This window comes from Thunnus albacares, chromosome 11 (assembly GCF_914725855.1).
Source record: "Thunnus albacares chromosome 11, fThuAlb1.1, whole genome shotgun sequence".
In the NCBI taxonomy this organism is placed as follows: Eukaryota; Metazoa; Chordata; class Actinopteri; order Scombriformes; family Scombridae; genus Thunnus; species Thunnus albacares.
The window spans coordinates 2,017,371-2,089,459 of NC_058116.1; the positions used below are offsets into that span (position 1 = coordinate 2,017,371).

Here is a 72,089-nt window from a genome sequence, read left to right on the forward strand (position 1 = left end):
GTTAAGAGGGGGCATAGCAGCTTATTTTTTGCCCCAAGACCCCCAGACACACAGTGCACAGGACAATACAGTCACAGGACTGGACATATGCAGCAACAGTAGTCACCAGACAGGTTTGAAACTGTTAACACTGCTTATTTCATGAAACGTATTGACACACACAGACACACACATCTATGAGCTTTTAATGGCTTTACTGGTGTTGACTTTTCATCTAAAAGGAATCTATCTTTTAGTATGGAGGATAACAGGGAAGAAGAGAGGAGAGGAGAAGGAGGGGGAGGAAAAAAAGAAGGAGGGGAGGAGGAGAGGAAAAAATGGGAGAAGAGAGGTGAGGAGAGGAGGGGGGTAGAGAAGGAGGGATAGAGGAAGAGGAGGAGGTGAAAGTCTGAATAAGAAAGCAGCTCCTCCCGCTTCCTCGAGCTGCCTGCAGACCGGACAGCAGCAGCAGAAAAGCACCCATCAGCATAAAAATCACGTCTTTATTTGGATTTAACTCGCCGTGACTAACCGAGACTTCACCGGAGCACCGACAGCGCTGCCGTGACTTCAGAGTCCCGTCTCTGAACAGAACCCTCCTGACCGGACCGACATGCTCTCCCCAGGACTCTCTGTGTCTCTGCTGGCCGTGTCCTGCGCGCTGTGGCCGGCTGCAGTCCGCGCGGCGTCCTGCGAGCCGGTGCGGATCCCGCTGTGCCGGTCCATGCCGTGGAACATGACCAAGATGCCCAACCACCTCCACCACAGCACGCAGGACAACGCGGTGCTGGCCATCGAGCAGTTTGAAGGGCTGCTGGGTGAGTTACTGCAAGTCTGCAACTCCCCTTCATTCATTCTTTAATGGACTGAAGTTAACACAGACAACGCTCGGCCAGCCATCAAGTTCAACTCACACTAAGTTTAGAATTGTAATTCATATCTATTTTGTTGTTCGTTTCATTGTTTATTTTTTTCTTTTACTTTTTCTCCTCTGTGCACAACATACTGCCATTTTTTATCCAACTCTTTATGTGAAATAATATAAAATTTTAAAAGATAGTTGTGACAATGTTTTTAAATAGTATTTTTACAACCCTTATAATAATAATGATAATAATAATGATAATAATAATAATGATAATAATATCAGAAATATATTAAATAATGATTATAAAATATATTTAACGGTAAGAAAAGACTCCTATTTAACTAATAATTAAAATAATTAGATAGCCTAAGCAGTTGACTGATCATGATCAACCATATTTTATTAATGATATTTTAAAAAATCATACAAAAATATTAATTGTGTTTGGTGGTAAAAGGATTAACCAATGAAAGATCTGTTTACTTGGCTCCTGTATCCATGTCCTTGCCAGTCAGCCTCATCATCATCATCATCATCATCATCATCATCGTCATCATCGTCCTAAACCACACAGACAGCTTTAATTATTGTTATTTTTGAGTATAAGAGAGAAGGAACTTGAGATAAAACAAGCGGAAGGAAGGAAGGTAAGAAAGATTAAGGCTGAAGGGGAGGAGATCAGAAAGCAGCAGATAAGTAGCTTTTACTAAGGGTCAGTCAGAATATGACAGAAAATATAATACGTCAAAAACAGACTGCTTTAAAGGTTTGTTTCACCCAAAATACAAAGAACACATTTTCTCACTTCCCTCTAGTTGTATCTCTCTATGCAGATAGTTTTGGTTTAATGTGTCCAGGCTTTGAGATATCTCTCTCTGAGCTTTCTGTCTCCACCCCAGTACAACTGAGGTGAGTGGAATTTAGTTTGTGGTACAAAACATTCAACAGTGTCCCTGATACTCTGAACGATTAACAGACTACACTGTCAACAGTTTTCAGTGGGACTACTTTCTTCCAAAGAAATAGTCGCGAAGTCTGATAAATTACCTCAAGTCATGTCACTGGAGTCAACACTGGTTGGGGCTGAAGACTACAAGTTTGAAAATGAAAAAGATCTTGGGGCGTGGAGTTAGAAAGAAGTGAGGTTACCAGACTTCTGTAGCATAACACACCTGAATCTCCAACTAAACTGCTGATAGTTGAGTTGCATTGTGGGTGATGTAGGTGCCAGGTTTTGACAAGGAAGAACAATGCATGGAATAAAAAAAGATGATATCTTTGGTTCTGCAACAGTCAGTTTTGATCCTTTTTCTTTTAAACTGTCCATCATGAATCTGATAATGTTTTAGGAGTGCAAAGCTAAATTTGGTGGAATACTGTCTGCTAAACTATAGTTGGCAGTGCAAACATGATTATGAGAGAGGGTACAATTACTCTTTAAATATATGTTTTCAATCTATTTTGTCCATGCTGTGAACACCGCAAACCAAATTCCATTCCATTCCATTGTTTGGGCGTAGGCAGAAATCTCAGTGACAGATATCTCAAAACCTAGACAAATACAACTGAAACCTTTTGTTTTTGGGGAATTTGGGTGAACCAACCCTTAACTTGACATAGCTCGGCCCAGCGACAAGTAATTTCTGAGAAACTCCAGATCATGGCAGCTGCAGTGATTGTTCTGTCTTCCCCTCGTTAATATCTACACGAGAAATCAAAGCGTTTGCTGCTGGAGCAGAGCTGGATCTGGTTTGAACCCTTCTGACTAACAGAAAGATCATGGAAACATTTTTGTGGAAACCATCAATCTGATTAAGTTTATTCAACACAGGAAAAAAAAAATTGGCATCCCTAACAGAGGTCAGTGGTGAAACAGGCGCATTTTAAAGAGTTGGTCTGAGTTTACAGCCCACTGTTGGTTTCTGGTTTGACTGTAGACCTGATCCAAGACCATCATACTATGTATTACTGGGTGGCTAGTACAAGAACCCGAACATTCCAGTCACTCAAGCGTTCATTAAATTGGTTATAGGAAGAATGTTGAAAATACAAACTCCTGGTTGAAATACTGAAGAATATTGTGTATTCAAACGAAGCCTCCTCCAAACCTTGTTAAGGCTTCCTTGCATCTGTGATAGATGTAGTCTGGCCTTAAATTGCAGTTATGACACTATGATATGTTTCTTCCAATAATCTGTCATGCTAAAATGGCTGTTAACTGTTCAGCTGTGTGGTGAAATAACTTTTGGATCAAGTGAACAAAACAGACGCAAAAACTGTAGACCTAAACTGTGCAGACGATTCAACAAGTGGCTTAATCAGATATGTCGACTTCCATCTTGAATGAGAGCAGGAGGGCTGATTGCAGAGCGGCATCCAACAGGGGGAGCATCGAGTGCAGAAGATCATACTACATCAAAGATGGTGTACCTTTAATAGGCATTGTTACTCTACCAAAAGAATATTGCCGCATAATCCAATATATAGAAAGAATGACACCAGAAAATGAGAGCCAACCTTTTTATGAATATCTGCACTTCTGTGTTTAAATCAAACTTAATTCATGGTGATAAATCTCTGGAAAAAGTAAAAATAGTAATAATTTTTAAATCATGGGAGAACCTCCAACCCTAAACATGACCCTTTGTTTAGTGTACAGCAGAGCCAAAAGTGCTATCACTGTGTCAATATCATACCTTCACACCTCTTTATGCCTTCATTGTCTCTTATCACACCCTGTCCTCCTCCTCCTTTCCTTGGTTCTTTCCTTAGTTCCACCGACTAAAAAGGAGACCAAATCTGTATTACTGTAGCTTCTCTTCACAACCCTCCTATTAAGATTTTTTAATCTCCTCCTTACATTTTTAAACATTTTCTTTTCCAAGTTTGTGGTTTTAATCCTCCCTTCAGACCTGAAGCAAGCCTGTGATGTTGTGTGAACAGTACAAGTGTTGGAAAGGAAAATGTTATCAGGGCTGATAGAAATGACAAAATAGGGCGTTGGGGAAGAAAATCCTTTAACTAACCATGACAGCAAACTTTTTCCTCAGTTTGATTTGTTCAGCCATGAATCCTGTTGAGAGGAAGTTTGAAACGCAACTGAGAACATAAAACTTTGAACTGGAAACAAGTTTTGGGATTTGAGGAGGCTATGGGGCGTTATAAAACAAGATTAAGAGTTGACCGCCATGCTAGCAGCTCTGTGAGGCTGTACTTCAGCACAGATGTGCTTGGAACTAAATGCTAACATCAGCATGCTAACATGCTCACGGTGACAGTGGTAAAATGCTGATGTTTAGCATGTATAACATTCACCAGGTTAATCATCTTGTTGTGGTGTGTTATGCTATGCTGATTAGGTCCTAACTGAAACATCATGGAATCATCAAAGTTATTACAATTTATCCTCTAGGGACCTTGGATATCTTCTGTAAATTTCACAGCAATACATTGAGTGCTTGTCAAGTTATTTCACTCAGAACCAAAAAGGTCAACCTCAATGTGTAAAAGTCAGGGCTTCGCCAAAGTTGAATGTTTGTACAGAATTTCATGACAATCTTTCCAATAGTTGTTGAAATATTTCAGTGACAGACAGAGCCACACCACTAATAAAACATAGTGTATGTTTAAATGTAAAGTTGAGCATTTAACAGGTCAAAGGTGAAATTCAGTAAACATTAATGACATGAGTGGATTGTTGTTTCTCCAGTAGTTTTCATGTTGTCTTGCTCTTTTTGTTCTGTTGTAAGCTGAGGTGGTTTTACTGTCTGAATGTTCATTATCATGGAGGGTCGGTCTGTCCAGCTGTACTGCAGCCAAACCTTCATTTTATGGTTTTCTTTAGTCCAAAAGGTAATAAAATAAAGTCAGATTGATGCAGCTGATCATTAAATACAAACTGGACTGAATGTTCACCCAATTATGAAAAACATATTTCCTCCCTTCCCTCCAGTGGTATCTATCCATGCAGATTGTTTTGGCTTCATTTGTTTTCAGATGTATGATTGTGAGATTTCTGCCTCCACCTCATTACAATGGAGGTGAATGGAATTTTGTTAATGGTGTTCATCGTATTGTGAAAAAATAATGTTTCAAAATGTTGAGTTGGGATCAGAACTGGAGCAGACTGGTGTTCAGCTCCGTTCTGTGTTTTTTCTCCTCAGACAGAAACTTTGCTTCTCTACATACCTGCTGATACTGAATATCACAAACTCTGTGTGTTTTTGATAAGTTGAGCTAATAACACTGCTCTGTGAATCTGCACGTTCGGAACATACACCGTCTCCATCTGTAAACTGAATATATTTGACAGTGTGAGTAGGTTTATTTTATTGTTCAGTTTCACTTTCTTTATATTGACATCTCTCTCTGTAGAAAGTAAATATTACACACTTCCTTTATTTAAACTGTGAGCTGATTTAGTCTGATCATTAAATCCATTTCAGCCTCAAGAAGTGAACCGAATAAATGGTGCTTTTTAACCAGGATGCAGAGCTTGTTGGATCATCTAACAGCATCTGAAACCACCTTCCCCCTCACAGGGCTGACAGATATTCACCATTTTTTGTAACTTTCCAACACAGACAATCTAACAACCACATCCACTTTATATAGCTGTTGGCCACGTTTCTGGAGGTGACAGAGCAGATAGGGTTTGAACGTCTCTCTCAAGCTCTCTTTTTACTTACTTTAGTGGCATCGCTCTAGGGATGGCAATGTCGGTCTGTTGACTACTTTGGTCAAGACGGAAATATCTCAACAACTATTAGATGGATTGCCATGACATGTAAACCATAATGTTCCCCACAGACTTTCCTCTAGCTCAATCATCAGTTTTAGAAAACTGTCCACATGAAAGTGAGTTTGTGGTCTGTGGATTACCTCTTCACTTCCATTTTATTGGGCACTGACTGTAGAAAGAGATATTGCTACTGAATTTTTAAACAATCCTTGATGCTGTGAGCAGCACAAATGAAATTCCATTCAACTGCATTGTATTGAGGTGGAGGCAGAAATCTGAGAGACAGATATCTCAAAACCTGGAAAAATAAAACCTAAACTATGTGCATAAAGAGATTCCTCTAGAGCAAAGAGAGAAAAAAAAGTGTTTTTAGTAGTTTGTGGGTATAGTCAGTTTTCTGGATTACTTGTGCTGTTTGAAGTAAAATCGTGATTTGTGGTAAAAACTAATTTTGAAATGTTGTTAACTGTAAAGCAGAATTAAATTCAAAAGCATGTGAACAACCTTGTCGACTGCCATAATGTTTCATGATACATAGACATCTGTCTTCAATAAATACATTAAGGTATTGGCTGAACTTAAAGCTCAGCTGAGGTCAGACGAGTGGAAAGGGAAAGTGGAAAGGCAATAAGCTTTAACCAGAAAAATGCCCTAATGAAAGACCTGCAGGCCAGAAACCAGGAAGCGGTTTCAGGTCACAAGTTCAAAATATTTCTGTGACTTCATTGTGAAGTTGCAGCCAAACCTCAGTCTTGTTCTGCAATAAAAATATTGATTTGTCCTCTGTCCAGTGTTGAACTCTTTCTGGTCCAATCCTGTGTGAAACATGCAGCAGTATGGCAGTCAGAAGAAGTCCTATGTGTGGTCAGTGAGAGGTCCCTGAACCTTCAGAGGTGTAAAATATAGTGCGTCCCTCTAATCCTCATGGTGAAAACAAGAACAATTCAAGTTCAAATGAAACCGCCCTCAATCTCAGTGAGACTCCCACAAAATCAAGCATGTTTTCCAATCCCTGTATCTTTGTTGCTTCTTGCACACCAAAGACTTAATTTTGTGCTGTGAAAAAACTTTTGGGGTTGTGTAGTGTTTTTTTTAAAATTCTGTTGCCAGAAATGAGTGTCTGACCATTGAAATCTGTGTTCATTTAAAGACATTACAAGATCAAAGGTGAGTGAGAAGTATGCTGTTGTTTCTACCTAGTCTACATGAATTATGAGTCATCACCACAGGCTCAGGTCACAGTAGCAAAACAAAAGCGTACTGTTGAGATGGAATCAGTGCTAACTTTAACAACCTAGCCTAACCCCCTACCACTTTGTGAGTGGAAAACAGTTAGCCAAGCTTGCTAGCTTCCACTTAAAAATACTAAAATACATGGTAGTTGACAGAACATCTCCTCAAATGTCAGTCAACTGCTGCCATGGGAAATCCTCAAATATGTCCAAAAACTGTTTTAAATGGAAAAGTAGTGCTATAATGTATATGTCCTTACACAAAAAGTGAATTGAATTGAAATTTCTGTGCTTAAGATGGAGAACGCTACTTTGGGTGACTCAACTCAAACTCTACCAAAGATATTCTACCTGGTTGATGAGGGAAACACTCCATGTGACAGCCCTGTGTGTTTTCCTGCCTGTCCAGGTACTGGCTGCAGTCCGGATTTGCTCTTCTTCCTGTGTGCCATGTATGCTCCCATCTGCACCATCGACTTCCAGCATGAGCCCATCAAACCCTGTAAGGCTGTGTGCGAGCGTGCAAAGATCGGCTGTGAGCCGGTGATGAAGCGCTACAACCACAGCTGGCCCGACAGCCTGGCCTGCAACGAGCTGCCACTGTACGACCGCGGAGTCTGCATCTCACCTGAGGCCATCGTCAAGGCAGAGGGACCAGGTATCAATGCTTTTATTATTTATATTATTCTTATTATCATTACATTATATGAATGACTGCTATGTTTCTCTCAAGGCAATTGATGATTGATAGGTTGCATATCTTTCAATCAGTCTTGCCTTGTGCTTGTGTCAAGACAGAGTTGAAGATGACAAAGATGACAAAAACCACAGTCATAAATAAAGGCAATGACAGTGGCTAACAGCAGTTCTGCAGAACATGTTCAGTGCCAATACAGGAAGTATTGTCTTTTATTTAGTGAGTCGGACAGTAATATGTTGGCATGTAGTGTCTGACTTCCATGCACAGATTGGAGTTAGCACTCCGTCACAGTCCAACAGTTAATGTTGGTTGAGATTCAAAGTTCATTCTTGACCTTGGAAAGAGTAGTCGAGAAATTAATTTCACCACAAGGTTCTATCGGTAGCTGTTGTGGCACTACTAAACAGCTGCTAAATGGACCTTGTGGTAAGATTATTTTCTCAATGACTGTTTCCAAGATTAGAACACATTTGAACCTTAACATTTAAGCCAACTTGGACAAGAAGCCTGTAAAGTGCTCAGAAAAATGGAAATCTACAATTCCATGACAACCAGGCAAACTCTCTCTGCTGATGAAAATCATGTGATTTGAATGAAAACTGTTTGAAACAGTCATTGAATGGACCTCGTGGTGAGATCAATTAATGTTGGCTTTTTTACCGTAACTATGATCATTCTCAAACCATAAGTGGCCAAATGTTAACCATAGTATAATTGTCATGCCAATCATATTGTAGAAATAAATTTTTTTACAAGCATTGAACAGTCAAATACAATGTCTAGTTTGAATAAGACAGTGAATGTCTTGAAAGTTTTTCCCACAATTATAGCCATGTGGTCCAATTTCAAAATGGATTAAAGTGAGATATTACTGTACGTTAATGATTAGGAATGCATGATACTGAAAGGTATACTAATATCTGATGACCAATTGTCATTTCATCCAACATCTTTTCAGCTGTGGGATATTCTACTGTAACTCTGCCTTTTGTTACAGATTCTGTGGTCTGTACAGAAGATTTATTTGATTTGATCCATAAACACTCCACTGTTTCCAACAGTCTGTTGTGCTCAGATTACTGGCATCCATGTAGACAAAAAAATGGAACTTTTACTCTGTTGTGGGATTTCTTAGATCCCTGAACGTTTCCTTGTGAGATGTTTCTGTCAATATCAAAAGGAGGAAATGTGCACCCTTCAGTCATCACTAAGTTTGAAGCATTAAAGGGGACATATTCTGCACGTTTCTATTGTTTAAATCTGGGGCTTTACTGGAATATCTTTGCATGATTTACAGTTCAAAAACTCCATATTTATCTTATACTGGCCCTTTATGCAGCCCCTCAGTTTAGCCTCTGTCTGAAACAGACCATTTTAGTTCCTGTCTCTTTAAGGCCCCCCTCCCAATGAGCCCACTCTGTTCTGATTGGCCAGCTTCAGGAAGCCGTGTCTCGGCAGATTTCTGGCTGTGTACACAAACAGTAGTAGGATATCACTTCTTTGTTTTGAAGACGTTCCGCACCAGTGATATTTTATTTTGACAGCAGTTTGGAGACTGCCCTTTCTTGTTTTAACATGACGATACCCCCATTCACAAAGCAAGGTCCACAAAGAAATGCTTTTCCCAATTTGATTTATAAGTACTTACCCGGCTTACACAGAGCCCTGACCTCAACCCCATCCAACACCTTTGGGATGAACTGGAACACTGACAGTGAGCCAGACCTTATCACCCAACATCTGTGTGGACCTAATGCTCTTGTGGCTGAATGGGAGCAAATCCATGCAGCCAGTTTCCAAAACCTAAGGGAAAGCCTGAAACCAGTAGAATGGAGGCCATTTTACCAGCATGTCCATGGTTTTGGAATGACATGTACAACAATCATATATGACTGAAAAAGGGATGTCAGTTTCGGTTAATTTTGCTTTTGATGTTAACATTGACCGACATTAACTGATAACTAACCGGTCAATTTTTAAGAACAGTTGGGATGTAGTTTTCGTTTGTGGGAGCTGTCCAGCAGTTGGTGGTCAGAGCTAACCTAGGTTGACTTTTAGCTCATCCTTCTTCTCCTCAAAGTGTTTTTCAATGCATTTAGTCACAGTAGCTCTCGATGGCATAATGTGCTCAGGTTTGAAGTACACATATAAATAATAATACAAATATAAGGCGACCCTGATTATAAGACGACCCCCCCTTTTCCAACAGCTGTTTTTGGAATAATAACGTTAACAATTACTTTGTGATCCGATCACAAGCATACAGCTCTAAGTACAGGTGTGAACGCATCCAAGACGCATCGAGATCCAATCACTCAGACCACATTTGGAGGTGGTCTGAGTGTGGCCACATTCATTTAGCAGTGCAACAGTGTAAACGCAATGCATCCTGGGCCACATTGAAGGACTGCCTAGGGTCCTTCAATTTATTTTCCTGTAGACTAGGCACAGGAAATGCATTGCTGCCTCCTGGTCCAAAGCTGTGTTCAACTTGTTTGATAGCAGGATAAAGAAATGCATTATTTTGTTTTCCCGTTTTTCATGTTAATTAAAAAAACGTAATCCACCTCCCATTTTCCCCCCATTCCCCTAACCTGTTTTCCTCTTCAAATTGACAACCACAATAGAAATTAAACCAAAACCAGAAAATAAAAGTTTTTCGCTTACAAACCCATAATGCAGTCAGTTGCAAGTCAGTTTTACACCTGTACTTATCTGTTCAAAAAGGATATCTGATGTTGTAAACACATGATTGTCTACCCGTTAGCACAGTGTGTATGCAAATTAACCTATAGACCGACATGCATAACCGGTCATATAATATTCTCAGCAGTTAACCAATCAACGGTTAACCGTTGACATCCCTAGACTGAAATGTTCATGTGACCACATGCTTTTGGCCATGCAACATATCTGACTATTAAAAAGTAAATTTAAAAAGTCATTTATATAATTTATTGTTTTCTGTTTACTCTTGTTAGTATATGTTTCTTGAAAACAAGATGATACATCTCAAGGGGTTTATCCTGATATAATAAATTTGACAAATTTACTCCTAAAGTCTTAATATGGAGGTGTCATCTGAATGAGAACATGAGACTTTCCTCACTGAAAAACATGGACCATGAGGAAGCAGTTTGCCCTGCTTAGCTGAGCTCTATCAGTGTTTTCTATCATGTTTCTACTCTCAGCAGTTTGTTTCTGGTCCTTCTCGAACAGATAGCGTGAGTCATTTCCCCTCCGACTTCACTCCCACTGACTTTCTCAAAGAGCTCCTTGATACAGGCGGCCCACTGATTTTACACTCAATAAAACCCTCACTGTCCTCTGCTTCTTAAAACAGGCCTTGGACCAGAAAGTCCTGAAAAAAAAACTCATCTTAATCCCCTTGACCTCCGTAACGGTACACCCACGTATCTCCAAGTTGCCCTGGCTCGGCTCAGCTCAGCTCAGTGGGGTTTTGGGATTTTCCCTCAGTGTGACTTGTTGATTTGCTGAGGTTCAGTCAGGGTGGATCCTTCAAGTCATTCCACAGATTTTCAGTGGGACTCCAGTCTGAATGCTGCTGTTCAGACGTTTGTCTCGGCTAATGTTAGCATACTAACATGCTCAGAATGACAATGCTAACATTGTGATGGTTAGCAGGTAATGTTTACCATTGTCACCATCTTACTTTACACACATTTACTAATTGGAGCTAAACTCAAAGTACACCTAAGGTGATGGTAATGTTATTAGTTTTGCAGGTATTTGGTTAGAAACCAAAGTACTTGATAAAGTCAAATGTTAACCTGCTGGTGGGGCTAGAAAAAAAATCATGGGATCACCAAAGTCATTGGGATTCATCCTCTGTGGATCACAAATGTCTGTACCAAATTTTAATGGCAATACATCCAATAATTGTTGAGAAATTTCAGTCTGGACCAAAGTTGTGGACCAACTAGAGCTGCTAGCATGTCTAGAAATCCACAACAAGCTCTATAAACACTTTTTCTCACTTTCGTCACATTATGATGTAGCTACATTTCGTCCCACTTACCTTCTTCAGACATTTCATTTAAGAAGTAACAATAAGCTTGTGTAGGTAAACATGTGTCTAAAGGACAACAACCAATCCAAGGCACCAAGCAATCAACTGTCCAAAAGAGGGATATAGAAAAGAGACACCTGAGAAGGAGTGAGGGGCTGAATTTTTTTTTAGAACCAATCCAGTTGAAGCTTCAGTAACACACCCAATAAAATTTAATAATCTCTGGGCAATGTCAATAAACCAAAATGGGCACTAAATAAACCCAGAAGACAATAGGCATTTTTTCATAACAGCCATTCTGACTTGTCAAAGTAGGAAAATCACAGGTGTTACTATAAGGTCTGTTCCATTTAAGTGTCCCAGTTAGCCATGACAGTGTGTCAGTGACCTAGCATGCATAAACCAAGATCCTGAAACTGAAGCAGCTAAATGGAATTCATCCATCATTGATTATATATCCATGCTTTTCTTACTGTGACATGTCAAAATGTCTTCCACGAAAAATGCCTATCAATAAGCAAATATGGACATTGTGAAAAGGGTCCTGTGAATTATAGTTATGTTTGCACTGCAATTGTTCAACATTTTACATAAAGACATTGACTGCAGCAGTGACAGGTTTTAAAACATTCACTACAACCTAACCTATACAAGTCCAAGAAGTAGTCTAATGACATATCTGTTCCCCAGAAGATGAACCATTAAGATTTCAATGACTCCATTACCTTTCTTGTTGCACTACTAACCCTATCAGGGCAATCCATACATCTATCCATGTTTTGGCTGTTTGGGTCTGGGTCATGGTGGCAGCAGGCTAAGCAAACACCTTGTGGAAGATCCCGAGACATTCCCCGTCTGGATATATAATTCTTTCAGTGTGTTCTGGGTCTGCACTGGTGGTTTCCTCCCAGTTTGACATGCCCAGAAGACCTCTAAAGGGAGGCATCCTAATCAGATGCTCAAAGTGTCCTAACTGGCGGAGGAGCAGCAGTTTTACTAAAAACTCCTTCTGGATGTCTGAGCTACCCTATCTCAAAGGGTGAGCCCAAGCACCCTGTGAAGGACATTAATTTTGGTTGATTGTATCAGCAGTCTCATTCATTTGGTCACTATAAAGCTCATAGCCATAGGTGAGGGTTGAAACATACACAATACACATATTGATCATGCATTCCATCCGGACCCAAAGATACTTGAATTTCTCCACTTGGAATAGCAACTCGATCCCAAGTCTCAGGATGAACTTTACAATTTAAGCTCCACTACTGGTAATGCTTTAACCACAGCTAACTTATCAGCAAGTTGTTTGTTCTGTCCATCACTTTCATTTTGTGGCTGTAATGAACACTGCAGCCTCCAGGGGGACACTATAGCAGGACTTGAGACTGGTTAAAATCACATGGTGCTGATTCAACATTTGTTCTCTGTACAGTATGTACACAGCCTTGGATGCTGCTAACTGAATAGTTATCATATAGTGAATAGTAATTGTTTCTCTGTACAGTTTTGTTTTTGTTTTTTTTAACTGTTCTGATTCAGATTCAAAACCTTTAATGTACCCAAGGGGCAATTTGTATTATATGAAAACAGGAAACGATGGAATCTGATTTCTTTCTGTTCTGACCAGGGTTTCTCTCTGTCTCTATAGATCCATACTACCAGGACCCAACCAGGTGTAACCCAGGTGAGGCTGACCTTTGACCTTCTCTGGGCCCAAATTTTGATCGGTTTCTCAAAAGCTAACCTAGCCTGTGGTAGCTGGTTGATCAGATATTATGTTGATCAGGTTGGACACATCATCACAAACTAACATGCCAACTCCTTTAACTTTCCACACATGACAGAGCAACAACCAAGCCAGTAATGACATTATCCAGTGACATCTATATTAATACAACTTTGCTAAAGAAATTCTGCTTCAAGAAAACATATAGTTGTCACTTACATGCTGATGTGCATCTAAATGCAGACTAGAACAGTCCAGAAACCAGTTTGACAAGTTCACTAAAAAGCTGATAAAGCTGTGTTCTGGTTTGATCTTCCGACAGAATCCAGTCCAGACTTTCCCATGGACTCTAACAACCTCCACTGCAGAGGACCCAATGGAGGTAAACTGTCTGTCTACCTATCTTTACCTCTGACCCAGGTCAGGTTCTTCCTTGTTGAAGCCCATTCACACAAATGAAACTTGCTCATCAAGTGCATAAGCCAAATAAGTTTCTAGCTTCTGGGTTTGCTTTCATGTTGTGTGGCCCACTGAATATACCCTCCACCCGCGCATTCATGCTTGGCCCATAGAATTTATATTGGGATGATGCTCATTCACGTACCTGTCTAGCTCTTTTTCACTGTACTATGTCATATATACAGTACTGGTGCAAAAGTTTTAGGCACTAAAAGTAAAGTGAGAATGCTTACAAAAATATTGCTATAAATTGTTTTAATTTATGAATTAACTTCTTACAAAGTTGAGTAAGCAGCAGAAACCTAAATGAAATCAATATTTGCTGTGAGCAGCTTTGCCTTTAAAACAGCAGCAGTTCTCCTTGGTTCACTTTAACACAGTTTTTCATGACAACTTGCAGGTAGGTTATTGTAACCATCCTGGAGAAAGAATGTTCTTCTGTGGATTTTTTATTTTGGCCATCTCAGGTGCTTCTTCATGTAATCCCAGATTGACTCCATGATGTTGAGATCAGGGCTCTGTGGGGGCCATATCATACCATCTGTTGTAGGACTCATCATTCTTCTTGTTGCTAAAAATAGTTCTTTATGACTCTAGCCGTATGCTTGGGGTCATTGTCATATCATGAATAAATTTGGGACCGATCAGACGCCTCCCTGATGGTATTGCATAATGGATAAGAATCTAAACATCTAGGGTGCTTAAAACTTTTGCACAGTACTGTATATATAGATATATACATTTTACTTTGCTATATTTAGAGGAAAGGGACACTGATTAAAAATGAAAATGTTTGTAAACTGTATTAGCTGTACTGTATATTGTTCAAGATTTTCACAGAAACATATTGTTTGAAAAAAAATTCCTAGGCTCTGGGAAAGTTTTACAAACATAAAATCATCATGGATTAAAAAGACACATCTTTTATAAAAGCAGTCTATAGGGAAAATGCTTTTTGGGCTGCAGGGGAGTTTTTTGCTGCAGTACCACAAGTGGCCACTGGGACAAATTGGCAGCAAAGCTGAGTGGTGGTGTTTTGTTTTTGTTTTCATCAACGCATAAGCCAAAAACATTGGCTCACTTCCTGGTTTGTTTCTGAGTTGTGTGGCCCAGTGCACATGCTCATTAGCATGTCTCTCCCTGGCCCCGTCTGCTCTGTCCTACTAGGCCCATAGACATAACATTGGGACATTACACACATAAAAATATATTTTCTAGGCTCTGGGAAAGTTTTGCAAATATAAAACCATCATAGTTTAAAAATTCACAATACAAACAGGAATAATTTGTTTAACTTGTTTGAAGTTTGAGGTGTCTTTTAACAATTTTTTAGATATCTCTTTTGTAATGGCAGTATATACTAAAAATGTTTTTGCGCCACAGATCTTTTTGTTGCAGTACTGCAGCTAGCCACTGGGGCAAATTGGCAGCAAGGCTCACTGATAGCATGGTATACAGCTCTCTTTATACGTTCATGAGCTGTATTTTTAGTAGTCTGACCTTACACTGGATTTACCAGAGTCATCAACTCTAAGACCAACACTAACAAGTGACTGGCATGCAATGCATTCTGGGATTCTGAGGACAAAAGGATATACAGTTTTTCACAATTACAAGTTTTCGAACTTGTAAATACCATTCTGTTCAACAACTGGGAAAATCAGTTTTTCTGAAAGCTCTGATATATCCAACTTGGTGCTTTAAAATACGGAAGTACCTGAGAAGCTGTATTTTAAGTCTCACATGACCAACAATCATACAGCTGTTGTGAGTTAACATGAACATGGGAATCTTCCCCATCTCTACCATCTATCCCTTATGAAATGGAACATTGCATGACAAATTCACTCTGGAAACGTGGACTTTTAAGGAGGTGGAGCCTGAACACAGTCTGTTTTGCTTTTCAAAATGATGATTCCTGGCTCACTCACTGTGTGTGTGTGTGTGTGTGTGTGTGTGTGTGTGTGTGTGTGTGTGTGTGTTGTATAGATCGCTGTAGATGTAAGGTGGTCAAAATGGGTTTGAAAACCTACCTGAAGAACAACTACAACTATGGTGAGTCATCTGGGACTTTATTCAGTTTTTACAAATATGAAACTGTTGATCATTCTGTTTCACTCTGACATTGTTATATATAGTAGTACCTGCTGATATGCTAATGACAATGTCAGTTACTAGTATATGAAATCATGAAATAATATTGTTGAGCATGGAATCCTTGCTTGTAATGGTAGTGTTTTCCTGATGATCCCACTGAAAGTCAACAATCAGTCAGTAGCTCTGACTTTTAGCAGTGCTCAGGTTGTTTTCATGTTTTATACTGTATTAATTTTTGTTTTAATAAGATAAACATAGACCAACACAAATGACACATCTATGATTCTTAGGAAAAGGGGTGTAATTTGTTACACAAATTCCATCAATCAGGCTCTGAGTCATGGTCTGTTGGTACATTTCCAAACCAAACGGTTACAAATTAAAGTGAGAATGTGGTCTGAGCATCATATCCAATAGCCAATCATCACTCCTCAGTGCTACAAGTGAAATATCAGCATTGCCACATATCTATTCATCCACTCTGAATGCTCATTACTTCACTTGTTATGAGCATTAACTGTACTGCTCAATAAAGTTGTCAAAAATCTTTTTAGCATCATTGAACTCTTCAGCAGATTCTTTCTCTCTGACCAGTTTTTCAAAAGCTAAAAGAACAGAAAGGCTTTTCCAGATGATTACAGTGCACAGGCATGATTTGGCAAATCCAGCAGAGATTTCCATGTGGAGTTCTGGAGCTCGCAAATACCTTTGGCCACAGAATCACTTTGGGGAAGATTTTAGATTTTCTTTCCAGCCATCATTAAAACCGAGAGCTCACTTTCCAAATATTTAGATATAATTAAAACACAGGAGTTTAGTGAAGCATGATGGCATGTCAGATTGCACAACAAGGTGGTCTTAATTAATTAATATTAATTTGGAAAGGCAGGTTATTGGTGTCACTGGCAGCAGACGACATTTTGTGTTTTTGGAACCTACACAGGATGACAGAAATAAGTTGAACTGTCAAGTCTTCTTTCAAAGAGGAGAAGAACAAGACACTTATAAAAATTAAACAGAAATGTGCACCAGCTCAGATACAGAGACAGAGACAGATAATGTTTCTATATCATAGATACAAAGACATATTTTAACAGAAGGGGCTTATAAATGGGCAGTTAAGTTCAATGAAACAATTGTGAAAAGCGACGTCATCAGTGAGATCTGTGCACACGGGGGTGGTGGGGTTGAATAAACCAGAATGACCAAGAGTTTACGAGAAACTGTATGAAGAAATGCTCGTTTGTCATACTGTGATTAATGTGTTGGTGATTATCTTTGTGTCTAGAGTTTCAGTGTGCGACTTGTTGATAGCTGTGAGGACTGATGGCTTTGGATGGAAAACCAACAGTCACAGTCAAATCACCGTAGTCCAGTGTCTAGCATATTTTTAGGAAACAGGATTTTCTTACATGCTAATGTGACGGATATAATGACCAGAGTGAGTGTGCCTATGCTGTGCAACAGTCAAACAGAAGGAATTTCATTCTAACATTACTTTCTTGTTTTTATATGCTAATGTCACTTGTGTGAAGGGAGGCTTCAATGCTTTCAACCCATTCTGCTACTATACAGGAAGAAAATAGTAATTTAACTTATTGATTAATTTATTTTCTCCACTCACTGAAGCTTCAAATGCCAACAGTGAAACCAGAAAGCTCATTGTGAAACTGGAGGTTGTGACTGACTATTGTTCACAACTAGTGAGACACTTCACAAGGAACCAAAGGAGAAAAGAGACAACTCCAAGAGACAGGGTGTCTCTTGCAATTGGTGTGGATTTGTAAAAACAAGCAAATCTGTTCTATGAGATAGAAAACTGACTGAATACTAAAATGCTTCAGAAACTCTTCATGAAATACTGTTGGTGTGGATTCAGCTTGAGTGGTGGCTTTAGTTCTGGCTCTGGCACAGGAAGATGACGTCCCTGTTTTTTATCTGGTCTACAAAGCTCTGTTCTGTTGACTGTTTCTCCAACCAGGGAAATGGTCATCAGTAAGAAGAACACCAGACCTGTTTGAATTGCTGTGGGCGGCAATTCAGAGGTCTGGAGCTAGAAATTTACCATAAATTTTAAATCCAAGAGTTCTGAAAGCCCTGACTTGTCATTTGCCCTGTGAGCTCTGACTTCTTAGTGGGTAAAGGCAGAGATTATAACAAAGGAAAGTTCAATATCCAATGTGTCCATGTATGCTGATGACTATTATCCTCAGTGATCAGGGCGAGGGTGAGGGAGGTGAGGAATCGTGGTCTGGAGCCTACAGCAGTGGTGGAGGTGAAGGAGGTGCTCAAGTCTTCTCTGGTCAACATTCCCAAGGAGACGCAGACACTCTACTACTCTTCCTCCTGTCTGTGTCCTACTCTTTCTCCCGGGGAGGAGTACCTCATTATGGGCTACGAGAATGAGGAGACATCCAGGTATGAGCAGGAGAATTGTAAATGAATAGTAAAAGTATTGTTATCAATATAAACCTGACTGTGAGTGTGTATGCATTGCAGGTTGCTCCTGATTGACGGCTCCATTGCTCAAAAGTGGAGGGACAAAATGGCCAGGAAGGTCAAGGTGCGATTCACATCCAAATACACAGACACAGGCAGCAGTAGTTCCTTAGCAGCAGTTTTTCATCCAAAACACACTGGTGCTGACTGGATTCTGGGAAGCAGCTTTTTTCAGCACATCCAGGCTACCAAACCTCAGTTACTTCTTATGTCAAGTGACAGAACGTCTTCTGTGGTGTTATTGCTGTCACAATAGATGAGGAGAAACTCATTATTGAGGTACTAATATATCTGGAACTTTAAAGTCCTATCTTTATAAAGATACTGAATGGTAATGAATGAACTTTATTTTGTGAATCCTGTTGCACCAGCTGAATGGAAGTTTGGGTATAAAGTACACTTAACTGGCCACTGTGTTTAGCAAAAACAAAGTTGGACATTGTTGAAATGGTGTACATGGCCTTTCCAAAAGTGTAGTCTAGGGAACTGACTAAACAGTATCTGCTCTAAAATAAGCTGGAAACATTGGCATGCTAACTAATTAGACGGGATTACCAAGGAGCACTTCATTCATTTGTACCATTAAGAGTGGATTTTTGTCTGCTCATATCCTTTTATTTAATGTAAATAAAAGTAACTTCATTTTCAATCTGAAAACACTTCTAAAGTTGCTCAAACTTAATAAGTTGATAAATTTCTGAAGATGGCTAAAATTCCATTTCAATTACTGTCTGTGTGTCTTTCTGTCCAGAGGTGGGATCTGATCCTGCAGGGGAAAGGCCGACAAGGTCCGCGCCGGAGTCGCCACTGAGATCTGACTGCGTGTGTGTGTGTTTGAGTGTGTGGTCTGTCATAGGCTACTTTCGGACTAATTTCAGACTAAAGACCAGTTAATTGGGGACAGCTTGTCCAGTTGGAGACAAAAGCCGTGCCCCCAATTGGGAAAAAGCTGATTTTTGGGTCAGTCGTTAAGGTTAGGGTAAGAGTTAGGGTTAGGCAAGTAGTGGTTATAGTTAGGATTAGGCTAAGTTTCCAGGAAATTAATGTAAGTCTATGTAATGTCCCCAGAAGTGACCTAGGACAGTGTATGTGTGTGTGCGTGCGTGCGCGTGTGCATGTGCATGTGCGGGTGCGTGTGTGTGTGTGTGTGTGTGTGTGTGTGTGTGTGTGTGTGTGTGTGTAGATATTGCACTATCACAAGCTGTTGTAGCTGAATGTAGTTCATCTCTTCATATATCAGACTGGTTAGAGCCTGATTTTTGCCATTTATTATCTTTGCACAAACATAATTTAGTGTGCGTTTAGTGTGTGCGTTTGTCAGTGTGTGTGTTTGTCAGTGTGTGTGTGTGTGTGTGTGTGTGCGTGTGTGCGTGTTGTGTTGTGTTGGTGTGTGTACACCTTAAGCACTCAATAAAGACAAGAGAGAGGGTGGAGCTTCTAAACTGTAGTACTAAACCTACACACAGCCATACAGTATGTACATGACACTTTTTTGGAACAAATTTGTTTTCAGTGTTGGCCACGTTGGCTCCACAGCTCCTCTCCATGGTTACAGTATCTATTAATCCTGAATGTTGGCCATGTTGTCATGTTAATTTGTTGGAGGACATTGAAATGACATGAAAACCATTTGGATTTTGACATTTGGACTACGATAGATCTGTAGCCACCTGAACTTTACAGAACTCCACAGAAGAGGAAAGAATATTCATGCTTTGTTCAGACAGCATCAAGACCAACAGCAACAACAGTAACAACAGCAGCAGCAGCAGAATATGGGCAGACAGAGAGTTGACTTACTTCTTCAGTATTGGTGGATCCAGCGCCTCCTCTGGTCTCAATGTCTGACGACAACAGAAAACAACTAATGTCTATGTTACAAACTATTTTCCATGAATCACAAATTGCTGGACACAAATTCAGTATACTGTGGGAGGAGTGTGGAGTGTGCCACTGGAATAATTAGACTTTTTGTGTTTGGGTACGATCAATCATTAAGTTGATCAATTTAAAAAAGTAAAATTTAAACATTTTGTTGCTGCTCTGTGGATTGGACCAAAATTTCAAATGTGAAACAAAATGTTGAATTGAATATGATAGATTGTTATATATACTTGAAAATTAAATAAAACATTTTAAAAGTTTTTAATTATCAATTTTGAAATTGCATTTTAAAATTATTTAATCATTTAAAACAATAGGAAAAGAATTATTAACTAACAAAAATTAAAATCATCATTTAAATGGAAAATGTATTAAGTTAGAACACTGGCACACTCCAGACACCATATAAACACATATATTTTGCTATTTTGATGTGATATCTTTCCTGTTGGATATTGGGGAGGGATATAATGGTGGTGGAAAAGGTACGGTCACATTACTCTTCTATACTATGAATATTCGCTCTGACTCCCATTCACTTCTGTTGAAATCTACACAAAATTAAGGATGCATTTCCTGTTTTGGTATAATCTCCTGCTAGTTCCGGCAGACTTGCAGTTCAGAGTTCATCTTTGGTTGTGAGTTTTTGGTGATGGTCAGCCAAAATAGTAACCACGCTGATCAGTATTATTACCCGCATTGTATCCGTGACATCAACTCCAACAGAAGACTAATGTGACGGTACCATAACACTACGTGAAGACCCACTGGAAACAAGAAAATCCAGTGACACTGCCTTTTTCATTACCTGCATGTTGCTATGGGCATGTCAACGTTGGGAAGCATATTAAGTATTGTGGCATGCATTGTGTAAATATGCAACCTAGCACTTTCTCCAACAATTTTATGATATATCATACAAAAAAGGAATTCCAGAAACTGCAATATGATCTCAACACCAAGTGCAATGTACATTGGCCATGCCTTGATATGCATTGCACACACCTACAGACAGAAGGTGTAGTCGAGGTATGGTATATGGGATATGATATTTGGGGAGTGAATGTTATACAATTACTGATGTATAGTGCCTCGTCAAGACGCTGCCTATGTGGGGGCTTACATTGAAAATAATAGGTATGAACGTTTTGACCTGACTTCCCTTTTTCTTTGTCGGTGACATGTCAAAGTGAAGTTTGCCTCATTTGCAATTGATTGCAAACCTGATTTAACCCTCTCTTCTCTTGTGTCGTGGCTCAGTCCCACCACTTTGTAGAATAGGAATTTTTTTAATGGGATGAGATTCACTTTCATTCTATAGAAAATGAATGCAAGCAGAAATCTTTTTTCACACTGCAGCAGCTGGTCTTCACCGTTACAAATGAGCTCTGAGAACTGTCCAACAAGCTCTGTTATCAGGAAGAAACCAGGCGAGACATTCATAATGAATACAAAGAAGTTATTTAGAAGGGATTTTCACAGCAGACATTTTGACTTGTCATAAAAGGAAAGGCACAGGTGTTACTAATAACAGTGTGACAGTGAGCCAGCATGAACATTAGCAAGTCCGAGAAACCAAAGCAGTTGATAGAATTCAGTCATTTTATTATTTACATCTGTGCTTTTCCCACCTTGACATGTCTTCTGTGAAAAATGCCTTATAGCAAGTCCTTTTACATTTCATTGCAACTTTAAAAAGCAGACTGGAGTTCCTGCTGTCTGAGCATTTGCCTCGGATAAACAAACAGTACTCTCATTATTGCACAGTAACTCTGTTCATGTAAATACACTAATACTCAATACTACCCTACTCTTATCAGTAAACTATACTAACACTCCGATATTTTGAACTCTGGACCCTTCACAGTAGTTTGAACCATTAAACATGAATTTAGACAACATGATCAAAGTTAAAATCTGTGGGTGTTTGTCTCTGGATGGTCAAAGGTCAACAGTCTCACTGTCAAGGCTGCTTCCAACCATGAAATGGGACCCAATTGTGCTTACCTTCCTTTACCGTTAGACCATAAAAACTGCAACCGATGTAAAATATCCAGAAAACAACTTTGTAATACAGTGTGCCAAGACAACTGGTTGCACTTAAGGGAAACTCTTGAGGGACCACTACAGCGTTGTCAGATCAGCTGTGATATACTGCCCGATTAAAAATTTCCTTAAAGGCAGCAAAAGCCACATAAACAATAATGATGTGATTACTGATGTAAACAGCTGGCTGCTAAGCCCTATAATCAGTTATTATATTATTATATACTACCTATGTAGTTTTCTATCAAGCACAACTTGAACATGCAACAAACTGACTTGAAGATAGCAGAGGTGGAAAATACAAATCAATTTGATTTGAAAAGTTTAGTTCAGTTTAAAGATTGATAGTTTACTTTTTCCTGAGCTAAGCAATCACATTACCATTCCAATGCACTTCAGTACTTATATCAGCAAATGAGCATATTACAGTATGTAACACCCCGAAGTTTCACACAAATTCAGACTCCATGTGCAAGGGAAACAATGGAAGTCACGCGTGAGTACTTTGCAAAATATTTTTTGGCATTCTGCTTAGTTTTTGAGTCTCAAAGCTGTGCAGTGTGTTCCTATAGGTTAAAATATTAAAAGTCATGGACATGATGGCATGTAAAACCTTTAGGTCTGTATGTCACTTTCACATTCAACAGGTCTGGTGTTCACCCTTTTTGAGAAGGAATCTCAAAAATGCCATTGAATCTAACCACAATAGACTTCATTTTCCTGCAATACTTTTCATATTATAATCTTCAGTATAATTACAGATTATTAGTAATTACAACATGACTGTAAATGTAGGCCTACTCTTGTTGTTGAATTAACTCAATATTGAAATCCAAATGTCGCTGCACACTCCAAGATCAGATGCTAACAGATATAAAATAAATTTTTCTGCAGCTGTCATCATGGTGAATGCAAGTAGCTTGCTGCTGATGTGCTGGTTATCCCAAAGTCTTTTGTCATCTAAATTCGAGAGGTTTCTGTGACAGTTTGCTCAAATCTACTTCACCAATCTGACATATACCTCAACACGCCAGGTGTGTATTTGCTCATTTTTGCAGTCACATTCCAACTATTGTCCAACAACTTTTGCTTGTTTACAACTACACCTGCCAGCAGCATGTTACAAAGTCTTAATTTAGTTTAATACTGTATTTCATTCAATAAACTTACCTGTCTTCTTCTGTAGTCACATCATTGCTGGACCCCTCATCCAATCATTTGCATTCCCTGCTGGCACTTGACCGACTTTAAACATTGAAATGTGGTTGAAATAATGTCAGTTCTATGGTTGTAAAAAGGTTAACAAAATACTTATAAATCAACACTGACATTTTAACAAGATATGTATGTTGAATCAACATAATATCATGTTATAATATAACATACAAAATAAATTTCTGCCTTTTAAATTAATATTATGATCATTATTATTTTAGTAGCATTTTATTATATTTTGATCATAAGAACACTTCAAAAATCTAAATTTATGTTAAAAATATAAAACTAAAACAACAATAATAGTAGATATTATTATTATTATTCATGATGATAAATATAATAATAATAATAATACCGTATATGCAATAATTATATATTATGATTGACTAAAATTATATATAGTTATCTTCTCATATTTTTAAATATAAATGTCTCACATAAAAATAAATTATATAACATTATCAAGCCCATTTTCTGTTCCATCCAGACCAAGACAGACCCAAGTGGTGAGATCATCTCTTGAGATAACATGTGACTGCAGACAGTGTAACGGCTCTGCATGTCTATGGCTTTATGGTACCATGGATCCATGGTAGAAAGACTGTGAGCGAGCACAGCAGAGAGACTTACACGAAAAAAAGAAGAAAGAAGAGAGAATTACATTTTATGCCACAACTTTTAAAGGTAAGTTAAGTCAATAATTGAAAGGCATAACGTCAATTATACAAAAAAAGTGACTAAAGTGCATCATGCTAGTGCTATGAGTTGAATGCTAACGCCACAGTTTGCTAACATAAGCTAAATTAGCTAATTAATGTAGTGGTCAGCAGCCTGTTGCACAATAAGCGATATATTGAAACTAGTTCGTTTGAGACTAAAGCTGTCGATGTTTGCACCAGAGACATAAGGTTCATCGTAGCTACACTGGCATAAAGTCCACACTAACTAAAATATTGTCACATAAAATGACATTTCATTTTCTGTGGCCAGTCAGGGAAAAGCACTGTTCTTGATGCGAAGTTTATTTATGTGTTGTCAAATTACATAAAGAGAATGAAAACAGTCAGGCTGACAATCTGGGACAAGGTTGTTGCCTACTGCATATTAGGGCTTTCATATTTCCAAATGATAACACTATTGCTATTCGTTAAGTTACATCTGTGGTGAGCGCTCTTCATCATCGCTTTATAATTTACCAAGTTAAAAATAAAGTACTTGTTTTGTTGTCAATCACTGTTTATTATTGTTTTAAATGTAATGTTATCATGTAGGCTACAACCTGTCATGTTCCTGAAGTGTGTGCAAAAACAAGTCTCTGCCCAATGGTCTTTGAACCATAGACCGTATGAAAATATGGACGTAGTTACCGTGACGTCACCTGTTTCTGAAGAGCGGTTTTGAAGCTCAAAGTGAGCCATCTTTGCAGTGCGTGACTCTGCCTCACTCCTAGCCAATGAAAAATGGGCAAAGAGGCAGGCCAAATGGCTGAAACAAGCCACCTAGCGGCTGGCGGACCTGTCATTCAAAGCAGCCATGTCCTTCATTATGCATAACTTTACGGTTTAATAAAATTTAAACGGGTGAGTTATAAAAAAATTCACCCCCCATACAGTTGTCATAACAGGGGAAATTAGCTATAGAGACCAAAACCACTTTTTGTACCAAGGGTTAGGGTTAGGGTTAGGGGTTAGGGTTAGGGTTAAAGTTTGGCATTTTAACGCGGGGGTCTATGGGGATTGACTTGCTTTTGGAGCCTGCCTCAAGTGGCCATTCGAGGAACTGCGGTTTTTGGCACTTCCACATTGGTTTAATTTTTCAGCCCTGGAGGTTGCTGCTTGCTTTGAACACTTTGCTACACAATAGCAAAGAGGTTAAATGGCTAAACAGCTAAAATTACTGGCTAAAATAGCTAACAATGATTACCAAACAACAACGAAAAGGTAAGTAAACTAGGACAAAGGATTAGGTGATAACTAATTTACAACCTTAATCTACAGCCAGTGCAAAATAACAACAGTGACATCGAGTGGTGAAACCATCAACTACAATATAGGGTAATATAACGGTACCCTATTATTGGTCATTGGGTCCTATATATTTGCTTGCCAACACTATAGCATTAGTGTCTAATCTGTCAAGTTTAGTCAAGTTACCAGCTTTGCTAGCTCTATACCATAGTGCAATGCCATGTTGATGTTAGTTTGTGTACTGTTTCAGGGATTTGGACATTTCTGACTGTAGACCAAGAAAAAAAAAACTTTAAAAAGACTACAAATGAAGAAATCATCATCCTGCTCTTGAAATATAAACACAACAAAGAATAATTGGAATAGAATTTTGACAACTTTGTAACCAATAAACACAAATATGGGAGGACATCACAGATGTCATAAATGCAAAAGCAGAGGAGCACAGGGATGTTAAAGATGTTAGGAAGAAGTGGAGCGACTTAAAAATGCAAGCAGTTGAGGACTTTCCACGACATGTCCCCAACAAGAGGTGAACCAAAGTCAGATATGGGGCCATACTCATCACTAGTACTGGACATCCCTCTCAGTGATTGGCATTTCATGTGAGGTTGAGAGTGGAACAGCAGAAAAAGCTCCAGCAACGGTTTACTAGCATCTCTTCCACCAGCAGCACAAGCCCTCCCTCATACAGCTGAACAACCTGTCCCCCCACCTGCAGAAGCATGTCTGCTTGAATCAGCGTCCCTCCAGCCTCCAGCGCCCACCTTTACTGGACTTAATGTAGACAACAGTCAGCCTACACAGTCCCTACACAGTTCACATGAGCCGTAGCAAATAGCCAACTCCAAATCTTATCATTTAGCTGACTGTTACTAATACTGTTGGATTTGAAGAGAGAATGAAAAAGAAAAACATTCTGAAAAAAAATTTGATTCGATTTTTATTTTGTGTTTATTTTTATTAATTTATTAATTGTTATTAAGTGTTGTTATGTATTTGTGTAGTTTCATATTTCAAACACTTTGGATGATTATTATTAGACTGTTGTGTTGTTGTATTTACAGTAGGCCGACTTAATTAACTTAGGTCAGCAGCGATTTTTTTTTCATGCCTATTCACATGTGAGGCTTTTGATTTGCAGCTCATCCAGAGAAGAATGCAGTGAGGTAGGTCCAGACAGTAGGTGGTCCTCATTAGGGTTGGCAGGGTTACTTTTAAAATGTAATCTGATACAATTACTAATGACTTGTTAAAAAATGTAATCAGTAACCTAATCCAACTTGAGTACAGTCCGTTACTTTAAGATTACTTCAATACCAAATATGCAAATAAAGACAAGAGCAAATAAATATCAATAAGATGATATATATTATATAATTCTTCAAGACAAGAGAGAACAATCGATGGCAGTTTAAAGAGGTGCTGCACACTAAAATGTGTTTTTTGAGCTGTAAACTAAATTATATGACTGTACTGTGATGAAACACATCAATGCTGGTGTTAATATTGACATTGACACCAAATTTATAAAAATCGGCATTTCATGGGTTGTAAATGGCTCAACCTGTCATCTGCTGGTTAAAAAAGGTGGGGCCAATGTTGACGTAGAGTCAACTGTTTGGGAGGTCTCTACGTCATGACATTTATATAAATGGTAGAATGATAATGCCCACCTCCCCCAGCCCCATGCTCATTTTCAAATATATGCTGATCGAGACAGTTTTAACTTCAGCAGCTAACTGTGGCACTGGCCTGCTGGAGGCAATCTCTCCATCTGCCACTCTCCACGGGAGGAAGAGCTGCTGGCAGCCACCAAAACAACAGAGATACTCCTTGCATCTCGCCCTGCAGCTCTTCAACTCTCCAGCTGTCTGTTCCTATGGTTGTTATCAGCTGTTAAAAAATCTTGTTTTAAAACATTAAATTGCAGTGTAACCGGAGCTCCGCTGACACAGTCTGTCCTGTCTGTCAGCTGGACCTGTCAGCTGCAGAGCAGCTCCGCCAAAACTGAACCTGTCCGCTGCAGCAGCAGAGCTACAGAGCTGCAGAGCCCTCTCCTTTCCCTAACCCCCGCTCATTGACTCCATGGGCAGAAGAAAAAGCAAATCAACGTTGTTTATGAGGTATTTTTATATATTTCTCGAGTACTGCTCATCCAAACAACTTGACACTCAACACTGCACTTCCTTGAGTCCCCAATAATACATCCGCCAGGTATGAAGTAGATCAGATTAACAGTTTTCAAGATATGCAAAGGACAAACATACATACAGATAGACAGACAGAGATTCCTTGCTTTATATAGAGTGATTGGGTGGGTTTGAACCGGGATTGTGCAGAAAATTGTCAGTGCAGGTTTATCCATGAATGAGGATGGAGAGGAGGTGACACTGGGTGAGAAGATGATGACCTGCAAGAATGACATCAGCAAGGCTGATACTGAAGCCAAGCAGGTGAGGAAAGGTTCTGGTTCAGTCTATATTCAGTATCAGGTTTTCAGTACAAACTTTTATGCTCTGTGATTTCAATATACTTTTTAAGCACATTGTTTCTCAAACTTTAACAGACTTGATCTCGGTCTTATAACAGACTTATCATAGATTTCTAACAGAGTTAATATATCTTGTCTTGTCTCTGTCCTCTTCCTTTCTGTCCAGGCCCAAAATGACCCTGAAGCATGCCCAGCATGCTGAAGACCAAGCACACAGGGGTGAAAAAGATGGACAGCGGCTATAAGAAGGATCAGAACTCCCTGCAGGCTGTGAGAAGCAGCAGGGAGCAACTACAGGCTGGGCTAGCCAAACTATCAAGGCACCATGTGTGTTATTTGTGAGAGCAGTTAGTGCAAGCAAAAAGACTCGTTTGTACTCATGGCAGCTGCCATTCCTTATACATTCTGCATTAATGTTTGGGGTATGTGTGTTTGTGTGTATGCAGATGGGAAGGAGGAGAGTCTGCTGGACCAAAGAAGCCAGCCAACCATGAAGAAACTGCAAGATCATAAAATTCACTCACACATTTCATTCATAGGTCTGAAATAGACCATAATAGCTCTGATCACAAAAATACATTCTCCTGTATTCAATTCTATGTCACTATTCACTTTGTTTTTTTCAAAATCTCCCTCCCTCTCTGCAGGAACTATCATCATACCTGGAGCACAAGAAACTGAAGTGTGAGATCCAGCACTTGTCTCAGATGAGGAGGTCAAGAGAGGTCACTAATCTTAAAGAGACGTATGAGCGTCTTCCGACACTCATGGCTATTTTCATCTTATAACAAATGCAAACACCAACAGACAATAAACAAGGTTGTAGCCTATTTTGTATCATAAAAAATATAAAAAATGACAATATAATAAATCTCAACAGTGCAAACACCGGCATCTAATGAAGCCAGAGCGCTCACACCATCTCCAGAGGCAAGTAGGCTTATTGCGAAACACTACACAAACATGTGTAGACCCATCTCTGAAAACAAAATTATTTATTTGAAAATGAATATCTAAAGCCTAATTAGCATGGCAGAAGAATGTTTTATCAATAAATGATCGCAATTTATGTTGCTGTGTGTCTATTTTGTGAAATCAAGGCAAAAAGCTACTTGTGGCTGTGATTTACAGTGATTTTAGAACAACTACGCACATTATTTATATCTATATATATATACATATATACATACACTTATTTATGTTTTGCAGTCCCAAGCCTATGTGAGCAAGGGAAAGATGGAACCATCCAGCCATCCAGCTGGGAGGACACTCTGGGAGACAGCAGTCCCAAAATGTCCTGATGGAATCCGCTGGCCCCACAGCACATGCTAAGCGCAATATTGAAGATGCTCAGAGCACTTTTGTGTGTTTGCTGGACAGGCAAATGCTGCAGCATATACGTGGCTGCACCGTGGCAGAGGCGCGTCATGTTAAATGGGACATTTCGTGGGATCTGTCCATTGCCGAGCTGAAGGCCTTCATCGCCCTACTATTTGTCAGAGGAGCCTATAATAAAAATATAGAGATGGAGAGTTTTTGATCTGATGTTTGGGGTGGATTTGCCTTGATGTTTGGGGTGGATTTGTCGCCAACAGCATTGCCTGCTACAAGCCTGGGGCGAATATCACTGTGGATGAGCAGCTGTTCCCCACCAAAGCATGCTGCCGCTTTACACAGTATATGGCGAGCAAGCCAAGACAAATTTGGCATAAAATTCTGGTTAGCTGCAGACATGGAGACCAAATATCTTTCGAATGGCTTCCCATACCTGGACAAAGATGGGATGCAACCAGGACATCAAAGTCTGGGAGAGAGTTTGGTGATGAAGCTGGTGAGGCCATATGTGGCAAAGGGAAGAAATGTCACCATGGATAACTTTTTCACGTCCCTCACCCTCACTAAGACCCCTGTTGAAGAAGAGCACCAGCCTGGTTGGCACTGTCAACAAGACCAGACAGGAGCTTCCTCCTTCAGTCCAGCAGCAGAGAGGAGAGCTTGTTTCCTGCTCCTTTGTTGAGGAAATAATGTTTTAGTTGTGTGTGCTCAGGAGTGGTTGACTTGTCATTGCAGGGCTGTTTTGTTGTGAAATGTGTAGCGGTTGACGGAGGAAGTTAGCTGTCTCATTAGCTGGAGAGCTAATATCTGCAGGGTGTTTCTAGTCCAATAGCACCGTTTTGTTTTCTTGTTGTGTCATTATGCCGGTCGTTTGTTGATGTTAGCGGGACAGAGACAAGGCACTTGGGAGCGCGCAAAAACTCCATTAGATCTTTGCAGAAAATCCGGCCTGGGTCCTTCACATAGAAATCAGTCCACAGGCTGTTACAGACAACCAAGAAAGTCAGAGAAGGTCTCATTTTTTTACATTACATTACTTCCCATTCACTCATTGGCAATAAAAAACAATGAATATATGTAAATTGCTTCACAATTCTACATACAGAACCTTTAATCAATTAAGGAGACACTTGGGGTACAATTTAAGTGCACAGTCCTGACACCATGAATACTACCCAGAAGTCTGAAGGAGAGCCGTGAGCAACGCCTGGTTAAAATTCAGATAGGGATCTGTTTACCAGACAGCCTTGGCCCAAGTCATAAAATAATTTACTTTTGCGCAGCTTCCCATGAGAACGACCAGATTGAGAAGTCGTCCTGACCTGAAGGACAGACAGCTGGCTATATGGAAAATTCCTTCATATTCCTTATTACAGAGAGCAGCAAGAACACCAGACCAATATGGCGGTGGCTGAGACACATCCCTCAGCATGGATACAATGTCTACGTGTGGGTCTATGTATCTATGACTGTGAAGATGACATAATAAGCAATAATATATATGTGTTCTTCACACAGTTTTTCACACCACAAAAGATCCCTCTCCCAGGATGGACAGGCATGCACTAGATGTTGTGTGTACAGAATACAGCATTGAACAGGATAATAAAATTATCATGGATTTGTAATATATATGTAGAATGTGATGAAAATCGTCTAGACGGGTCATATTAGCAAGCTAACATTAGCTTTGTCAGTTGTTTCGGTTAGCTGTGCACCAGTTACACCTAGCAGTTACTGGGTGTAAATATTACTTAAAAACAAATCTTTATAAAACAACTAGTTTGTGTGGTGCAACCTGTTTTAATTTAGTGATGCATAAATCTCCACTTAGTATACACTTTTTATAACTAGGCTAAGTTTGAAGTTATGATTAGCTGGTGCAACTAGCTTGGTGTAAGCCTCTCCTGCTAGCATGTCACTTTCACTGTGTCTGTCTGTATATAAAGATGTAGGAAGGTGTGACATCACCCATTGGTTTCATTGGAGCCAGTTTGAAGCCCAGCCTTGCATCTTATGGTTGGCTCCATGTTTTGGAGCCAGGACCTTCCAAATAAGGAGTGCGGGGTGTTGCCTTTCACACTCTGGAAACACGCCCCACCACTTTGGAGTGAAGCTAATGCTAGCTTACTGGGAACACTGAGTGGTGCATTTGAGATAATGTTAGCTGCTTTAGCTAAACTGTGCTAACAGGGCAGGTATCATATTACCTTGCAAGGCCGCTGGATTTGCGAGATCACGAGATCATGCAAGAATCCATCTTGTCAGGCTTCAAGATATGTACTTTTGGCCGAACCACAGTAGTTTGGACCAATCAGCGTCCTATGAGAAGCTACTGGCAGCTACAGCTGTCGTTTAGGTGTGACAACAGCCCGTGATATTCAATGATAGACGAATGGTTCATCCAATCACCTGCCAAGTATTTTTGAAAGTGCCTGCCCTTTTCCAAACAGTTTCCAAGGATGACTTCTCAGATAGCTCTGTGTAATAAACCATCTGGCACATCAGGTTAGGTATCATAATCAAGTAACATTAAACTTAGTGAAATATTGCGACAATTTTCTGACTCAGTGCGAGTCCTGGAGTTGGGGAGAGCAGCAGGTGAGCCAACTGTCAATCACAGCTGTCAATCAACGCCTGCACAGCGTACCCCTCCGTTAACGGAGCAATAATTTCTGATATTACAACCAGTACATATATTAGAGTCGAAAAAATGATTGACTTAGTATTTCTAGAGAGAAGGTGAGGTTGTTTTTTTTGTTTTTTTTTTAACAGTAAATGGGTGTCATAGCATCTGTTGGCCGTCAGTGGTATTGCACTTTAAGACACTTCCTCATTGGCATAAACCTCAAGCTGAGTTGCACAACAGTAATTTTTGCATACAATGCAGCATATTGTTGGCAGAAAGTGTACATGTCATTTGTGCCATTGAGAAATTTTTGAGGGCACTTTTTGAGGATAAATTTACACACTCATAATTCAGACACCCAAATTAAATGGCAGACAGTAAATATAGTGCATTTAGGCATGATTTTTCACATACTGCTTTTTATTTCTTCCGCAAGACTGAGCTGACTGATCATCTTAAATTAGTGTAAATATGGACTGAGATAGACCAACACATCAAGACCAAGTATCAAACTAGAAGAGAAGTTGAACCTTCAGACCTTAAATGTTTTTCACTGATGGGAGTTAAGTTTGTTTAACAAAACAGAGGAGCAGCAGCATGAAACACAGCTAGCGTGTAGTGTGTGTGTGTGTAGGCGTACTTCCAGTAGTCCCTGCCTACTAATTTCCAGCAGTGTTTTCTCAGCTGCACTTTCCATGAGAGAGAAGAGAAAATGTTTTCATGGATTTACTGCTATTACACCTCCTTATCCTCCTCTGCTCTCTTCCTCTCCGTGCTTCTCCTTTCTCCTCTATCCCTCTCCACTCCTCCATGTTTATTTCAGCTGACTCTCTGACTGAAAACACACCTGGTGTTGGTATAAGGTGTAGTCTGTTTCTTGAGGCTGAGTGGCTCTATTCATGTTCCTGAGTGCTGACACGGCAAAGAGTGACAGAATTTTTTTACACTGACTGACCTTGTTAAAGTTACAGCTGCATGAAGTGATTTTTCAACACCAGGGGGCAGAAAGTGTACAAAATAGTTAGAAGCCTTTATTACATCAACTCAAGTTGGGAAGGCTACATGTTAAAAAAAAAAAATCCAGCAGAAGCAGAGCAGCATGGTCATCCCATTGTAGTCCACATTGTGTTTACTGGTTGACTGTCAGACCAATATTTGCTTTGGCCCTGGTTTGGTCCAATAGTTAGTGGTGTTTTACCCATAGTTTTGGTCTAATATTCACTGCTGTTTTAGCCATAGCTTGGTCTAATATTCACTAGCGTTTTAGTCATAGTATGGTCCTCTGTTCTCTGGTGTTTTAGCCATAGTTTGGTCAAGTGTTCACTGGTGTTTTAGCCATAGTTTGGTCTAATATTCACTGGTGTTTTAACCCATTAGGTCCAATATTCACTGATGTTTTAGCCATAGTTTGGTCCAATATTCTCTGGTGTTTTAGCCATAGTTTGGTTCAATGTTCACTAATGTTTTAGCCATCATTTGGTCTAACATTCACTTGTGTTTTAGCCATAGTTTGGTCTACTATTCTCTGATGTTACAGCCCGCTTTGGTCCAATATTCACTGGTGTTTTAGCCATAGTTTGGTCCATTATTCACAGATGTTTTAGCCACAGTTTGGTCCAATATTAACTGGTGTTTTAGCCATAGTTTTGTCTAATATTCTCTGGTGTTTTTGCCATAGTTTGGTTCAATATCCACTGGTGTTTTAGCCCATTAGATCCAATAATTCACTGGTGTTTTAGCCACTGTTTGGTCCAGTATTAACAGATGTTTTAGGCATAGTTTGGTCTGATATTCACAGCTGTTTCAGCCATAGTTTGGTCTAATATTCACTGCTGTTTTAGCCATAGTTTGGTCCAATATTCACTGGTGTTTTTGCCATAGTGTGGTCTAATATCCACTGGTGCCATAATTTTGTCCAGTAGTTTAGTCCAATAATTATTTAGCTCTATTCTCTTCCAATATTGTCTGGTGTTTAAACCCTAGTTTCATTTTTGCAAATTTAGCCAGAAAAAGAAAGAAAGAAAACACAACTCCACCTATGTCCACAGCACATAAGCAACAAAAATCAGACTTCATTTCCTTTTTGTTTTTATTTTTATGTTGTATTTATTTACTGTAAGGAAAACAAAATAGTTTAGACTCTGACAGAACAATCCAAACTTAGGGTCCACTTGCTAGCTTTTTTCAGAACTCTCAACCATATCACATGGTCTTCATCAGTGGATGGAGTTCATGCAATCATCATCTTTTGTCATTTGAGCTCAATAGATGTTATGATTTCACTTTTCTTTTTTTTTCTTTTTTAGTGATTTGCACTCTTAGAAGTTTTTCTTCTTTTAGAACATCAGTGATGAAGGCTGTTATCAGCTGAAAGTGCTGCAAAAAGTGGACCATTTGTCAAACTACTCCTTCTACTAACTCAAACTCAAATTACTTCTGCCTATTGGCCAGTACCCTTGCAACTCAAAATAAGTATTTGACATGTGACGGTATTAACAGAAAAACATCCATAAAATTTGAAAAATGAAAACTTGTTTTTTTTATTTCCGCTGTTGTCATTCATTGCTGAAATTAAATGTTTAAAACATACAAACTCAGGCTGATAAGAGTTTCTTTTGCAAGTTTATCATTGTGATTAGCCATGTTAAACTTTACATCTGTTAATCAGAGTACAACATCACAGGAAGCACTGCTCTCCAACTCAGATATGCACAGCCAAAGCTCCAACAGTCCAACACAGTGAGTGATTTTAATCTGACATCATCAACACACACATACACACACACACACACACACGCATGCACACACACACACAAACACACAGAGTACTGCCAGGTTGGTTCCCACAATACCTCAGTGAGTGTTTGTCCAACTTGCTGCTCCATTTCACATCATGAAACAATAGAACGCACACACAGTAAGTGGTTCCAGTGGTTTATGGAGCAGTGCTGCGTCAATGGTGACCTCCAGCTGCCCACAAAACAGAGAGAGAGTGAGAAGGAGGGAGAGGTATTCAGAAATGTCCCGGTAATAATACTCAAAGAGGTGGAAAGTACCTTGAGAACATTTTTAAGTGCTAGTCTTTTACTTACACTTTGTGAGACTTTTTACTCTGCTTAATTTGTCTGATGGCTGGAATTACAAGTTGTTCTGTAGATTCTGCAAGTTAAACTCATAAAATCTGAACTACATAGAGTTCAAAATGTCTGACGCTTTAATCCGGTAGGTACATGGTTTTCTCCCAACCACACAATGGTATAACAGAGGTTAACTACAACTTAGTCTGTTGTCTTGAATTACTGGATTTCTTTGGTCCAGACTGAAATATTTCAACAACTATTGGATGGATTATCATGAAAGTTTGTATAGATTTTCATTGTGCCCAAAGGATGAAACAGACAGGCTTCGATGATCACCTGGACTTTCCATATAGCACCACCATGAGGTTGACATTTTTAGTTTTTAGTGAAATGTCTTGATAACTATTAGATGGATTGGTATGGAATTTGGTACAGATATGCATGATGCCAAGAAGATGAATCCCAACCCTCCAACATCTTGGCATATAATATGATATAGACATTCATGTCCCTCTCAGGATTATAATGACTCAAGTAATCCCTGTGTTATCTGCTGAAATTTCTTCAAAATTACAATTTGTCCAACACTTAAGTTTATGACCAAATACCTGCAAAACTGACATTTCCATCAGCCTAAACTTTACTTTGTGTTTTAGTGCTAATTAGCAAATTTTAGCATGTTGACACACTAAACTAGGATGGTGAACATGGGAAACATCATACCTGCAATACATAATCATTGTCATGGTGATGTTCATTAAACACATTTAACTCAAACTGCCACTGTGTCCAAGTACAGCCTCACAGAGCTGCTAGCATGGCTGTAGACTCTTGGTTTTGTTTTAACCTACACAGTCACATTACAGTTCAAATACACATCAGTAAAAACATCAGTAATATATCACTCTCATCACCGTTCATAACACTATGACATTACAGCACTACCTCTTATGGTCTTCATTTCAGTCTTGAATTCTAAGTAAGGATCATTTCTACATCAAGCCCAAATTTATGTGCATGATAGCCGCACAATACCACACAGGTAACAAAGTCCGTATAGTCCTTGGAGTTTGACCAATGTTTAAAGGTCTGCATTCTGCTCTTCTTTGCTGGAACATACATTAGGTCCGCTGTTAAACATGCTATCTTTCAAGGTAGACAGAAGACATTTGTGGGATCATGAAAATACATTTTTCAAGACACAACCCACTGCTGGATTAAAGTAACATTTTCACTATTCCCTCAAGGTTTGTGTAAGGAACACTACCAAATCAGAGTTACGCTTGGAGTGCACAGTTCATAGATGAGGCTAATATTACTGCTGACCAGACAAATAGAATACAAAGAAGTGAACCGTTTTGTCTTGGGCTTTTGGCTTTGTTCTTGTGAATTTTTTCACATCATAATTTCAGTACAGACCTGGTGTGCCACAGCTTTAAACTCTGTCCATTACTGAACTCTGTCGACCATCAACAGACTATATTTTTACAAGGTTATTAGCTGAGCAACCCACCTCCATGTTGTAACTGCTGTATTATACCACAGTACATTTCCTCTGTACATGACAGCAGTGATACACATTTACATGTGAATGTTCTCATCACTGTGCTCAGACCTGTATTATGACTGTTAATCAGTGTTACAACTTGTAGTGTCACCAAGACTGTTTAGGTACTTCCTGTTTCCTGTTAACGGTTTCCCAGAGGGATGATTGGATAGAGGAGCAACAGTGACACCTGCTGGTTTAACTGGAAACACTGAAACATTACAAACCATTAGAAAGCTGCAGAACCCACACATTTACTAGACTGGGTCTGTCTATCAAAGTCACACACTTTTTTGTCACTTTAAAAGATGATTTTTTTAAACTAATTAACAAGAATACTACACTACTACCACTAATTACACTTACAATGTTTAGCATTACAATTATGCATGATGGACACATTCCCAATACACCCATAAGGCACCGTGAGCTCACTTAAAGGTTGTTACAAACCAGTCTAAACATGTATGAATTTCAATAGCATCTCGTTTACTTTTTTTCATATTTTTCTGGATCATCACATTCTTTTCAGTCTACTGAGTTGACTTACAGGTATATTTTTCTTAAGGGAGATGAGGTGAAAGCTTTTGATTCCACTTTATTTTCTGCACATACAAGCCAAGCTTCTTTGTAATTTCTTTATATTTGGATAGCATCTATTGCTTACTTTGTTCATATGGATCCTGTGCTCATTAGAATTCTCTGCCAGAGGAAAAACTGAGTGAGCAGTGACACCTGCTGGTCAAAGTGGAAATATTTCAGAAAAAGATCCCTTCCTGACAGGTTTTAAGACATAAAAATATTCTGCTTTGAATAATTGTCTATTGTAGTTTTTCAGTTGAACAGTTCAATATATTAGTTACACATTCTTAAAATTACATCTACATTTACATCTTATTTCTCAGCTACATTATTAACTTTTGTTAGTTATTAATTATCAGTTATAATCATACATAAAGTTGTCATCTCTGATGACAACTAATAATCATAACTAATAAATAATTACACAGGATTTCTGAAGGGAATGTGCTTACTGTTGCTTGAAAGATTCAAACTGGAACTTAACACACAAAATGTCCTCTTATTCTATACTCTTTAAAGGATAAAAAGGATACTAAAGTTTACACACATCCCACAACTGATAGATGGATGAATTCCTGATGTAACTTTACATGACATCAAACCTGAGCCTAATGATAATTTTTGTAATAGATTAACTTGCCAATCATTTTCTACATTAATTGCAGCATATCCTCACATATGGCAGGCTGGAACTGCTGAGAATGGTAATTTTTGCCATTCAACTTACACAAAAATAGCTAGGTTTCGTAATAGAAGTGGAAATAAAAATTGCAGTAAAGGTTGTAAAAGTGACGGGACTCTTGAAATGTTTCAACTTCAACAGTTTTATTCTGAAGGACCAACCACTTTTACATGAACAATAAAATACAACATTGTCAACATCTGGCTCTGTGTGTGTGTGTGTGTGTGTGTGTATGTGTGTCTGTCTGTCAGTAACATGTTTAGTATACAGTGTCTCACAGTTTTACTTCATAGAGTAAATACAAACAATGGAGACAAATTAAAAACAAATAAAAACAAGGCAGAAGTGTTCAGTACATTCAGCACAGCAGGTAACACTGTCCAGTCTGTCCTTGTGTTACAGCTGTGGTCTTGTCTAGGAGTGCTTATTGGCTAAGCATTGTGCTGGACCAATCAAATCCACTTCTGTCCCTCACTGACCAATCAGATAGATTCTTTTGGCTCCACCCCAGACCATCAGAGCTCGTCCTGCAGGGAAAAGATGGATGTCAAACTTAATTTCACCGGCTGGTTTGCGCATGCATTTTAAGTGAACAGCGACTTACTTTCAGATTGTTCTGTAACCGTGGCAACAACTGTTGTAGTCGCTGTCTGATGGTGTCAGCAATCGAGTTAGCCTCCCGGCTATTGATGTGTTCCCCGCTGTGTTCATGCTGTCAACACACACATCATAAAATTAGAAATGTTTTTCCACTATGGATCAGTGTTCAATCCATCTTTGACTAATTTTCTAAATTATTTTAGGGGCATTTTATGTCTTTATTAGATAGACAGGAACTGAGGGAGAGAGAGATGCAACAAAGGTCCTTGGCAGGATTCAGACTGGCGAGTTGTGGTTCATGGTTGGCACCTTAACCCCTGAGCCACAGGGACGGCCCGTTTGACTCTTTCACACCAGCAACTTAACGCAGCTCCAATATGTCTCAAAGCAAGTTAACAGTAGAATAAGGCTGATATCTAAAATTGCAAACAAAAACACAGGAGTGAAACTAAACTCCCAACCATAGAGATTCAGATAAAAGTTACAAAAGAACCAAGAGCTGAACAGACAGACTTTTAAAAACGGCACTTTCTCTGTTGTCACCACAGCTGCACACGTGTTATTAAAACAGTCTGTGGAATAAAGACTTGACCAAACTCTGTGTGTGTGTGTGTGTCCTCACCCTCCTTGTTCCCAGGTATGGGTAGAATCTGACAGTTGGGTAGGCGGTGATTCCAGCTGATTGACAGGTCTGATAATGAGCCTGACAGTCCACCTTCCCTGCCCGAACCTCCCCTTTAAGAATCTGTCAATCACACAAAGAACATCCCTTTAAGAGCCTCAACTATAAAGAGAAGAGTCTGGCTTAGTTTGTCAGTAGTCTGTCGGTTGTCTGTCCTGGGCTGTGAAAGAACTAAGGCTACTGGATAAAAAGATTTGTTTACAAAAAGGAAAAGGTGCCTCACCCGAGCCAGGACCTCAAACTCTGGGGCAAAGTGTTGACAGGGTCCACACCAGGGGGCGTAAAAATCCAGAACCCAGTGATCCTGACCTGACAGAACCAAAGACCTAAACGAGTCTGGAGTCAGGTCCACTGACGCCCTGGGCAGAGAGCTGTACACAAAAGATATGTACACAAATACATATCTGTAAGATTCCACGTGAATCTAATCACTGATGAAAATAAAGAAACACAAAGAAAGAAAGAAAGAAAGAAAGAAAGAAAGAAAGAAAGAAAGAAAGAAAGAAAGAAAGAAAGAAAGAAAAAGAAAAGCAGTTTGTATCTCACCTCAGTGCCCATGTTCTCAGTGAATGGGCATCTCTGTGCCAACCATTGTAACTCCTGAGTAGACAGACAGACCAATAGGAAAACAGGATCAATAAGCTGAATCAAAAGGACAGTAACACATTCTGACTAATAGTCTGTTAGTTATTCAGATAGTTATTCAAAATTAATGTTAACACTCCAATTCATGGAAGACATAGCCCACAAGGAGCAAGCAGTGCAAACAGACCAGAACCTAACATGGAACCCTGAGGAACTCCATAGCTAATCAGCACTGAAGACCGGGACTCTTCAAGATCACAAATTGTTTAACTTTGGTCTCTGAACCTGCAAACATTGTGAAATTTTGGGAAATCCTCTTCCCAAAATCCTCTCTGTCTTCTGCAGAGTCAGATGAGAAGGTGGATATCAGTTTCATCTCTGTGCATCCAGAACAAAGACAGGTCCAGGATGCATTTAGCTAAGGCTGAAAATAGGGGAAACTGCTACCCACAACTCTTGTATGATTTACATGTTGTATATTGTTAGCTAACAAGCTATTCACCATTCCATCCTGTAGTCAGCTGGGTTTAGTTGAGAGCTCAAACCTGGCAACCCCACTATGAGGGCAGGACTTTTCAGATGCGGTGTGCAGTCACTGTGCTTGGAGGTTATTGGTCAACAAATATCTCCAATGCTAACTGCTGCTAAAACCACACCGTCTCCTTTTAACATTTCTATTTCTACACTTGATCAATAAACAATATAGATACAAAGTGTAAATCGGGATAAGTTGTAAACTGGATTTTTTTCTCTTATGATGGAGGCTAAGCTGGCATTGTCACTGCCAGTGTATATTCATGCAGTATGTTTATTTTAAAGTGTGATACATACATGTAGCGATCTTGTTGCCTGGTGTTGCCAGGGTACAGGCGGACTTCAGGGTAAGCCCTCACATTCTGACCCTGACAGAACGACTGATACCGCTGACAGTCAACTGAACCAACCAGGATCTGACCTGACAGCAGCTGCATGGTAAGAGAGACACACAGGTTAGACAGGTTACACTCTGCTGATCACTAGCAGCAATACTGTGATAGCAAACCAAGGGGAAGCCTCATCATTCACTGCACAGACAATTTTGCACTGTTTATGTTTAACCGAGTTAAAATCAGCCAGGCCGATATTAGATTACTGCAGATATATCGGTGAATATATCGACCAATAAGCAACAATAAATGTAAGTACAGAAATGTCAAAGATACGATTGAGGTCATTCAGAAACAGTGTCTCCATTATAGAGTTTGTTCATCAGAGAAAACTGACAAGTTTAATTTTTCAACTGTCTGCTCAGTACATATCTTGGTGATGAAGTGCTGCATCAGATGACCTGGTCTCCACAATCACCTAACCTAAACTCAATTGAGATGGTTTGGGATGAGTTAGACCGTAGAGTGAAGGAAAAGCAGCCAACAAGTGCTCAACATATATGGGAACTCCTTCAAGACTGATGGAAAAGCATTCCAGGTGACGACGTCATGAAGCTGGTTGAGAGAATGTCGAGAGTGTGCAAAGCTGTCATCTAAGCAAAATGTGGCTACTTTGAGAAATCTAAACTATGAAAGACAGTTTGCTTTATTTATACTTTTTTGTTTAATATGCAATTCCATATGTGTTATTTTATAGTTTTGATGGAATCAATATTGCTCTACAATGTAGAAAACAGTAAAAGTAAAGAAAAACCCTTTTGCAGGTGTGTCCAAACTTTTGACTGGTATTGTTCCTTCCAGCACTTTGAAGAGACACTGGCTGCATACAGGGTGTGTTTCTGTTCGCTGATCTGCTCTATTATTTTGTTTAGATTGGGTTGGTTTTGGGTTTTGATAAATGCCAAATCAGGGTAGGTTTTCAAAATGTGTCATATGCTGTAGTTTCCTAGTTTTAGCCTCAGTGTTTGTTAATTCCTCTGCAGAATGTTGTCTGGTTCAGGTTATAATCAGTTTATGTTTGAGTAGACTGTAAAATTCAAATAGAAGTACTACTCTGTGCTGGTTGTCCCTACGCCAACATGCTGAGGTTCATTCATTATTTCAAGTCTGTTGCACAGTCCAGGCCGTTTCACTGTGCGGGATATTTGCACTGTATGTGTGTGTATGGTGTGTAAATGTACCCTGGCCATGCGTCTCCACTCTGGCATCAGAGCCTGACAGGGACCACACCATGGAGCATAGAAATCTACCGCCCAGATCTGCCCTTCATCTCGACCTGCAACCACATGAGAGGAAAGGAGAGAGGAGAGGAGAGGAGAGGATAACAAGCTCAAAGAGGTTGCTTGGCAAACCATGTTTTATAGTTTGAGAAGAATTTTAGTTTTGTACAACCCAAAGAATTTAGATATCTGTGTCTGTGCAACTGGACCATGGTCTATCTGTTATTTTCAGGGCTGGTTTTACCTTTAACTCTCTCAGTGAAGCTAGAAGGATCCAGGACCACCACAGATGGATTGACCAGATCCTGCATAGACAGAAGGAAGTTCTTTCAGCCAAGTCTGGTTGATGATGACTATTATTTGTTGAAACCATTTTCAGGAAGGACTTGCCAGTGCAGGCATGTTCTTTTTTGCCTGTGTTCATGTTTGTTTCCCAGTAAGGCCGCACATGTCACTTAGTGCTTCAAAATCAATAGTAGTCATGTGTATTATGTGGTATTAGTGTGTAGCTGATATGTAGTAGTACTTGTATGAACTCCAGGATGCCATCAGCTGAATGTTGCCCTTCATATTCATGAACAGAGGAACCGTTGAAGATGACTGTAGTGGGATAAGCCTGGATATTATACTGAGACAGAGGGAGAAACAAAAAAATGAACCAATGAATCAACCTGTCTGTGGTATCTACTTGTCTCCAGTTCATAATCAATGGTATGGTCCACGTATGCACATGCTTACCAGAGAGCAGAGGTTGTGGTGGATGGTACAGTCCAGAGTACCAAACTTCATCTGCCCCGCCAACTGGATGGAAGCCTTTCTCAGTTCAGGAAGTAAGGCTCGGCATGGAGGACACCACTGCACACAAGAATTACATATTTATGAAATCAATATCTAACTAGGTGACGTCACAAGATTTATTCTCACTGCATGGCCAGATCTTTATTACACCTGCAATTAACAGGACAATAACCCCCTTTTCACACATATGGAATAGCAGGCTCCCTCTTGCCTCTCACCAGCCTGAAGGTTACAGGCGTACATAATGTACATGCTCAGCTCTGACTCTATCTCACACTGTTTGTGTTGTAGGTGTAACACCATCACCAGCCCTGAAGGTAAACAGGATTCAGGAAGGCTGGGTCATCAAGTTGCAAAGTGTGAAGTATAAAACTCTCTGAGGTTAAATCAAGCCTATCAGTACTGATGTCTCATTCCCACCTGTTTATTTATCAGGAGGATGTGCTATATGAGACATTATATCCTGTTCTTGTGCTTTCCTACTGATTTGTTAGTTACACACCGGGGCAAAGAAGTCCACCAGCCAGGGCTCCTTTCTGTCTGAGGGGAAGTTGTCTGGCCTCAGAGTCGTCACGTGAGCGCGAACGCTATCCCTCGCAAAACCCACAATGTCGTACAACACATCCTTACCTACAAACAGCCATAAGGGTTAGACAGACAGACAGACACATAGATACATCTCAACAGCAGAACAATTTCTCATCAAACGAATAAACTGACTGACCACAACTTAAAAAAAAATGACAATGGCAATACTGCAGGTCATCAGGTTTGCTGAAAAAGGAATAAAGGGACTAAATGCTAAAACATGTTCATAATGGTAATGCTAACCTGCCAATGTTTAGCAGTTATAATGTTTATCTTAGTTTAGCACGTTAGCATGCTAATTACAACTAAACACAAACTTAACATGAATTTCATGGCAATCCATCTGGTAGATGTTGATATTTCAGTCTGGACCAAAGTAGTTGACCAACAGACCTACATCCATGCTGCTAACATGGCTAAAACAGTGCACAGTGGAAACGATAGTGAAGTACTGTTCAGTTGTAGCCCTGACCATGGTGGATCTCAAAGTCGTGGATTCCCAGTCCTTTGAAGACAGCCACGCAGGGTTTATGGATGTAGAGAGATTGACACAACTCAGAGTCTGCCATACAGTTTACTCTGCCAACCTGGAGAGACAGACAGGCAGTGAGACATACAGGCAGGCAGAGAGACAGGCAGACAGACATGCAGACAGACAGGTACCTGTATATGGTCATTTCGGAGGAAGGCTAGTAGCTTCTTGTACTCGTGGGAGGCGGAGTTTCTGTCTCCAAATGTAAAACTGACCAACCAGCGATGATGGGCCAGCTTGCTCTGGCAGAAGAAGTTACATATCATTTACTGGATGTATATTTCAGCAGTAGTATAGTACATCCGCACTTGAAAGTTGTACAGTATGTTTGAGTGTGTGTTCTGTAGTGTACATATATAGTTGTGTAATGTATGTACCTGGAAGCTCTCTTTGGTCAGCAGCTCCAGATCAGGCAGATGGCTGATGACCTGATTGTAAATCTCTTTACTATCCAGAGTATTCAGCCACTGGAACACATGCACACTGAGTCAGTACTGCAGTATGTTACACAGTATTACTACAGAGCTACAGTATACTGTCCACATACAGACAGGAATGTGTTGTGTGTCCTACCAGAACGCTGCCGTGTTGATCCAGAGAACTTCCAGGTGGGAACAAAGCAGTCGCTCCACTGGTTACCTGAAAAACAGCAGAATGATTAAACACTAATACCAGTACTGCAACAAATATACCATTGCCACCAAAACTACTGCTACTGCAACTTCTATTGTTTCTGTTGTTAATCATTTTTACCTTAAAATGAATCTAAAAACTGTTCATGGCAGCTGAGGGCATGGTGTGCTCAGAAACAAAACATTTCCCTGTGCTTCTTTGCAGATGATACTTTGCTTTATCTTCCACATAGAGCCATCTGGCTGGAAAGGATCCTGGGAGTCTATTCAGTTTTTCAGGTTATTCAAGTTTTTTCCATGAAGAATAACATGGAGGTAAGTTACAGTAGCAGTATCAGTACTACTGCAGTAGTATTGCAATAGTGCTGAGTGTTACCTGGAAACTGTCACAGAGCTGTTCCTGTGAGGCGCAGTCCATCCATCCCACCTTCACTAGACCATCCTACACAAACATGCAAACACATTAAGCAGACACACTCAGATAAAACATTTCTACCAACGTTATTCAACCAATAGGATCAGTGAATTTATTTTATTGTATAAACACTAACGCTACTAACACATTTTCAGCAGAGAACCGAACGGTGGTGATGTACCTTACTGTAAATGTACAATACCATACAATTTTTAAGATAAGATATGATTGAGATATATCAATGAGCGAAAACACTATAAAAACCTTTTTCAAATATTACTGAATTTATTGTTTACACTGTGTGAGTCCTGTACAGAAATAAAATATGAATGATGTAATGAAGTCAAATCTGTTTTTCAGCTTGCATGTTCTGTTTTAGACAAACAGTCTGTATTCCTGCTGTGTGATATTTTGATGATTGCAGTTAAGGGTGGGTGATATCTGAAACCTGAAATCAATATTTGGATTAATTGCCATACTTATCTTGATAATTAATAAACAATATTTTATTAAATACACCTGTGCACAAGCTTTCAGTCCTCACAGTGAAGCTATTATTAATTATTTGCACTGAACAGAAAATCATAAAGACTGAGTAAATGTTAAATAAATGTAAAATATTCAGCTGTTAAAAAAGGAAAATCAAAGTAAAATATGCTCTATTTCACATCTCTTATGACTATTATGATAATAATCATTAAGTATTATCAAAGTAATTTAATTTAAATAATATTAATTTGAATAACACTGCTGTTGTTTCATTCCATCAACCACATGTTTTAGGGTATGGAGTGAAATTATTTTCGGCTTGTGTAACAGACTGCTGCAGCCTCCTGACTGTGGGGATGTCCAGGGCTAAGTTGTAGCTACCTTCGGGTCAACACAGCCGATATACTCAGCTGCTCGTAAACAGAACTCCAGAACTCATTCCTCATTCTCAAAGAGTGGTAGCATTTATTCTGTAGCTCATAAAAGATTCACATGTTCACTACTTACTGCTCACCCAACTTTGCTCTGACAGCCCACTGAAGCCAAAGTACCCTTGAGGCCAGCATGGCATCTTTTTTTGTACCACCTCTTTTTCATCTAAACCCGCCTCCTGCTGCGGTTTCTCCAACATTTGAATTGTTTTTTTCTAGACAAGATTGACTGGACACGCATCATTACATTGTTTAAAATTGCAGGTGGAAAAAACCTCAACCTATGAAATGGCCATATGACCACACAGCAAACTCCTCAATTAATTGCCCAGCCCTAATTGCAGGTGCAATTGATTAATTATATCAACACAGAGCTACAAAGGTTAAGTCCAGCTTGTCAATATCTAACTTAATCAAATGGAATGAACTTTTTTACATCTTCAGGTCTAAAACTACTACAAATAAAGCAACGGAAAAAAATACTCTTGGTTTAACTGACAAAAGACATTGCTTTGTTTTGACGGGTCACAAGAACCTCTGCTCTACATGACAGTGTAGCCTCACGCATTAAATATATTATACTTGCTGTGTAAAATAGCTTCTCATATCTTTTTCCATTATGAACATTGAGTTTTGATTTCTTTGAAGTGTATTCATTTCTTCTGACATTAGCAAAAGGAAATCTATAGTTAGGTGGAGGAGGCCTGCCTCTGCTAGAAACAGCTGTGGGGAAACTCTTTGATAATATTACTTGTGTCTTCATACCAACATTCCAGCCAGCTTCTGTCTTGTTCTTGGCTCCAGGCAATCTGAGAGAGAAACAGATAGACAGAAAGTCAAATCATTAGTGCTACAGGACAAGCTAGACAAGACCAGTTTACAAATATGAGCGTGTGTGGCTGCTCCCACATATACAGTACACATGGACACATGCGACTGGATGTTTCAGCTGACATTCAGACAACACTTTTAGGCATCATATATGCACGTGTGTTACCTCCAGTGTCAGAGCAGAAGGTGATCAGCCAGCCCAGCCCTAATGAAAACGCAGTCTCTATCTCGCTGAACACATTACCTAGCAACAACACAACCACACTCGCAGGTCAGACCACATAGAACGATATCAACTAGCCTCATAATCAGACTGAATTGCCATTTTGTTTCATTCATTTCAGATTTGGAACCAGGTTAGATGTAAACTGTAAACCATGAACATTTCAGGGTAGTTACCTTGCCAGAGCTGAGTGACGGTTGTTGTGATAAACTGCATGGAGAAGCGGACCAGGTTGTCTTTAGAACGCTCCCCATTGAACCTCTCTGATTTCTACAGAAAAACAAAGTCATCAGTCATCATGAGTTAAATCAGTGGTTCTTAAGCTGACATGCTTAAGAGCCATTGAAAGCATGACTGAAGTGGAACACATCTGAAGTTGAATGAATCTGATTCATGTGGGAACCTCTGCCTCTGATGCTAGCAAAACCAGAATTCAGCTTAGCAACATTTATTTATTTATTAGATACAAACTCAGACAAATCCAAAAGTCTCTCTTTCTCCTGGGTCCACTGTCAATGTAGCAGGTAAACCTTGTGTTTTTGTCTCTAAACACTCAAAGTTTCACTTCATATTCTAGATATTGATTTTTCAATCAAAATCAAGTCGGCTTGTTTTGTTACATTTTTCCTCAACGTTATCACTGGTCCATTCAAATGAAATCACTTTACATGGCGGGCATGGAAGGAACATTTTGAGAACCTCAGAGTTGACATGATGCACATTATGGTTTAACAGAGTTAACCTTAGCCTTTGGTAAAATATAATATGATGACTTTTAGCCTTGCACAACTTAATTTAACCAAAAGCGTTTTGATGATCTGTCATTGCATGAGTTTTCAAGTTATGCTGACTGCTGAGTTTTATTAATATAAAGGTTGTTTTCAGTGTAAACACAGCAAAAAAGACATGGACTGTTTTTAAATGGAGATTAAAACCATTAAAACCAGGCAGCAAAAAAAAAAAAAATAGAAACTGATGCTGGATAAATTTTTCAGTCCTCTACTTTCACTGACTGAGCAGATGCATTTTCAATTTAATCATAACATAACATACAGGACACAAACCTGTCCTGCTCTGTAAATGAACAGACTGGGGTAGCTGTTGATGCCTTTCCTCCTACACAGATGGTTGTTGTCACCACAGTTCACCGCTCCAATCCTGATCACTCCATCCATCTCCTTGGCAAACTCCCTCCACTGAGAGACAGACAGGTTAGAGAGACAAACAGATGTTGCTCTATTTGGTTAACACTTGTCTGTCTGTCTCAGTAATTATCGACTGCTAATATCTACTTAAGACAAGGTACATGGTACAAGGCTAATGCAGATAAAACTTAAGGAATAAAATTTAACAGAAAAGCTATAAAATGTACAGTAAAACAAAAAAGGCTAAAAAAATAAAGGGACAAATTTAATACAGCTAAAAGCATCTTGAGTGGATGTTCTGTGTTTGGTGTATGAAGTTTGTGTTTAATATGTATGTGAGTGTGTATTTTAGTGTTGTGTTACCGTTGGAGCGAGCTGATGACAGTGTGAGCATCGTGGGAAATAGAAGTTGATGAACCAGATTTCTCCAGAGTTCACTGCTGCTTCTGAAACATAAACACACATATACCAGTCACCACCTGCTTACTCAACTACCTGTCAAGTCTCCTATTGCACACATAACACTCTAGTTTTAGTGCATCTGCTGTTACTTCACAGCTATAAAAACTTCAGTAATAGTGCCAGAGAGGCAAATATAATGTATGTAAGGGTGGAGAGAAAGTTCAAGTTTTGATAAAGCTGTTCTGATCTTTACTGAGGGACAAAGATGTAAGAGAAAAAACTATTTACAGAAATAAAAAGAAATACAGTAACAGTCATGAAAGTTATCTATATTACACAGTCTTAATGAATGCTCTAAAGCAGGCTGCTTATGCAGGGACTGTTTTCTGTTTCATTGTTCTTTTTTGTGCTTTGTTTGTTGTATGTTCTGCTGAATTGAACCTCTGTCAGCTGTGTTAGCACATAAACTTAAAGGTACTCTGTGGTGTTTTTGTCCTCTAGTAGCACTATGGAATAGTTTTTTTTATGAGTGGGTGCCCATTTTTTCTTGTGCACGTACACACAAGTAATGCACCAAGAAACACAGCAATGTGCCAGCAAAGGCAGTGAAGAACAAGTCTGCTAGCTAGTAAACATGGATGTAAACAATGCAGGACTCTTACAGTAAACTTTAAGTATTAAAAAAATCAGCTTTGCAAATATTCTATGAGGAAAGAAATGGATTTGACATGTTTGTTGGACCTCAAGGACACACACAATGTGTTTTGGTGAGAAACATTGAATGTAAACATAATGTTCGTTTGTTCCCAAGACAAAGGGCCCCTTTAAAGCTACATGAACAGAGTTTTGGCCACTAGGGGGCAAAAAACATCAATGCAAGCTGTCAGTTCAAAAGTCACCACCATATCCCCCAGCATTTTAAAGTTGATCTGCTGGAAGGGGCACTACAGCAAGTTTACATACGAGGTTCAGTTTACTCGTCACAAAGTGTGCTGCTTAGCTGGTGAAAATATATAATGTCTCCTGTGGCTCCAGAGGGAACTTTCCAAAGTTTGAAAAAATATGCCGGATGACATCATCATCATTGTAGCTTGAGCTTGAGACTTCAAATTTTTAACAGAAAGCATGCCTTATAAACTGGAGGTGTGGGGTTTGACAGAAGTGGGCATTTAGGAGGCAGGGGGTGTTTTTGGAGTTTGACACATACTAGGAACTACAAGTCAGGATTAGAAATATTAATCGCCAACTATTTCAATAATAGATTCATCGTTTTGAGTCATTTTTGAGAAAAAAAATGCCAAAAATTCTCTGGTTCAAGCTTCTTAAGTGTGAATATCTTCTGGTTTCTTTTAGTTCTCTATGACAGTACACTGAATATCTTTGAGTTGTGGACTGTTGGTAGGAACAAGAACAATAAGAGAATCAAACCCCAGATCTCTGTGATGGTGTGCAGGAACTTTACTCCCACATGCTCCATGAACACCCGCTGTTGTTTCAGTGAGGTGTAACTAACTAGCAAATGTGATTGTAGATGTGATGACACAGCAAATTTCTGGGTGTGAAGAAATTTTGAGCTGCACCAAGAAACTGGAATTACAGGTTCCAGAGCAACTATGGTACAAAAAAATGTTTTTCTGGAGGCGTGAAAATAAAGACCAGGTTGAAAAAAGCCGCTCTCACCAAAGTCTCCACTGTCCAACGTAATGATCTCCAAATCATCATCATAGATACCTGGACAGAAAGACAGATTTAAATATTAAACAAGATACTGTTAGAAGCACCGTTCAATTTTAGAAGAGCAGTGTGATCAGCTCATAGTTTTCAATACACAAAGTTGTAACAACAAAGAACAAAGCTTTCGTTTTTAGCATCACCATGGTTATGTGTGACAGGTGTGCTTGGTTACCATGGAGACTTACCAAAGTCATAGCGGTAGTAGCTCCAGCTCTCGTAGCGTCCTCCCTGCTGCTCATCCAATCCCTTTTCTCCATATTTATCGTATTTCTTCCTGAGGTCTTCATCCTTCAGAACCTCGTAGGCACGATTCACCTGCAGGAAACTCTCATGGGCCGAGGAGTCTCCCTAAAACACAATTTTTTTTCCAGAGTTAGGGTTCTGCATAGGCTGATGGAGAGGTTGCCAGGGTTTTAGGACTAGTACCATGTTCAAGATAATGATTGGGGTGTTAGGGGTTTTTGTTCTACACGTAGGTGTTTCAGGGTAAATTAAGGGTTTTGTTAAAGTTTATAGTGTGTGTGACTCACAGGGTTTTTGTCGGGGTGCATGGTGAGTGCTAGCTTCTTGAAGGCCTGTCGTATCTCTCTGGTTGTGGCCTCCCTGTTGACTCCCAGCAGATCGTAGTAGTCTCGGCTCTCTGCCCAAACTGCCGCCAGCATGATGATTAGGAGCAGCAGCGGCAGCATAAGATGGACGGGACGAGGCCGCCGGACCCCGAGGGCGAACCTGTGCCCCATCCCCAGTGCTCCCATTACAGCCACAATAACCAGCTACTACCAGAGGACCAGCAACTGGAAGATACAGGCACAAACATGATTCCATCGTTGTTGTGCAGGTGGGCAAATCAATGCTACCAGCTTTACTGCTGTGTGATGGAGAAGGAAGATTAGATAACTAGTCCAGCTAACCCTGCAGCCATTAATATCCCCTGGCCATGCTAGTCTGAGGGAACTTATTTTAAAAGAAAAGATAACAAACAGCATGGTATGTTACGACCCTTGTCCTAATTGTTTTAGTTGCTCTGTGTTCCACTTTGTTCTCTGTGAGTCTGAATGTCTTCCTGCATATGTGGCACAGGTTTATTGGCTTGGGACATGGGAGTAGCTGGAGGAGTGTCTGTTGCCTATTGCGCCCCTCCCTTTATATCCCACCAGTTTGGGTTGGTAGCTAACAGTAAGAGCAGCATTTTTACCACAGGTTAAAAAGTGGTAGGTATACAGTAGGTTAAATTGTCTGTTCGGGAAGTCATAGGGTCAAACTACCCTCTTCTTTCCTCCAACTTTTTTCTCATGTTTGTTCCTTCAGGCGTTAGGGTTAATTGTCTGTATTTTTGTTTCATATCTCCTGATACTTTTGATACTTGTTTTCGCTCTAGTTCACTGTCAATATAAAACTCCCTGTGTTATGTCATTTAAATGTTAGGTCCAGATTTTTCCAGTCTAGTTATTGGTGGTCAAGAGTTATTGGCTGTAGTCCTTCCTTCTGTCCATACTGGCTGTGAAGGGATCCCTTCCAGGCATGACTCCAATTAAAGAAGTGGAGGATAAAACCTTCTGGTCCTTCTACTGCGTAAAAATACATTCTAAGGTTGAGTTGAAGTTAATATGAGGCTTAAGCAATCAGAGTCAGACAGAGTGTTTTAGTACGAAATGCTCTCTTTGTGTTATTGTTCCTCCACGTCAGCTTAGCAAGGAAATACTGTCTGAACAAAACGGGTGAAATTTGTACTAAAAAGAGTGTAATGTTGGAAGATGCCCACTTGATTTGTTGGGACTTAGTAATGCAAGGCCATTATGAACAAGAGGAACGATTACAGCCACCAACAACTCCTTCAATGTACATACAGCATGCAAGTCTTTTATTAAAGGGGACCTATTATGCTTATTTCCAGCTCTATATTTTTATTCTGGGACTCCAGTTGAGTTGCTTTGCATGATTTACAGTTCAAAAAACTCCTTAAAAAAAGTTGAAAAAACTTTGGAAAGTGAGCGTTCACAGTCTAAAGCTGGTGCTTTTTGCTCACAGGGATTACATCTACATATGTTTATTTCTACATACATTTTCTTCATTACTTGACACTTTGGCCACATTTAATATGAACATCCAATATTGTAACATTATATGTATATGACTGACAGTAAGGAAAAGCATAATAGATCCCCTTTAATATGGACCTGAACAAATTTATCCATGACACATTTTGTAATAGATTAGTAAATAAAGCTTTCTGGCCTGATTAGGAGACCAGGGAGGTAGCAACACTTTCGATTTATATTATTAATTTAGGTGTAACCATCATCAAACAAAAACGTATCCAATTATGTCAAAACCATTCCATAAATTCAAACGTAGCATGTTATGTTTGTTAAGTCCTCCAACATACCCGCCTGTAAATGGGTGGCCACTTTCAAAATAAACTGCCTGTTTTCTAGTCAGTAGTAAAGCAGGTGAACAAATAAAACTGTTCCAGTGTTATTTCTTCATAACATATGTGATTCGTAGCATTTTCAGCACTTAGAAATCGTCTACTGCATGGAGGAAACAGCCATTACATAAAATTGTGAAAAAAACTCGTGTAAACAGGTACATTTAGTGTGAATATACTGCAGGTGAAGTTAACCAGCAGCAGAGCAGATTTTACATGTTCACAACACGGACAGCCACTGTGACGAATACACAAAACACCCTAGAAATACCATACAAAACTCAAAGTGTTCCCTGCTGTTACACTGCCGGGTGTCCACTGAGACAAATCTACATATCCTCAGATTTTGCACCTTTCTTGACCCAGCAGAGAAGCTCAAACTAAGCTAAGCTAGCTGCTAAAAGCAGTAATCTAACTTGCTAATTAACGTTTAGCTGATTAGCCGATTAGCTTCACCGCGTCATTCAGCTTTCTGTGGTGTGTTGACGAGGCTAAAGCTAACATCCAGCTAACCAAGATTTCAGTCGGATTAATGAAACAGCTTCGTTACCTTTGCGGCGTCTGAACTTCTGAAAGTGTGTCTGGCTGCAGCTGTGAGTGTCCGGCTCACAGCGGCGGCGTCAAGCTGCACACAATGAAACACTCCACTTCCGCTCAGCAATCCTATCTGTAACGCTACAGCTCAGCAACACAGCGGGGTATTAGACAGACAGTATCTGTTAGAGCATATCTGTATGTAAGTCATAACAGTGTGTTACATTGACTTTAGCTGGGTAAGTCAGGTCATCACTCAAAATTTGTTCGGCTGACTTTGCGCTTTCATTTTGACAGCAGAATAGTTACATCTACCGTGATGTATGCGCTAACTTGACTAATTTAACTCTTTTTTTTTTTTTTAACCAGCTTTATTGAAAGAAGTTTGTGTGTACAGCTTGAGTCTACACGCCAGGGGGACCAGGTTGTAATATAATAATAATAATAATAATAATAATAATAATAATAATAATAATAATAATAATAATAATAATAATAATAATAATAATAATAATGATAAAAGGTTAATAAATATGGACAGTCAGCTCTGAAAAGTTTGGCTTTTTGGATTTGTGAATATAAAATTTGGCCAAAATAGTGAGCAAATAAATCAAATAGAACTGCGAGCAGAGATCGTGTCATATTCAGTGAATACAGACAATACATTTTTCCAAAGTAATAAAATGTGAGGGTAGATATGATCAGCAATAAATCGTGACAATTTACTCCACAGTTGTTTTGTGAGCCAAAGACCAAAATAAATGTACCAGTGCTTCTCTGAGCTCCACACAAAAGGTACAAATTACATCAATGTCTTTCTTGAGTTTCTGTAAATAATGATTAGTTGGACAAAACCTGTGAAGCATTTTTAAAGGGTATTTCTTTGATTTGTCAAAGAAAACTCTTTCCCAACAAACATCTTCAACAAATGTGAACCAATACGATAAGGCAGAGGGTGTACTTATGATGTCTTGTTGGAAAAAATTGACCAAACCATAGACTGTAAAAAAAACAAACAAACAAACAAACAAACAAAAAACTCGAGGCTCATTCTTATGACGTAAAGTCGTAAAGTAAAGTTTGATGCATTCAGGGGTACACGTTTATAGTTAAAAAAATTCAAGAACATGCTCCTTTTTTGTTGAATTCGAAAACGACCAATATTAAAGTCCCCTTCCTTAAAAACGTGTTTTATTCTTGTTCCTTCGGTGGGATGTTTGAGCTTCACTGTGCAGAGTTTGACACTAGAAGGCTGTTTTCACAGTCATCTGCTGAAAGTGTAGTTTATCTGAGCTCACTTTAAATCAGAGTTTAAAGATCCTCTCCAGACATGGTTTAAGATGTATATAGAATACTCTACTTTGAATAATTATTTGTATCTGATGTGGTTTTTCTCACAAAAAAGTTCAATTATCATGTAAAAATTTTAAAATTACATTTCCTCCTTGTCCCTCATTGAAAATTCCAGAATTTATATATATATGTAAAAGAAAATATATATTAAGGTCTTTTCAGATAAATTTTCCCTTCCTTTCCTTCCTCAGCTACGGTAGAAGGATAGTAACACAAGTAGGGAATTTTGTACAGTATAAGACTGCACTGCAGTGCATGGCCAATATAGAAAGCGGGAATTACAGCGATCAAAGCAGAAACCAAAAACTAATTCAATGTACATCTGAGAATGGACTTGGAAAAACGCTAATCTATCTTTTAAACTTAAACCTCAGTTCATCACTGTCAACTATTAGTTTCACTTTGATTTTACACGTCATATCCAGAAGTCCCCTGAACGCGTCTTTAAACTGACTGTGTTAGCGGCAGCACCTTCAATCTCCACCGGCTGCTCCGAACTGCAAACAGACTGAAGGGGACTGAAAAACAGCCGATTCAACATCACGTAACTTAAACTATTTGGATGCTGTCAGTTAACGTAAACCCGCTTGAGTAGGCATCTCAATAACACCAAGTTTTACTGACAAATCCGTTAGTTTTGCTAACTGTTAGCCGTGTTAGCTTTGCTAGCTATACAGTTAGCCTGGCGTCACTTCCTACTTTTGAAACTCGCGGCCAGAAAGTAACGAAGCAGAGATGGAGTTACAAGGTAACTCGAGTTTTATGAACTCTTTATTTGTTGTCTGTCGTTCATTATACTGTTCTGCTGTTATTTATATGTTAATGTTTCCACTGTGCCGGCCTGCTAAGTTCATAGTTAGCTCGTTAGCTGTGATGGTTCTTATTAAATGTAACACGTGTTATTAGAAGCCAGACAGCTCGTAATAACAAGGTTAAAGTATTCACACAGACTAGCAGCAGACTCATGGGAACAGAGATCAGACTCTTTGTAACTTCTGTGGTTACATTTGTTGAAACGATCCAGATCCAAACATGAAGACCTCATCAAACAGAACTCAGGTCTGCAGCACTGCTGTAAACTTTTACTGACACATATTGTCACATGATGCATCTGTGAAAAGCAAACAACAACTGGTCTGTCGTGTATAATCGTTACAAACCCAGAAGGTGGTCTAATGACACTCAGCACTGTTCTGATGATATTTCCAGAATCTGCCAAAATTTCTGTAGCCAGAGGTGACCTGGAGCTTTGCTCAGTTTGTACAAAGTGAAAATTACAGCGTTATATTTAACGATTCTTCATAATGTTATATCTTCATACACAGCAACATGTTTATATTTATCTTGTGTGAAAGAAAATGATTGAGGAGATATGCCACCTCTGCATGTGGCTGCTTCTTGGATTGGGAAACAGTCTGACCGTTACAGTGATTCCCTGCCAGGAAATAACTTGGAGGATGTGAGGAAGTGTAGAAAGGAAAGGAGGACCCAGAAGTGAGCCTATCACAAACATCGGTCCAGCAGTCCCCAGTATTTAAAGTACTAGAAATATACTGCTACATACTAGGATGTTAAGTCCTACACTTAATCTCAAGTCATTGTTGACTTGAGGTGTCAGCACTGAACTTGAGCTGTCTCCGTCTTTCAGTGGGAACTGAACCGATGACTCTGGGCTCTCCCACCTCTCCTAAGCCAACCCCTGGTGCTCAGTTTTTGCCCAGCTTCCTGATGGGTGACCTGCCAGCTCCAGCTAGCCCACAGCCCCGCTCCTTCAGCCTGGCCACGCCCATCGTGGAGAGCACAGGTATGCAGGAAGACACATCCACTGACAGACCAGCTGATAGATACTGTGTATGCTGATCATGTTCATTCTGTAGATGTACCCTGTTTATACTGCACTCTCTGTATCATTAGGTGGAGGAGGCTCCGCCCCACAGCCCGTTGTCCCCACCCCCAAGGATAAGAGTGGAGCCCCGCCTGTGCGCAGTATCCATGACGACCTAATTAATGTAGCTACGCCCCTCAGCGCACATAGGCAGGTTAGTACATAGGCAGTACCTGTGAAGGTTATTAAAGTGTGAACAGTTTATTTATCACTCTGCCTCTCTCTGTCTGTTTTTCATCAGGCTTTTCCAGTGATGCAGTCTCCTCTGTCTGGACGTCAGGCCCCAACTCCAGGAACAGGTACACACTGATTACTATCACTACTACTGGTACTACCTTTTCTACTGCTGATATTAGTAATGATTCTACAACACGTGTCAACACTGATACTGTTGCTGATGCACTGTAGTCAAATAAAAAGCCATCTCTTAAAGTGGGAAGTAATTGTTTATTCCAGAAGTTAAATTTTGTGTTAAGTGCACTAATTGGCCAAAACTATGTGGACAATGCTGTCTACGCACATTTTGTGTACTTTTGTTCTGGGGCTGAGGTTGTAGTTTGGGCTCCTTAGATCGATTGAAAGGAAAAGTTGATGCTCCAGCATATAAAGATATTTTAGACAATAGTGTTCTTCCAGTTTGGTGAAAACAGCAGATCAGGTCTTTCCCTGCAGTGTATTATAGTGGAGGCGACGCTCCTCATCTGAATAACATCAGAAAAAAATAGCAGAGACACTATACATGCAGCAAAGTTGTTTAAACCATCATCTGGTAACTAAACTGATCACAAGACCAATGCATCAGGATCTGTGTCATTCAGCTCAGCAGGTGATTGATCCTTTGCAGTAATTATAGGGATTCACGATTTATGGGTGGTAGATATATTAGATATATTATTGGCTGATAAGTGAGAAAAAAAACTTAAATTATTGTTATTGTTCCAATAATGGAATTACAGCCAATAATACGGAGCAGACGCACACAAAACCTGCTTCTGAATGCGGTCTGCTCTGCTGGCCACAGCTGAGAGAATGAAACAGACTTTAGGTTATACGCCAACAATGCTTATTATCCATAAGCGCAACAAAATCTATAAATAAGTGAGATAGTACAGCAATTTATCAAACTGTTGAACACACAGAACATAAACTTTTAGAAATGCAACATCTTCAACAACTCTGCCTCAGTTATCTCACTGATCACTCTTTAACCGCAGCTGCTATGTTTTACAGACAAACAGAGCTTGTTATGCCAGTAGTGAACTGTTATGAATGAGCTAAAAACAAACACTAATTCTAGGTAACAATTGGGCCTAATTAGCCACGTTAGCCTAATAAGTTTAATTCTTGCAGACTTTGAGGCTGAGACCAGCAGTACCTGCCTGCAGTAAGTCTGTTCTTATCAGCAGCAGCGGGAGGACGACTATAACCAGTTTATTGTAAAAGACTTCCAGCCTTTCAAAACAGTGGAGTGAAGTGCCTTACATAAACAGTCATCAGTTATTCTGCTGGATTGTGTAGCTTATACACACTTGTCAATAAGAAGATAATGTCTGGCATTAATTAGTCTACATATTAAAAGATTAACTGAGGTTATTACAAACAAGATGTATTCTGTATTGTTGGGATGGTGAATGCTATAAACATTGGTGTTTTAAAAAAAAATAAGCTCTCGTCTAAAAATATATAATCTTAGCACAAAAAGTAAGGAAATTTGTGTTTGGTAGATTATTTCTTTGTTGTAACAATGCTTCTTGGCAATAAATCTGATACCGTTGGAAAGCCTGTTTATTTCCCTTTTTAAATGGTGCCATATTTGTAAGGAATATGCATTTGTGGGATGAGCAGCAGAGCTGAGTATGTGGGTTGCGCCCATGAAAAATTTGCCAAATCTTCTCTGCCAATGCCAAACAGCTTATTCTGCCATTGACTCTTGTTTAGTGTTTGGTGGATTGGATGATTGAAGTTTGAAGAAACCAAACATATTGGCAATTTAACAATGTATTCATTTAATGCATTACTTGATGCATTACTTTTAGCTACTTTAACCATTTATCAAATACTTTAAGCTAATATTTGAATCGTTTATGTTACAGCTGACTGATTTGTTTAATCAAATCATAATTTCTTTTTTTTCCCTCAAATGAGCTACTCCACAATCTTTCCATGAAACCCATGGCAACAGCAGGAGTACCCCATGGGTGTATGATATGAATAATATATGTAGTATAATACGTATTCTATGCTGTCGTAATACAGCCATGACAAGTACCCCTGGTTTGGAATCACTGTATTAGGAGTTAACGACACACAGTCGAGACCTTTTCTTTCTTAAAATATGTTGGTGTCATACTCTTGAGCCCTTCATGGCTCAAGGAGGACTGATCTGATTGGTCTGACAATCTCTGTGTGATCACCTGATTACTGCTGCTATTCCCTTTTATACTACTGTCAGCTGTCACCCTACCTGTATTCACTTACCCGTCACTCTCCCTCTGTCTGTCCACCTGGCTCGGTGTCTATCTCCAGGTGTGCAGCAGCTGTGTCTGTCTCCAGCTCAGGTGGATCCGTTCTACAGTCAGGGAGAGTCTCTGTCTGCTGACGATCAGCTCGACCAGACCTGGGTCACTGTGTTTGGGTAATTCTACTGCTAAATATACTTCTAACACTGCTGCACTGCTTAACATACAGTGGATATATATATATATATATACATTAACTGTGTGTTTGTGTGTTTGTTAGTTTTCCTCCAGCCTCAGCCTCCTACATCCTCCTGCAGTTCGCTCAGTACGGAAACATCCTCAAACACACGGTGAGACACACAAACACACACAAACTCCTGTCAGCTGTGATGTTAGAAAGTGGTCAGATGGGCCTTTTTTGTCTTTCTGAATGATATCAGTCTACTCAATAACTTCTACTCATGTGTTGACATGAGTGCTAAATAAAGTGTCTTATGTGAACATGAATAATATGATCACTCCTGGAGCAGCAGACTATATATATCAGGTTAACTGCTGTGGTTTCTTACTGAGACAAATGTTTGATCATAAGATTCCACTGGAGTTTCACACGATCATTAATATCAATGGTAGGGACGTCAATAGTTAACCAGTAATCAGTTAACCACCGAGAATATTTTTGACAGGTTACGCATGTCAGTCTATAGGTTAATTTGCATACACACTCAGCTAACAGCTAGACAGTTACTTGTTGACAACATCTGATCTTCTTTTTGAATGGATAAAGTAGTGATGTAAAACTGACTCCTACACGGAGTGTTGCATTATGGGTCGTTTGTAGCATTCATGTTGCTAGGCGAGTGAGTGTCTTAATGTCTGTTTATAGTGAATGTGTTAGAGTCAATCAGCACTAAAAAGTGTTCCGTTACTCCAGTTAAACCTGCAGGAGTTTCTGAAGGCTCGTGTAACGTGTTTTTCTGCCACGGAGGAAATAAATTCATGACGAGTGAAAACGAGTCCAAAGCGTCTTCTGATGTCTCTACTGCAAAAAAAGAATATGTCAAGCTGCCAAATACCACTGTGAGAGATGATGAGGAGCTTAGAAGGACAAACAGTCGTATTAATGCTAACTGCCTTTTTTTGACCACTTCCAAGAGCCTGACAGGAGACTGCACAAGTATGTGTGTGTTATTTTTCCAAAAACAGCTGTTGGTTAAGAGGGGGTCGTCTTATAATCAGGGTCGTATTATTATTTATATTCGTACCTCGAGCCCGAGTACATTATGCCATCGGGAGCTGCCCCAAAGCAGTCAGCCTAGGGGAAACACTGGAAGGAGACTTTGTCCAAAACTACTCCTGCTCAAAGATGATTTCTCCGTTCGCTATTTCTCTGTTTAGCATCATTTAGCGTGCCTTTGCTGTCAGATTGATGACTTACTAACTAACGTTAAAAGTAAAGTTAGGCTTTGATGTCTGCTTCTTGACTCATTTTTAAAAAAAGACAAGAGAAAGACAGAGAGAGCATCAGCAAGAGAGAGAGCAGTGGTCGAGCGAGCTAGACAGTGAATGTACAGAGAGAGAGCGCTGGTAGCGAGAATGCCATTGAATCAGATCAATAAAACGTTATTTTGTGATCGTTTCACAGCGGTTATGTTCCGCAGAACAAATAAACACGCCCACACCCCCCCACACCTACCCTGTGGCTGAACGCTGTACCTCTTGATTCGGTGTGAATACGGCCTTATTGCTGACCTTCTCTGCTCTGCCCACATTCACCATCACTTTTCTGACGCTCCCTCTCTTGCTCAACCACTCACTCGCTTACGCTCTGCCCTATTCCTTAAAAAGAGTTACGCTACCTGCAGTTTCCCAGGCGACGACACAGACGTTGACTCACGTTTTGAAACAGCGCTGCTCAGATGCTCCCAAACGCTATTGATTTCTGAATGAATGGATATTTGGCGTTTATTTTTGGCATTTAAAAAAATATTTTTCGGCCTGGCGGGGGTTCTCGCTGTACTATTATAGGGGAAACACTGCATATATACATACAGTCAAGTATTTGGACTGTTCCACATTTTTTGTTCTTCAGGCTCTGTGCTTCATTACATTCGATTTGAAATCAATAATGGACACTAAATTAAAAGTCTCAGATCATAGATGTATGTTTTTATGTTATTATAGATGTTGTTGATTGTGTTCTGACAGATGGCGTCTCCTGGTAACTGGATGCATCTTCAGTATCAGTCCAGGCTTCAGGCCAGGAAAGCTCTGTCTAAAGATGGAAAAGTGTTCGGTGACGCCATCATGGTGGGAGTCAAACCCTGCATAGACAAGGTAAGTTCCTGATTTTACCTACCTGTCTGTCTGTCTCTCTGCTGTCTGATTGGTTCTTCACATCAATTGACATAGAGCTCAGAGGCCAGTGTGAAGTTGTTTCTCTCTCTCTCTCTGTCTCTCTCTCAGAGTGTGATGGACTGCAGTGAAGCCGTCTCTTCTCCCCTCTCCACCTCCTTCTCCTTCTCCTCCTCCATCCTGCCCTCCACTCCTCGCTCCGCCATCAGACCGCTCAGTGCCACCTACAGGAGCTCCGGCAGTGACTACCAGGTGACGTCTGACCCTGACATCAGGGTTCACTTAAAATCTACTTGAAAATCTGAACTGTGTTTGACTTGAGAAATATTTCTGTCTGTTTTTAGGTGGTAGCAGACAGACAGACACCCAGGAAGGACGACAGCTTTGTTTCCAAGGCAATGGAGTACATGTTCGGCTGGTAACATCACACAAGGCATCATGGGATACTTGCAGCCTAAAGACTCACTACACTGTGTGCGTGTGTATTTGTGTGTGTGTGTGTGTGTGTGTGTGTGTGTGTGTGTGTGTGAGAGAGAGTTTGTGCTGAAGAGGATGGATTGTCTTTCTGTCTCTCTTCTTTTATAATCTGTTTTTTACTGTTTCTGTCTCAATAAAGTTTCTCTCTGGTATGAAGTGAATAAAGCTTTAAGTTTCATTCAGACGTGTCGTTCTGTCAGCAGCCACACGATGGCACTGTACACCTACTGTATGTGTGATAGTTGAACATGACTTCCACGAGGAAGTCACTGCCCAGCCAATGGTACAAAGTGTTTGTATTTAGCAGAATAATCTTAATCATTTCACACAAGATAACAAATATTAATTTAAACAGCACAATCCAAACATGAAATGATGGAATGAGACTAATGTTTTCTTTTTGGTTGTCGTTTCTCCCAAGATGTCACTCCTCATTTGTATGGTGGAGGATTTCTGGACATATGATGCTTCTTTGTGAAGGAATTGTCTTATTTGTGAATACTCGGTGCGCTCAGTGAGGAAGTGAAGCTCTGTCTCAGCAGCGTGTAGAGAACCGTGAGAACCCAGCCTGTCTTCTGTCAGTAGCAGTGTTTGTCTGTGTCTATCTGTTTAGATAGCCAGGCTGTGCTCCTCAATGTTTTCTACAGCTTTAATTTTAGCTATAGTGCTGAGATAGGGAGGTTGTGTATATCTGCATTTTAGGGTCAAATAATTGTTTTGTGTTATATTTTGGTCATTTCTTTCCAATAGGTCAGGTTATTTTCATCGTGTCCAATTTGATTAAGTTGACTTTTTGTGCCAATTTAATGCTCTGATGCTCCTCAGAGATTGTAATAGTGCAAAACCTAACTAGTGAAGTGAGTGAGGGTCACTTGTTTTAAGGTGTTGCTAGAAGTTACGGGTCCTTTGTTCAATGATAGTGTTCAGACGGAGCAGATGTAATTCTTCCCTGCTACACTACTCTGTACTCTTAGTATGGTTTTGCAGGGTTGGTTCAATAAATGCTTTAAATATTTTCATCCAGATTTGTATCAGGATATCTACCTGTACTGCTCTTTTTATGGAGTGAAATGCTCTTTTTGCATTTTCTTTTAGTCCTGTTAATGTCATTTTAATTCCTATATATGTGTAGTTGTTAGATTGTGCAAAGTTAACTTTGTCCAAATGCTTCCATCTCGTGCTGAGGTGTTGCCACACCAAGGGCTTATTTCAGAGGTGATGCTCTATCAGCATGGTAAAATTGCTTCATGATATGGAGAACTTTTTCAACTGTTTTTAAAAAAAGAAGTCTCTCCTGAGCTTCCTTCAGCGTTATTGTAGTGCTGATCTCCCACTTTAATGAAGAGGAAACTGTTTCTCATTTGTAGTTCTCATCATCTGTTCAGATTCCTGACCATGTGAGCAGAGATAAATGGCCACTTTGGCTGTTACTGATGACTAACAGAGCAGCTTCACACGTTACTTTAAATAATTTACTTTTTAATATCATTATCACTCACAAACCGCTTAAGTTTCAACCCATTCTCATCACATCCTCCTGACGCTAAAAGACGGAGTTATCACAGTAACACCTTTAGCTTCCATACATACACTGTATGAGGGTGTTTCTAACACCACTGGTCCATACATAAACTGTGTGAGGGTGTGTCAAACACCCTGGTTCTCAGATCCTGGGGTGTGTTTCATAAATATGGTGCAGAAAAGCAGAACTTTTTGCGAATCTGAAACAGCGACCCAGGTTTCGTTTGTAACTTATAGTATAGAGACAGAGAAATGTGAGTGTGTGAATGATTGTCTGTCTCTATACTATCAGATGTATTGGCATGAAACTCTTTACAGACATTCATGTTGTCCTTAGAATAAATGGTAATTTGTTGATCCCTTAACCTTTCCTCTAGCTTCATCATCAGGTCAAAACTTTAATTTGTCAAATTCTTTGGTTTATGACCAAATATCTGCAAAACTCATGACATTCCTGTCAAACTCAGCTGTAGTTCACGTTAACTGCCAATTAGCAAATCATATCATGCTAACACATTCAAGCATTTCAGCTCAAAGCACAGCAGCTGTGCCTAAGTACATTCTCACAGAGCTGCTAGCGTAGCTGTAAACTCTTAGTTTTGTTGTGTTAGAAACTGACAGTGTGGAAGCATGATGTTGAACATGTATTTTCTTCTTTTAAAACTACATTTACACTGACAGTAACATTGGGTCTAATTTATGTAAGATCTGGCCATGTTCACCTCAAAACAGAGAAATTGTAACTTAAAGTTCTTTAAGTAGCCTATTACTGAGACCAATATATTTCTTGTGTATTCATTTTATTTTCTCTTCTCCAGAAGCTAAAAATATGAATTCTGTGAGAAACTCAACCTGCACATTGTTCTTTAAGATCATCATATTTTGAGAAGAACAGATTTGGTGATGATGTTTAGTGTCTCATCATCTCCGATGCTTCATGAGCTCAGCTCAGAGTTCTCTGTGTTTCTTTGTACCACAGAAGAAGAAAAGCTGTTGAGCAACAGATGGTTCCCCTCCTGAGAACAGAGCATCCCGCTGGAGGAACAACACTGCTGTGATTAATGAGAGCACATACATACACACACACACAGGCCTGACACTGCAGTTGATAAATATATGGTTCAGTTATTATGATTCTGCATTGTTTTATACAGTCCCACTGGTATAACATGCATAAATACTGTGCACACGTACACGCACAAACACTCTGTTTCTGTCCTGTTCTGTATTCCTGTGAGGATGCAGAGTTCAGTCTGATAAAGATGCTTAGATTGATCAAAATCAGCAGATATTTGTTAAATGACTTGATCTGGCTCTTAAAGGATAGGTTCATATTTTATTATGTTTGTCTTAAAACAATAGTAATATGCTTACATGCATTGAAAGGGTTACTGGTTCTCCTGTCTACAATGACCAGTATTTCAGTGTATTTCCATTCAAACGCATTATTAAAGTCCAACTGAAATCCCTTTTAATCATCCCTCTTCGCAAGCAAAACTAATGTCAGCATGTTTTTTAAATAGGTTTTGCAGCTAATAGGCTATCTATCCTGCTAACTGGTATTAACGGTGCACTTGTTTGGTGGTTCGTTCATCAAGCTAAGCAGCTGTTCATGTTTGTAAGTTAGATAAAACCGAGACTTGAGCAGGAAAGCTAATGTGGGTTGTTGTTGTTGAGAGTCTGTGGTTCTTGTGTTGTGTAGCAGGATTTTATCAGGCTCAGTTTGACTGTCTGCTCAGCCCATGATAGAACACCACGTTATCACTTTATTCAATATTTTACAAGGTCTCCTGCTATGTAGATGGATAATAGAACTGTATTTCATCAAATTAATGCCAAATTAGGGGACACCATCATGAAACCAAAGAATTTATTTAAAATATTAATTTCTCCCTTTTGGTTTCTGATTTTTTTCTCAAAGGAGAATACAGGACAAGGTGGGCAGGTGATTTACAGAGCAGATGTTGCTATATTAGAGAAGAAAATGCAGTTTAATTTCAGAAAGAGGACTGTGAATATAGTCCAACAGTGCTTTCAATGTGCATATGGGAATGTGAATATAGTTTTAAGACCTACTTGAAAATATGTGAACCTATCCTTTAAAGCCTTCAATAACCAGCCGTCTATTTGTTTTTTTGTGTAATTCTGATGATTTTTGGCTGGGAGAGGATTTTGTCTGGACGGCTCTTTTGGGTCTCAGATGTCCTGAGTGGACAGTTCAGTTTAGCTGTTTGTTTTGTGTGTTGAGGGACAAACAGTTTGTGTCACTGTGAACATCACAGCTGCCAGATTTTTTAAAAGAAACTGGAGAACAACTAAAAGTTTGAAATTTAAAGAAGTTGCTGGTAAATGGTGAATCATCTGAGCATGCTCAGTGTGCTAAATGAAGGCCTGGATGAAAGAACGTCTGCTGCTGGATTCACAGGATGACTTCCAACAGGCCTGCTGATCCTGGGCGTCTGGTGCTCATCATATGTGTATATAACAGTTAACTGGGTTTGTCAGGGGGTTACACACTGAATCCTGCTCAGTATGTAACATGTCATCTCCTGAGTCAGGTGAGTAATGTCTGCTCATGATGAAAAAAGTTCTTTGTTTCTTCAAAGAAGGAACGCAAACTACAGTTACACAGGAACTCAAGTTTAAGCCTTAAGAAATCAGAGAGGGAGGAGCGGCTGTGGGACTAGGATGAGGTGACCTTTGACCTCTGACCTCTCAGCGGTGGAATAACCTTTGACCATAGTAAGAAGGAAATGCAGAGAGCTGCAGATGTGACAACAGAGCTCCATTCTGCTGTCCAACAACTAAACACAGCACTCTGGTAGTATGTGTGTGTGTGTGTGTGTGTAAGCCTCTTTATCATTAATACAGTTTGCTTTGTCAGATCTGGGACAAAACAGAACAATAGAGCTGAAACACTAACAACACACAGACCATTCTGTATATTTTACTGTTTCCTGATCCGTTTCTCTCAGATTTAACCACAAAATGTCCAGAAGAGATTCTGCTGCTGCAGTTATGGAACATTATTGATTACAATGTGAGTGAACACAAACGTAAGCAGAAACCAATCTGTGATTAGAGATCATGCAGGGATACATTTATAATACATCATGCAGGGATACATACATGATGATGACAGCTTGAGCTATTATTTAAAAATATATTTAGAATTTTACTATTTAACTATTTTTTAATTAATTTATTTATTTTTATTTTATTTTATCTTATTTTTATTATCTGATCATATGTTTTGCATGAAAAATTCATGAGTACCTATAGCTGTACATTAAATGTATGGGAGTAAAAAGTACACTGTTACCCTCTTAAATGTAGTAAAGGTATGAAGTACTTTTTGTATTCCCATTTTTACACTTTTTATTATATGTATTGAACAAACGAGATATAACATGTTAATTAGTGAGCTTTAGATGTGTTGGTAGATGGATTTTGTCCCCTTTGGACAAAGCAAGGCTAGCTGTTTCGCACTGTCTCCTTTATTGAACAGACAGACATGAGAGTGGTATCAATCTTCTCATCTAACTCACAAAACAGTGACTAAGCATAATTCCCAAAATATTTAACTTTTTCTAGTTGCTTTCCACCACTGTTAGTAGGAAAGCTATCACTAAATGTTAGGGCTGGACCATGTAAACATTATGCCATGATAAACTGTCACATTTTTTTCAGTTTCAGTAAATATAAGTTCAAGATTTTTTCATACATCAATACATAACATTTCATTTTATTTGTTTATTGGCTTCCTTTTTATTTTTAGCTACCCCAGCAGTGTGGCTCGAGGGATGATGTTGGTCCACCACTTTGGTTCAGACTGAAATGTCTCGAGTATTGGATCCATGTTCCCCTTTAGGATGAACTGTAATAACAATGATGATCCCTGAATGTTCCTATAATGCCACAGTACTGTCAAAACTGTAATATGTCCAATGAGTTTAAATACTTGTAAAACTACTTACATTCCCATGTAGTGCTAATTAGCAAATGTTAGCTTGCTACAGGCCCGGTGCCAGGATGAAGTGATTGAGGGGGCTGTTAAACATTGCGAGGGGGCAGTTTTAAAAAAAGAAATTTCATTGATTAAAGTATGCAATAGCCTCAGAAAGGCAAAATAACAACAGCAGGCTACTGTTTCAAAATCAAAGAATACATTTATTAATCAGAGCACTCACATGAACGTAGCACTAGAAGAGAGCTAAATATTTTTTTAATTTATGAACGATTCTCTGTCAAAATTAGGAGGATGCCATGTCTGTGGATTGCTACAATGGGGGGAATATTGAAATTATGGAAATTATGGCTAAAAGTTCTATTTACAACCAGGAAAAGCAACCAGACTAAGAAACCGAACTAAGTGGCATGTTCTGTCTTTCCATCTGTCTGTCTGTCTGTCCGTCTGTCCGTTAGTCCATGTGTCTGTCTGTCTGTCGATCTCAATTTCAGCACAGCCCAAGCATACACCTATGCAAACAGCCTAAAAACTAGCTATTTTTCTATAGTTACATAAAGCTTAAACAGAGGGGACAAAAGATATAACTGAGGGGGCTAAACCACCTCAAGCCCCCTCATGGCAGCAGGCCCGGCCTGCTAACACGCTAAACTAAGATTGTGAACAAGGTAAACAACATCAGCATGTTAACATTGTCATTGTGAGAATGTTAGCATGCTGACGTTAGCATTAACCTCACAGAACCAGTAGTGTGGCTACAGATTCTGGATTCATTAGAGTCTCACCAGATAAAACCTATGGACTTTTATTTTGAAAGAAGCAGCTTTATTGGCCAAATATGTTTGGACACAAGGATTATTTTAAATGTTTGGATAAGGAATTTGACTCTGGTTTCCAGTGGCTCTCAAAATACTTACATACAAATGATACACATACAGCTGACCTACAAAACAAGGACAGCAAGTTAACAAAGATATAAACATCATGGCTGTGGGTTTTAGGCTGGTTAGTTAATTTTTAGTTACGTTCACTTGTTTGTTAAATACAATTAAAACACTTGATGGATACTTTATAGGTTGACTCCTACCAGGTTTTTCTTTCTTTTCTTAAGTTTGATTGACACTTAACTTAAAAAAGGATCTCTCTAAGCTGCCAAAAATAATACAGAATAAAAGTCTCTGTCTCTGTCCTCTGTCAGAGTCTATATCTGCTCATTGTGTGAATGTACAGTGTGTGTGTATGTGTGTGTGTGTTTGTGTGTGTGTTTGTGTGTGTGTTTGTGTGGGTGTGCAGTATGTGTGTATTTGTGTGTTGCTAGACAATCAAACATCCCCTTAGTCTCTCCCACGGTCACCATGGGAACTGTAGACAGGAAGGACGAATTTGAACTTTAATTAGACATGGTATTTATACACACAAACACACATACTGTATGTCCTGATTCATATTTCACATTTGACCTCAGTGTTTGTCAGTCTGTGTTTCTTTTTGAACTCTCATGACTTCATCACTCAGATGATTTAGTAGAACTATAGTTTTTCCATCAGTGACCCTCGGCAGGCAGTATAGAGGCCAAACGGTCTGTCTGCAGAAGAAAAATCATGAAATCAATCTGTTTTGTTTATTTTAGCTGTGAAGCTCTGAGCTCAGCTATCCTGTGAAATTTCATGTTTTTATTTGCATTTTGTCTGTCTTGCCTTTTAAAACACATTTAAAGAGCAACTACACGCAAATCTTTTTTTTTGGGCAATAAACTTCTGTTTAGTCTCAGATATAATAAAACAACAACAACAGGCACAATGCGCCACCTAAAGGATGAATTTAAATACAATAATTTTAGAATATTTGTGCGTACATGAACGTTTGTCCTAAGACACGTCATCGTCTGCGGACAAAGGTGAATGCACCATCCTCAGATTGTTAGATTTGTCCACAGCCTTTGACACAGTTGACCTCTGACTGATAAACTCCAGCACTGGGTTGGCATATCTGGGACAGTTTTAAACTCCTATTTATCAAACAGACAATGTTTTCTTTCTATTGGTGAAAGTGCTTCACCTTCCACCTCTGTAAAATCTGGAGTACCCCAGGGGTCCATCCTTGGACCAATCCTGTTCTCAGTGTATGCTCCCACTTGGTTAGATCAGTTGGACGCATGGCATGCCATTCCACTTTTATGCAGATGATACACAAATGTATAAGCTGGTGAAGCTTGACAACTCCATCAGCATTTCCACTTTAAAAAAACAGATTGGGTCTGAAGAAGGCTGACTGCAAGTCAGAGCTGTTGCTGAAGTCAAAGCTCGAATCCAGTGATTTGGGTTCAACTTTCTCCAGACATGATTTGTTGGAGGGTGTCTCTATTTTGAGCTTTACACTCTAAACACACACAAACATTTAATTTAAAGTCTGTCTTAAAACAAAAGCAGGAGCACAAATGAACATTGAAACATGTTTTTCTTGCTGTAATCATTCCTCCTGTTCATACTGACCATTAGAAGATCCCTTCATAATGCACTTACAATGTAAGTGATGGAGGACAAAATCCACAGTCCTCCTTCTGTGCAAAAATGTATTTAAAAGTTTATCTGAAGCTAATATGAAGCTTCAGCGTCAAAATGAGTCAAATCAAACAGATATCTTTCAATGTTACAGTCTTTTTAGTGTCAAAGTTCCTCTTTTTGTTACTATACTTCCACCGCAGCTCAACAGGGAAACACTGTCTGAGGAAACACAAAGAGGGAATTTGATGCTAAAAAGACTGTAAATGTGTCAGATATCCACTTGATCCACTAACTCTGCTGAAGCTTCATATAAGCTTCACATCAACTTTTAAATGACTGTGTGGACACACTGTGGATTTTGGATCCCATCACTTACATTGAAAGCACATTTGAAGAGGATCTTTTAATAGTACAGGAGGAATGATTACAATGAGGAAAACCTCTTTTTCTAAATGTTGTTTTAAGACACACTTGAAAAATTGTGAACCCATCCTTTAAAAAAGGATTATGATGAATTTTGTCAGATTTCCACCAAATCTCCATTTTTGTGAAAAGATTTGTCTCATCAGAAGATTTCAGAGCGTCATGTTTCTATAAGAGACGGTCTGTCTCTGTCTAGGACTCTTGCCCCTGGACAGAACAGCTGTTTTGCTCCAGAGGCATTGTGGGTCTGTGTTGCTGTGGCAATGCCTCCAGTTACGCCAGCTGTTCTACCTCCCGATGTCAACATCGCTACTGGCAACCATGTTGAAAACAACAACAACAACAACAACATCATTTTGATCAACATCATCTCTACAGTGAGGATACAGTTTTTTCATATACATACAGCCAGATGATTCAGTTCATTAGCTTAAATTCAGGACAATCAACGTGTTTGTGTGTTTGTGTGTGTGTGTGTGTGTTGCTCCAGTCATCAGGAACCTCTGACATTGGAAAACTGTTTTCTTCCGAATAGAAACCAGCTGCTGTTATCAGCAGCTAATAAGCTGACAGGAAGTGACCTCACTACAGCTCTAGTCTCTTATTGGAGGTCAGGATTGCAGCTCTGACCATATTGTTCGTCCCATTCCTGCAATTCTGCCTCACTTCCTGTTTGTTTATTTTAGCCGGGAAAATAAACAGGATGGAGTTTCTGGAAACTGTTACCATGGAGATTCTACACACACAAACACACACACACACACACACACACACACTGAGTGCAGCTGTCAGCTGGTTGAGAGGACGGGTCCTTGTTGTTTGGGAGATGAATGAACAGAGACAGACAGTGGAGATGTTGTTGGGAGAGCATTCAGCAAGCATCACATTTAATCAGATGATCTGCTCCACCCTGTGTTATAAAGTTATAAAAATAAAACAAACTGAATGAGTTGTATGTCCAGTGTATATATTAGGAACATATATTAAGAATCAGCAGTGTGGAGTTTATAGAACTACAAACAAATATGTGTCTGTGTCTGGTTTTCTATTGATCTATAGAAAAATAAAGACTCTTCTTCATTGACATCTATTCTTTGCAAACCTTAGAAGAGTCTAAAGCTCCATTGGGACTGGATTTATGTCTGTAGGGAAGGATAGTGATGACATTACCTGCACTGGTCAGTGATTATAATCCAACATGCCAACTAACCAACATACCGAGCCCTGTACAATATCAGGAAGATCAGACCCTACCTGTCTGAGCATGCAACACAACTCCTGGTACAGGCTCTCATAATATCACACAGTGACTACTGCAACTCCTTACTGGCAGGTCTCCCTGCATGCACTCTCAAACCTCTACAGATGATCCAGAATGTGGTGGTACGGCTGGTCTTCAATCAGCCTAAAGCAGCACATGTCACTCCTCTGTTTATATCCCTCCACTGGCTCCAGTCCCAGTGTTATGGGCGGGCCGTGAGGGGCCAGGCCCACCCCTCCAGGAATTTGGAACTCCCAGGAGAAACGTTGTTTTAATGCATGGGCTTGCTGGGACCCAAGCCCTAGGCCCAATGACATGAAAGGGCCCACAAGGCTCAGGGAAAAAAATACAATAAAATTCACAGGGAGGAAAAAAAAACTCCTGCCTCGTATGTACGTTTTTTGTCCATTTGTGGTGTCTGAATTTCACAACTTTAGTTTCCTTTTTAATCTTTCTGTCGTCTCGTTCTGTTTCCAAGAAGCTTCTTTAACCCTGCAAAGTTTGCAGAAGTTACTGTTATTCAGATTTTTGTGTGATGCTGGAGCAGGAAGTTAACTAGCTGATGTTTCAGTTTAACCAGTGACTGTATTAAGTGGTGACTTTCAGGGGAATGTGTTGTGGTTGTCGTGGTGACAGCAGGTATTGAAAACATGAACAGAACATGTAAGTGTCCTCCTAAAAGTCTTAAATTATTGTATGTTCAACACAGTATACATTTGTCTGGTCCTTTTTGTATCACATTATGTAAATTAAATGGTGTTGCCAACAAGTAACATTCACATTTACCGGGCCCGTCCATAAAAACCAAATGCCTGGCCAGTTACTCTCCTCTGGCGCCACGACTAACTGGCTCCCACTTGCTGCATCAAATTCAAAACCCTGATGCTCACTTACA

At 39.5% G+C, this 72,089-nt stretch overlaps 3 protein-coding genes and 2 long non-coding RNA genes across 11 annotated transcripts; 4 read left to right on the plus strand and 1 right to left on the minus strand.

Moving 5' to 3' along the window:
• Positions 1-375: 375 nt before the first annotated feature.
• Positions 376-23,455, plus strand: frzb (frizzled related protein). Its single transcript, XM_044366204.1, has 8 exons — positions 376-797; positions 7,230-7,478; positions 13,199-13,234; positions 13,599-13,658; positions 15,725-15,790; positions 18,046-18,250; positions 18,332-18,395; positions 19,083-23,455. Exons 1-8 carry the CDS (start codon positions 593-595, stop codon positions 19,140-19,142), a joined length of 945 nt encoding a protein of 314 aa, XP_044222139.1. The 5' UTR covers positions 376-592; the 3' UTR covers positions 19,143-23,455.
• Positions 23,456-23,954: 499 nt separating this feature from the next.
• LOC122992419 lies at positions 23,955-28,447 on the plus strand. Of its 7 annotated transcripts, none has more exons than XR_006406040.1 (5): positions 23,955-24,163; positions 25,697-26,615; positions 27,380-27,902; positions 28,107-28,267; positions 28,387-28,447. It is a non-coding gene; the product is annotated as an uncharacterized LOC122992419 (long non-coding RNA). The 7 variants fall into 7 exon arrangements; XR_006406042.1 differs by having other exon boundaries at positions 27,422-27,902; XR_006406041.1 differs by having other exon boundaries at positions 25,697-26,229; positions 26,591-27,902.
• Positions 28,448-28,591: 144 nt separating this feature from the next.
• Positions 28,592-29,009, plus strand: LOC122992420. The gene is made up of 2 exons (XR_006406045.1): positions 28,592-28,685; positions 28,821-29,009. It is a non-coding gene; the product is annotated as an uncharacterized LOC122992420 (long non-coding RNA).
• Positions 29,010-37,918: 8,909 nt separating this feature from the next.
• Positions 37,919-53,110, minus strand: dnajc10 (DnaJ (Hsp40) homolog, subfamily C, member 10). Its single transcript, XM_044366187.1, has 25 exons — positions 53,006-53,110; positions 50,558-50,821; positions 50,213-50,375; positions 49,974-50,024; positions 48,255-48,337; positions 47,811-47,942; positions 46,923-47,016; positions 46,690-46,767; positions 46,458-46,501; positions 44,734-44,799; positions 44,299-44,364; positions 44,103-44,192; positions 43,857-43,967; positions 43,666-43,780; positions 43,108-43,235; positions 42,546-42,662; positions 42,334-42,435; positions 42,052-42,112; positions 41,769-41,863; positions 40,493-40,626; positions 39,623-39,676; positions 39,300-39,447; positions 39,017-39,139; positions 38,399-38,506; positions 37,919-38,321 (listed from the first exon to the last, which is right to left on the minus strand). Exons 2-25 carry the CDS (start codon positions 50,780-50,782, stop codon positions 38,310-38,312), a joined length of 2,400 nt encoding a protein of 799 aa, XP_044222122.1. The 5' UTR covers positions 50,783-50,821; positions 53,006-53,110; the 3' UTR covers positions 37,919-38,309.
• Positions 53,111-54,731: 1,621 nt separating this feature from the next.
• On the plus strand, positions 54,732-61,696 carry nup35 (nucleoporin 35). The gene is made up of 9 exons (XM_044366206.1): positions 54,732-55,090; positions 55,991-56,146; positions 56,257-56,381; positions 56,469-56,526; positions 58,754-58,862; positions 58,967-59,036; positions 60,895-61,023; positions 61,153-61,293; positions 61,386-61,696. The coding sequence occupies exons 1-9, from the start codon at positions 55,078-55,080 to the stop codon at positions 61,461-61,463; spliced, it is 879 nt and encodes a 292-aa protein (XP_044222141.1). The 5' UTR covers positions 54,732-55,077; the 3' UTR covers positions 61,464-61,696.
• The last annotated feature ends 10,393 nt before the right edge of the window (positions 61,697-72,089 follow it).

Excerpts from the sequence above, each read along its gene's own strand:
- dnajc10 (XM_044366187.1), bottom strand. The coding sequence starts at position 50,782 with ATGGGAGCACTGGGGATGGGGCACAGGTTCGCCCTCGGGGTCCGGCGG. Across the intron at positions 42,663-43,107 it reads TGGTGGACTTCTTTGCCCCG|TGGTGTCCTCCATGCCGAGC; the intron begins GTGTGTAACTAA and ends TCTTGTGTGCAG. Across the intron at positions 38,507-39,016 it reads CATACCTGGGAACAAGGAGG|CATGAACACAGCGGGGAACA; the intron begins GTGAGGACACAC and ends GTGTGTTGACAG.
- nup35 (XM_044366206.1), top strand. Across the intron at positions 56,382-56,468 it reads CCCTCAGCGCACATAGGCAG|GCTTTTCCAGTGATGCAGTC; the intron begins GTTAGTACATAG and ends GTTTTTCATCAG. Across the intron at positions 61,294-61,385 it reads GCTCCGGCAGTGACTACCAG|GTGGTAGCAGACAGACAGAC; the intron begins GTGACGTCTGAC and ends GTCTGTTTTTAG.
- frzb (XM_044366204.1), top strand. The coding sequence starts at position 593 with ATGCTCTCCCCAGGACTCTCTGTGTCTCTGCTGGCCGTGTCCTGCGCG. Across the intron at positions 7,479-13,198 it reads CGTCAAGGCAGAGGGACCAG|ATCCATACTACCAGGACCCA; the intron begins GTATCAATGCTT and ends CTGTCTCTATAG. Across the intron at positions 18,251-18,331 it reads GAGAATGAGGAGACATCCAG|GTTGCTCCTGATTGACGGCT; the intron begins GTATGAGCAGGA and ends TATGCATTGCAG.